Source organism: Punica granatum, chromosome 5, assembly GCF_007655135.1.
Source record: "Punica granatum isolate Tunisia-2019 chromosome 5, ASM765513v2, whole genome shotgun sequence".
NCBI classification, from domain to species: Eukaryota; Viridiplantae; Streptophyta; class Magnoliopsida; order Myrtales; family Lythraceae; genus Punica; species Punica granatum.
The window spans coordinates 10,167,795-10,225,413 of NC_045131.1; the positions used below are offsets into that span (position 1 = coordinate 10,167,795).

General features: G+C 40.3%; 7 protein-coding genes, 1 long non-coding RNA gene and 1 pseudogene across 12 annotated transcripts; 4 read left to right on the top strand and 5 right to left on the bottom strand.

The window, feature by feature from the left end:
• Positions 1 to 2,001: 2,001 nt before the first annotated feature.
• Positions 2,002 to 3,339, top strand: LOC116208885. 2 transcript variants are annotated; one of them, XR_004157152.1, is made up of 4 exons: positions 2,006 to 2,298; positions 2,420 to 2,654; positions 2,718 to 2,809; positions 2,899 to 3,339. It is a non-coding gene; the product is annotated as an uncharacterized LOC116208885 (long non-coding RNA). The 2 variants fall into 2 exon arrangements; XR_004157151.1 differs by having other exon boundaries at positions 2,002 to 2,298; positions 2,420 to 2,809.
• A 262-nt stretch (positions 3,340 to 3,601) lies between these two features.
• Positions 3,602 to 7,786, bottom strand: LOC116208884 (novel plant SNARE 13). The gene is made up of 10 exons (XM_031542450.1): positions 7,377 to 7,786; positions 6,041 to 6,133; positions 5,640 to 5,733; positions 5,482 to 5,519; positions 5,213 to 5,310; positions 4,924 to 5,003; positions 4,791 to 4,847; positions 4,596 to 4,688; positions 4,436 to 4,510; positions 3,602 to 4,091 (listed from the first exon to the last, which is right to left on the bottom strand). The coding sequence occupies exons 1-10, from the start codon at positions 7,451 to 7,453 to the stop codon at positions 3,984 to 3,986; spliced, it is 813 nt and encodes a 270-aa protein (XP_031398310.1). The 5' UTR covers positions 7,454 to 7,786; the 3' UTR covers positions 3,602 to 3,983.
• Positions 7,787 to 15,502: 7,716 nt separating this feature from the next.
• LOC116207294 (pyruvate dehydrogenase (acetyl-transferring) kinase, mitochondrial) lies at positions 15,503 to 19,351 on the top strand. 3 transcript variants are annotated; one of them, XM_031540199.1, is made up of 8 exons: positions 15,503 to 16,070; positions 17,220 to 17,264; positions 17,460 to 17,718; positions 17,835 to 18,015; positions 18,243 to 18,390; positions 18,497 to 18,716; positions 18,973 to 19,042; positions 19,173 to 19,351. In XM_031540199.1, the coding sequence occupies exons 1-7, from the start codon at positions 15,819 to 15,821 to the stop codon at positions 19,029 to 19,031; spliced, it is 1,164 nt and encodes a 387-aa protein (XP_031396059.1). In that variant the 5' UTR covers positions 15,503 to 15,818; the 3' UTR covers positions 19,032 to 19,042; positions 19,173 to 19,351. The 3 variants fall into 3 exon arrangements, with proteins under 3 accessions (XP_031396059.1, XP_031396058.1, XP_031396060.1); XM_031540198.1 differs by having other exon boundaries at positions 15,504 to 16,070; positions 18,973 to 19,346; XM_031540200.1 differs by lacking the exon at positions 17,220 to 17,264 and having other exon boundaries at positions 15,506 to 16,070; positions 18,973 to 19,346.
• Positions 19,260 to 21,567, bottom strand: LOC116207292 (pentatricopeptide repeat-containing protein At5g66520-like). The gene has a single exon (XM_031540196.1). It carries the CDS (start codon positions 21,243 to 21,245, stop codon positions 19,359 to 19,361), a length of 1,887 nt encoding a protein of 628 aa, XP_031396056.1. The 5' UTR covers positions 21,246 to 21,567; the 3' UTR covers positions 19,260 to 19,358.
• Positions 21,568 to 22,013: 446 nt separating this feature from the next.
• On the top strand, positions 22,014 to 24,566 carry LOC116207293 (pectinesterase-like). Its single transcript, XM_031540197.1, has 2 exons — positions 22,014 to 23,401; positions 23,627 to 24,566. Exons 1-2 carry the CDS (start codon positions 22,405 to 22,407, stop codon positions 24,319 to 24,321), a joined length of 1,692 nt encoding a protein of 563 aa, XP_031396057.1. The 5' UTR covers positions 22,014 to 22,404; the 3' UTR covers positions 24,322 to 24,566.
• A 141-nt stretch (positions 24,567 to 24,707) lies between these two features.
• On the bottom strand, positions 24,708 to 27,023 carry LOC116207295 (50S ribosomal protein L3-2, mitochondrial). The gene is made up of 5 exons (XM_031540201.1): positions 26,527 to 27,023; positions 26,017 to 26,226; positions 25,526 to 25,627; positions 25,271 to 25,384; positions 24,708 to 25,188 (listed from the first exon to the last, which is right to left on the bottom strand). The coding sequence occupies exons 1-5, from the start codon at positions 26,875 to 26,877 to the stop codon at positions 25,015 to 25,017; spliced, it is 951 nt and encodes a 316-aa protein (XP_031396061.1). The 5' UTR covers positions 26,878 to 27,023; the 3' UTR covers positions 24,708 to 25,014.
• Positions 27,024 to 30,525: 3,502 nt separating this feature from the next.
• On the bottom strand, positions 30,526 to 32,295 carry LOC116208751. 2 transcript variants are annotated; one of them, XR_004157118.1, is made up of 2 exons: positions 31,151 to 32,295; positions 30,526 to 30,786 (listed from the first exon to the last, which is right to left on the bottom strand). XR_004157118.1 is itself a non-coding variant. In XM_031542305.1 (2 exons), the coding sequence occupies exons 1-2, from the start codon at positions 31,206 to 31,208 to the stop codon at positions 30,568 to 30,570; spliced, it is 339 nt and encodes a 112-aa protein (XP_031398165.1). In that variant the 5' UTR covers positions 31,209 to 32,295; the 3' UTR covers positions 30,526 to 30,567. The 2 variants fall into 2 exon arrangements, 1 of the variants encoding a protein (XP_031398165.1); XM_031542305.1 differs by having other exon boundaries at positions 31,089 to 32,295.
• A 5,431-nt stretch (positions 32,296 to 37,726) lies between these two features.
• On the top strand, positions 37,727 to 40,479 carry LOC116209507 (probable GTP diphosphokinase CRSH, chloroplastic). Its single transcript, XM_031543162.1, has 4 exons — positions 37,727 to 38,197; positions 38,318 to 39,253; positions 39,552 to 39,836; positions 40,224 to 40,479. Exons 1-4 carry the CDS (start codon positions 37,820 to 37,822, stop codon positions 40,317 to 40,319), a joined length of 1,695 nt encoding a protein of 564 aa, XP_031399022.1. The 5' UTR covers positions 37,727 to 37,819; the 3' UTR covers positions 40,320 to 40,479.
• A 9,339-nt stretch (positions 40,480 to 49,818) lies between these two features.
• On the bottom strand, positions 49,819 to 53,144 carry LOC116208948 (annotated as a pseudogene).
• Between the last annotated feature and the right edge of the window lie 4,475 nt (positions 53,145 to 57,619).

Genomic DNA, 57,619 nt, shown 5'->3' on the forward strand with positions numbered 1-57,619 from the left:
TCTCAAAGTAGTGTAGCGTCTTATTCACGTCTCTACAGCAGTCTCAGAAAGGCTAATAGGAAAAGAAATACGGCTTCACAACGGAGCAGCAATATGACTAACACATAAAAATATGAATCACAAACAATTAGGACGATTACTAGAAGAACAACCTGACCTCCCTTGGAAGCCCATCAAAGGATTTGGAATAGAAGGGGCAGTCTTGCCACCAAATTCAGACAATACCATAGCACTTCTCTCCAGCTTGGACCATCACACGGCAGTTGCACATCAATCCACTCGCTATCCAGCTCTCATGACACTTGCTCATAGAACGGAATGCCCTGTTTATCAAGAACAAGACATGGTTTGATAAATGAGTACAGCACCCTATTGCGTCACTGAACAAGCCTACACCGATGGATGGGTCCCATCGGCTTGTCCCTTCATTGTGGGTCCCACGTGAATCCCCGACTAGCCTCGAGTTCCGCTGTCAACTGAACCTCATTGCAGTTGCCTCCAATGGCCCAACCCAAACTTCAAGCCCATTAACAGATCCACAAACTGCATTTCAACTTGGCGGGAAATCTCTCCTCTCTCTATCTCTTTCTCTCTCTTCCCTTTTTGTCTTCAACTTGTGATCGTCCTCCATTACTGAGCTTCCTCTACTTCTGCATACAAAGCGAACAGTGTTCTTCTCAACCTGCCTTGCTTCAGTTCGTTATATTTGTTTGGCATTTTCACTCTCAAAACTTGGGTCAGTCGCTTTTTATTGTTTCTTGGCAATCCATCCGATCACGTTTCTTGGTATCGCATCGAACTATTGAAGATTTTTCTTTCTTCCCATCATCTTCAATTTTTCACTGGCAGCTTTCCTTTGCCTTCCACGGATAGAGTTGCAAACAATAATCATGCGCGTTGATTCGAGTGATTTTACTGTCGGGAAACAAGGAAAATCCCAGGCCATAAGAACAGGGTGGCAAGATGAGAACGAAACAAACTGTGCTGACATTCCTTTGCGTGATACTCTACATCGTGATCTCTTTGGCGGCCGTTTTGTACAAGAAGGTAAAACCCAACTCGTCCTTCACTAGTTTTCCACCTCGTCATACCAATTATTGTTGGATCATTTGGAAGACGATCATGTATTTGATCGGCTAACATTTGGGAGATGACCAAGTTTGCTGCATTGGGAAGATCAGTCACAGTGCCTCCCTTTCCTGATTCTGATACGTAATATGCCAAGTTCGCACGGGCACTTAGCCCGGTATTTGTTTATCGTTAAGCTGAAATGACAGGACTTGCAGAATTTAATTCATGTGAAAACTTTTAGTTTTAACTTCATTATATATATTCCATGTGCAGTGGGTACTCTCAGTCAAGTACTTCAACTTTCCATTTCCAATCACACTCGCAGTGATCCAAATGGCGTTTCAAGGATCGGTAGCTTTCATATTCGTCCATGTTTTCAAGGTACGGTTCATCCCCTTAAAATCCCAATGCCCATTTAAAATATGCTTTGCTCTCCGCCGAAGCTCATGTGGCCTTAGCACTTCAAATATCAACTCCGAAAGGTGAGTTGTATACAACATGCATAAAACCCATATACACGTGTTGATTCGAGGAATCTATCTTAATCATGTTCACAAACGCAATTTGCAGATACACCAAACCTGCAGCTTGGATAAGCGCCTTCGTTGCATTGAAGCTATGGTGAGCAATATAGTTCTTTTGTGTGGCTACAAATTCGTTATGATCATAATTTTCTATGGGCGTGCTCTGTAAGTTCGGTAATTAAGATTGGCACATAGCTTTCTTGAAACTCCTTATTTCGGATCGAACAGTCACTGCACTCCTGCATCGTATTAACCATTGAGCTATTTCAATTCCTGCCTTTTACAGGTTGGGTGACACGGCTTGCTTGCACTTCTCGGTACCCTTAATTCAGATGCTAAAAACTCTCTGTATGTTTAGAAGGACCTCTTTACCGCTGTTTGCATTTTAGTTCTCTGACCTTTCTCTTCGTTACAAGTTCCTTTTTGCACCTCATTTTCTAGTGCCTGTGGCGACATATCTCGTGGGGATTATGTGGGGAAACGACAAGCTGAGGTTGTCCACATGTTAGAGCGTGCTCCTCATCAGAGCTGGAGTCATTGTTGCCTCATACAGGGAGTGCCATTTCGACATTCTCCGGTCTGCGTGTCAGCTTGTGGCCATCATCTGCGAAGCTCATAGGCTGGTCCTGACCCAGGTCTTCATTCACAACAAAGGTCTCTCTTTTCAAGCCGTCACCAGCATGTACTATATAGCTCCCTGCAGGTAAGACGAGAAACCCGGTTTCATTCAATGGGTTTCCTTGAACTTCAGAAGACGCTTCTGCTGCTTTTTAGAATTGTTTCTCTACTCGGCTTTTGGATGATTCAGGACGTGTTGTATGCAGCCTTGCGTTTCTGGTTGTCCCATGGTGTATCATGGAAATGCCCAACATGAAACTGTCCGAGTTTCAGGACTAGTTGAACTTCTGGATCTTTATCACCAATGCCGCCTGCACTCTGGTTTTAAACTTTGGCTCCTTCATAGTCATCAAAAGAACGAGTGCTGTCACATATCAGGTTGTAAGAATAGACTTTGCCTCCTTCGTAGTCATCGAAAAAACGAGTGCTGTCACATATCAGGTTGTAAGAATAGACTTTACCTCCTTCGTAGTCATCGAAAAAACGAGTGCTGTCACATATCAGTGGACAAGTCAAGGACTGCATCGTTGTCTGCCTCTCGACTTTCATGTTTTTCATGTTAGCCGAGCCCCTCAACATAATGGGCTACACAATTGGTAATAGCTTCTCTTTCTCATGCGTGAGGTTTCCATTGGCATCCCAGCTCTAATCTTATAGTGAATCCGCCTACGTTCCTGTTCTGCAGGTCTAGGCGGAGTCGTGATGTACCATTGCTTGACTAATCGAGAAATCCAAGGAGCTAAGACACTGTCCGATGGTTTTCCTACTCCCAAAAGAACTGCAAGGGTATCTGATTTCTTTGTCAGAATCATGTAACTAGTTTACTTCAACGACTCTCTTTTTTAATCCTCATCCTTCTCATGTACAATCATCGATAAAGACTAAAAGTTAGAGAGGTCTTCCAGAGTGTGGAGCAGCAACCCGAGAGGATTAAGCTACAAAGAAGAGGAAAGTCCATTGAAGAGACCAGTCATGCAGCATCAACGACATTTTCTCATATCGGCCATGCTTCAACAAGCTGAGCATCCTATCAGTCGACCTCTATGACCTATCCAAAGATCTGTCTTCCCCATGGGCATTAAACTGCGGTGGTTCGAATTTGTTTTAGTTTCAGGAGATATGGAAACTTTGTGTAAAACCAATTTTCTTCCATTTCCCATCTATAATACAGATTCCATCATACTAAATCCGAGGAAGTACATATTGTGTTTTGATTCCAAACTTTTCTAATGTATCTGCTGAAAGAGGATTCACTTTTAGCACCGAGGAAAGAGAACAGGAAGGAAAGATAATTCCAATTTCGTAACCCAAATAGGTTTTCATATTCCGTATGTGTGAAGACAAACCCCGTAAACTTGGGTTTCAAAATTAACACTACGAGCCATAACTTTGATGAAAAACAAGCAAATTTATATCCTCAAACAAAGGCAGTAACAAAGAGTACATGTACAAACACGCGGAGTCTCAAAGTAGTGTAGTGTATTATTCCCGTCTCTACAGCACGGAAAGGCTTACAGGAAAAAAAAAAACACGGCTTCACAACAGTGCAGCAAAAGGACCTCACTAAAATGATTTACACAGAAAAATATGAATCATAAACAAGGAAATGCATACCTTGAAGCAAGAATAGATATGTAGAGTAAAAAGAAAAAAGGAGACCGATGATTCCCATGTACATGCTCACAGATAACAAAAGTCGGACCTTGCCGACATTCCTTCCATTCCACCAGATAAGACGATCAGTTGCATTTCCGTAACAAGGGCCTGGATCTACTCAAAATCTCCAACACGGTCCCCCAAATACAACAGCCTCCTTGTGGGCGCCGGAGGGGCTAAGCCAGGAATGTCCCTGATGTCCTTGTTGCTTGGATTCACAATCTAAATTTGGACAATGACCATAAAGAAACAAGCATTACCAATTCGGTGGTCAGTCTAATTAAAAAGAACTGAATGAAGCATAAAACATAAAATGGAATTAAATAAAACATCAAATCTTAATAGACCCACGGAATCCTTTACACCCAAAGATTTTTTAATCCACAGATTCAACATCAATCAAATTCAACCAATTTTTTTCTACTTTAGTATCTCACTTAAAGCATATAACCAACACTGGTTAAGAAATTTCTAGCTCAGGATGAGTACTTGATCATAATATACTCGATTCGCCTTGGGAAGAAGTAAAAGGCACGTTGAGATAAACTGTATATTAGTGAAAATACCTTCACAATAATGATAGCTATTACACCACACACGATAAGGAAGAGAAACAACATTATGCATTTATCCGTTGCCACCTGCAACGAGGAAACAATTAAAACTTAGCATAAGGAAAATTTAGCAAAGGACATGAGCATGGGTCAGAGGCAAAGAATGACAAACCTGTCGGCCAATTTCCTTCACGAGCTGGGAAGCCTTTTTGATAGAAAATTGAATGGTGTCCAAATCATTTACTATTCGACCCATTTGCTCAGTCTGCACAAATTTATCTCAGGGCATTAATTATAACATCCATCAGAAATATACAGTTGACCACTTATATTTGGATTTTTTCGGCTAACTGCTCAGGATACGTACTTGGCCCTTTAAGGTGACAGCAGTCTGGGTTCCCACTTCAACAGTTTGTTCAACAACCTAGGCATCAACCTTATTATGAGAAAAAGAAATAGATGGAGTATTTTAACCAGTAAACATCATGATAGAAGCTCACCTTCTTGGAGCGTTCAATGGCTTGATCAGTCTCATCCATTGTCTTATGCCCAGCATCAACGAGTTCTTGATTGGTCATTGCTGTAAGACAAAATTTGATGAAAAAATAATGAATTCAACAATATCAAACATATAAAGTACAAGTTTCATCAGAAGCAATCATGCCCACCAGATGAGAATACACTGTAGCTCAAGCTATATATTAAAGTTATCATAATTATAGTACTACTATCAAATGAAAATACTTGTATGCCCATTATTTCTCATTAATTGAGAGAATGAAATCTCACATGATGCCACTTGAACATTCTCCTCAGCTGTAGGTTCACTACCTCCTGCTCCCATATCGAAAAGTTCAAGTTTCTTATTTCCAACTGTATTCATATATCTGCAGTTGCACCATGGAAGAGGATTCAACAAAAATAATAAATAAATAAACAACCAAATTGTTGTATACTTCGACCGCTGTAAATTTAATTGGAATTTATTTAATTTAAGACCTAAAAAAACCCAGCTACAAGAGCTTCATCTCCTTCGAGCAAAAAGAATATAGCCTTACGTTTTTCTCAGTGCCACATATGAATTTAATTCTTTAATCTGCAAAAGGAAAGAGCTAGAATAAATGCAGATTCAGTAAAACAAAAGAAGTTAAAAGATACTCATGTAAAATCTGAAATGTAACGCATGTCACTGCCAACCAAGAATCAACAAACTGACCAGAGATTGCTTCTCATCATTGAGCCGCCTATTCACCTCAGGAGGATTCCTGGCTTCCTCATCTTTAATTTCTCGATCGAACTCTTTAATTAGTCTGAAACAAGCAAAAGAGAACTTCATTATGAAAGATCCTGATAAATGGCTAAACATAAGCTGTAACGATGAGTCCAGCACTATCCTCCTCTTTCACAATATAGTAAATAAACAGACTGACGCACAACAGAATAAATGTTCTGGAAAATAAAACCTGCTGCTCAATTTGAGAAGTATTATATGCTTAAAAATATATTACAGGAGATTGCAGCAGACGTCATTAACTGAATCCTTACACTATCTAAAATGTAAGACCTGATGAAAACCTACGCCATGTCAGGGGGAAAAAAGGAAACTCGTGTCCTTACCTCTTACATTCTCTCATCTTTCCTGTAAGCTCCTCCAGCTGTTTACCTTGTCTGTTGGAGTCTTTGATCTTATCAATCTTCTGGAATCCATTTCTGTAGAAATAACTCAGTATTAATAGAGATAATCACCAAGTCTAGGGTTCCTGAAAAGAATTTCATCTGTTCTAGGGATCACAGGAACGATGTAATGACAAGCAACTCTAGTGAGGAAGCAATCGAACAGAAATATCTAAATGGATCTATTCCAGCTACATGAATGTCACAAACATAAGTCTATTGACAATAAAACCTTGGCCCGCAATGCATCATCAAGCAACTTTGTTGGCATGTATATATCACAAACAAACATTCAATGCCAGCTGAAAGTTCAAATGTAGCATGATATGAGAGCAGAACCCCTAGTCGGATAAATTAACCATGAATCGCGTATTCAAGCTCGAACATCCATAAATTCTCAATTCTTTCTTGTTTGCCTTTGAATTTATCACCGAATTCCCATTACATGCGAAGGAGAAGCTCACACAAGTAAACTCAACATGGAACGAGATCAATTCAATTAGTTGCCCAATTGCATAAATCCCAGTGATCACATCCTCAATCCTCCTAGAAAACCCAGGGTCCAGCATGTTTTCTCACTCATTCTAGAGCGCCGATCATAGCCACATCCAATACAAGGGACTATAGAATGACATCTTAATCCAGAATCAAGATTCACGTGCAACTAATTCTTTAATACTATATGCAGCTTCACAGCATTGCCAGTAGCCTGCAACTCATCACTGCATTACATCCCGTTTTCCAGTACACCCACATCAACGCATCACATCCCCATTGAGCAGCTCACACATATAGACAAAACATGAGATGAGATGAACCATCTACGATATTTCCCAGTTCCATCAGTTGCCCAACTGCATAAAACACTGCAATTGCGTCCTCAGTCCTCCTGAAAACCCATAATTTCTCGCTACCTCATACATTCGGCTATAGTATGACATCTTAACCAACAAACCAACTTTCACTTGCAGCTGATTCTGTCATATATTACGCAGCTCATCCCATTGTCCATAGCTCACAGCTCATAACGAAGTCGGCATCACGTGTCCATTAAACAGCTTAGCGCAGAGAGCTTCTTTGTCAATCATATGACATAGTTTCCCCCTTTTCTGGGCTTCTCCGATGAGAGCCCCATCAACAGGTAAACGTCGAAAAGGACAAAAATTCACAAGCAGATCATTTCGATTCATGTGCACATAGATCATCCTACGACATTGTCTAACCGTAACACGCAGTTACAAGCACATTAATGAAGGAGAATGCGACAAGAGTATCGTACGCCAGGGCTCTGAAATTGTCCTTGATTTCCCCGTGGATCTGCTCCATCTGAGGGCTCATCTGCAACTCGTCCGCCATAGCTCGTTGCCGATAAAGCCCTGAATCGGAAACCTGGTCGGGTTGCAGAAATCAAAACCCTAGCGAACTCACAATGCCCCCACAGCAGCGCCCGGCTCCATTGCCACAACCGGAACCCTAACGGCACCCTCCCACCCCAACCAACAAAAAACTCAACACACAAAAAAAAAAAAAATGATTCGAAGCAATGGAGCAGAGGGGGGAATTAGGGCAAAATCGCAGAACAAGTTCGGATTTTCTTGCCGGGAGAGGGAGAGAGGGAGAGAGGGAGAAGGGTGAGATGGAAGGTGGGAGAGAGTATCGGTGTCTGGTAATGGATTTCGATTATTTTTACAAAATAATTTTTTCCTGAATTTTTTTTAAATTTTCTTTTTGCCTTTTCTGTCTCTGGAAAAACAATAATATCGGCTAGCGGAAAAGCTGTTTGGCTAACGTGAGCCGAGAATCTGGTCGGGAGGCTCATTTGCTCGCGCTAAATTGCCGTCCCCATGGACAGCTCAACTCGGAGACCATTGATTGGTTTATTGGTGAAGGCATGAGCTGGAGCCACATTGTCCCTTGTTTTTCCAATTTTCAACCAATTTCGTTCCTCGGAGCCGTTAACTCTAATGATTTTATTATCGATCCTAACGACCACTATGCTCTCAGTTTGGAATAAAGCTGTTTGGCTAACGGAAAGGCAGAGTTTCCTTTAACTGTTGCTCCCCCGTTCGACTCGGTTGCAAAAATTCATGTCTGAAATATAATATCGTATATTTAAACGTGAGATTTCATTGTGTTCGAATCTATTCGTTCATTAAACGATATGTTAGCTTCTCGTTAAGAAGATTAAATTTATTTGCTCTCATTTATGTTTCTATAGTATTATCATTTAATCTTGGATTTATCGTGCTAAACTTATAAATACATGTGCTGATTTTCTTTTTCTTTTTCTTTTTTTACTAAGTGAAAATATTGATTCCTAGGGAATATCTAAAAGGCTAATTGCTTCATACCGATTACTACCATCTCATTTCGATATCACGCAATATCCTACCAATTTAAGATATTGTATCGATACAAGACCATCTATTGAAAAATTTACAAGAATATATTCACGTATGTCTGTGAGTGTAAAATTATTATTGCAAACTACGAGAGAGTGAGAGATTAAATGTGGGACTTAGTCTCCATTACTCAGTATAACCCGAAAATCGAAACATACTCCAAAAAATCGAAGTGGTCACGTAGGCAAATTTGATCAAATATTGAGTTTAGTCTCCATTAATCTGCCTAACCCGAAAAAGGAATAGAACCGAATCGAACAAAAAATTGCCATCGCATGTGCAGGTTTTTTGTCTTCGGCCTATAGCAGAAGACGAGACCTGCAGGCTGCAGATGAATTGACCGTGACTGACGGCGAGACCCGAGATTTATTGACGAGATAATGAACGGCGAAAGAAACAAAGCCCAGATGCTCCCCCGATTTACTCGGCGCACTTTAAACAGAGAAAAGCGGGAAAAGGTGAGGTGGCATGCGCTGTTTGGGGACAGGACAGTGGGCACAGCACTGATGTGGGAAAACATTCTGTGCTTCCGGTCCACGTACACCCACATTCGCAAACGTGGGTCCCACCAAAAAAAAAATTACAGGTCCATCATGCTCAGAGGGCAAGTGGCCTGGTTTATGTACGCGCCTACTCCTTTTTTAATCGTTCCAAAGTTGAGATAATATATTAAAACAAAAAAAAGACAAATTTATGTAGGTGATGCAATGGAGGATTGTCTTCGATTCTACATCTTTGTCAGGAGTTTAATTCTATATCTTGGTTATGAGTTCAATTTAATTTTTTAAACTTACACTCTCTTTTCATACGAGTCTACTTTGAACAAAAAATATATATAATTTTGTATTTACATCCTTCTATAAGTCAAAATATATATCTACTAAATAAAAAAAATAGATTTTTCATACATAGTTTAATGAATAAGTATATTTGCTTTCTATGGTATTTATCAAGTAAAATTACATCTAGGATTTATTATTTTTATCTTGCTATAAATTATATGAATTACCAATCATTATTTTTTTCCATGTCTCATGCTCCAAAATTATTTATTTCCTTCAATAATTGCATAAAATTCAAAAACAATTATACATAATGATTCAATCAAGTCTTTGAAAATCAAAGTAAAATTTCCATCTTGATCAAATGCTCCATCGCTACCCGCAACAACGTCCTCATACCTGCAGGTCAAATAGTCTCGAGGTTGAATGGAAGTCTCTATGAAAATTCACGAGGTTTAAACTCCACTCGTGGAGTATAGTTAGTGAGCTCATCCGTCGACTTATACAAAGTAGGGACTTGTGTCTTATTTGCCAAACGAACTGCCAATAGATTTGCACATTGCTGCATATTCTATCAAGTTGCTTGAAAGGAATCAACGTGGAAACTCCTCGATGGATGCATACCAATTTGTCCCCCGACTTCGTGATGTGAATCTCCATGACAGCACTCTTCCCCCCCCCCCCCCCCCCCCCCCATTGTTATGACTCCATTATATTCTTCACCATGTTATGGAAATTGAGAACTGAACTGTCTTTTCTCAGGTAAGCGGGTCGATGTTTCAAACTTCATGCAGCAAATCTTTACAGAGCTTTGAGGGAGAACTCCAGCCTTGGTCGAAGCAAAAGTACTAGTTCCTTCGCCGATGCATCCTCCGTGTCTTCGTCTGGCGACTGAGATCCTGATCCGATCAAGATCAACACTGATGCCGCCACAGAGTTTGCGCAGCTCCTGTCTTGCCGGAATTGCAACCGCAAATAATCTTTCTTGACAACTCATGTTTACCATCTCAATTCTAATATGTCATAAAAAATCAATCCCTATTCATAATATTTTAAGTTCTGAAAAGACCAATCACAAAAACATTGTAAAAAAAGTTGTTAAACGATAAATAAATGAAATCTTAATCTTCAACTCTTATCTAGGGCTCAGTTCTTCAGAACTCTTCACGATTTTCATTCATTTGACTGAAATTAAAAAAATTTAAAAATAAATCAAATTTCATTCAAAATTCACTTGGGCCGGTCAAATGGGCTAGAAATATGGGCTAACATACATGGACTTGGGCCAATTTTTTTAAAATTTCGTATCGGGTAAGATCACCGGAATCGCACCAACCCTTCGATCTTATGAGACAGCAAGAGACGCCACGATCTTACATTTTCGATTTTCAGACTAAGAACGGAATCGGTAGCTTGCCCAAGGATCGATCCTATGAGCCAGCTCGGTATCCTGACAACCATACATAGCAGAAGTTCAGGCGATCTTACAAGCAATATCCATAGCATTGGAGGGAGGCTAGCATAAAATATGGATTCTTTGTGATGCACTGTTATCGGTTGAAGCCATTTTGAATCCTCATTTCTCGCCTTCAATAATTAGATCTCTTATCTCGGATATTTCTCTTTATTTGTCGCAGTTTAGCTTTTGGTACTGTTCTCGGACTCCCAGGGATGATAATCGTCTAGCTCACAACATAGGCCGCCATGGCTTCATGTCAAATTTTAAAACTCTTGTATGATGGTTATCCTCATATTGCAGACTCTTGTTATTAGTCATAGTCTTCTTATCCAGCGAAAAAAAAAGAAAAAAAAGACTTGTATGCGATGAAGCTATCTATTGCCCATAGACATTTATATATATATATATATGCTATGTTTGGCCATCGGGACAGTGATATCCGGCGTCGAGCCCTACCGCGCCCCTCTCTAATCTTCTGGTTCGCCCGTAATTTCCACACAAACCCTCCGAGGGCTTTTTTGAAAATTTGAAATAAGGGCAGGGGCATTTCTGACTTTTCATCCAACTTTTAATTCTCTTAATCCGCCTTAACCCAACCCCAGCTAGGATTAGCTCATTAATATTTATATCTCGACGGATCCCAAACTCCATCCCTATCCTACTGTGACCCAACACGAGTTTAGGATTTTTAGGGCCTGTTTGGTTTCGAGATTTTATTTTAAAATCACAATTTTAATTTAACTCTATCTACTACAAAACAAAATAACTCATACAAAGTCAAAGAGTGTGCCCCATTTATATCACTTTTTTTCACAACAAAACAACATAATTCATAAAAAGTCAAAGGGTGGGCCCCATTTTTTCCACTTAAAATCAAAATCTGATTTTAAAATCCTACTATGAAACCAAACGCAACCTTAGAAATTTTATCCCACTCTATATTCGGATGACCATACGTGGCCATAGAGTATCGCCCATCATCGCTCTTACGTACATGGATATTCCATCTAGACTCACTTTTGATGTGGACTCGATACAATGGTTGGGTTGGGAATATTGAATATCGGGGACATTTTGTGATATCATATGTCCTCGCATCTTTCTGGAGTACTACATTCTTTCATTTGATGACAAGCAAGGTTATGAAATGAAACCAAAATGTAATTTTATTGACTTTCAATTACAATTTGACAGCCCCAACATGTATACAGTGGATGGCTAAATAATATGACCGGACTGTATGTATACAATCACGCAATAGCAACAGAAAGCCTGTAACCACATATATACCCCAAGTATATGGACAATAATCTTGCTAATTGTGATCATACGTACACATCGATCGCTATAGTAATAAACAAAACCTCATAGCCAAAGCCGCAAATTTCACCAATCGTAAGGATATAGAAAACGGGCACTTCTCATCGAGCATGTAGGTTTGAATCTTCAATGATGGATTTACCCACAAGTCATTGCCGTTTTTATCGGAAAATTTCTTCATAATAAGCTTTTAAGCTTGGATACGTACGTGAAGCAACTTCAAACAAGAAATAAGAATGCATGTTCACACCCTATCTAACTCTCATTTGTTCGTCAACCACTCCTTTTGAATATGTATCTCCTCGTGACCTTCTTTTCAGAGTCCTTTTGTTTTGGTGAAATCTTCACGTGCTTCTTTCGTTATTGGTTTCCGTCTGGAACTCAATTAAATTATTTTCAACTAAAACAATTGACTTTCGTGGGATTGTAAGTGTTCATGTAAACAGAATCAACACATTTGTAGTAAGAATCACGTCCCCTTAACTTTCAAATTGCACCGCATGAGCCCACGTTGGGTTAGCATATGAAGAAGCATAGGGTAACAAATGTTTTAATTTCGACTGAAACCAAGAGGTTAGAGTGTGATTCTTGCTAATTCGACTTTTTGTATCTTCTATATATATATATATTCGCTCCTAATTCGGAAAACTTATCTCTTCTTGTTTGCCCCTCAAGGACTTGCCACCCTCTCAACAAAATTAATCCTACCTCCGTCCGTAGTCTAATCTGAATCAAATCGGTGCAGAGTCACGATAATTACGTGACAATAGCATGATGTCGTGAATTAATCGCTTTCTCATTATTATCTTAATAAGATGGACAACCAAAGTATTGCATTCGGCCTTAGGTCCCCTGGTCTTGAGGTAGGGATAGAGTTAATGAGTAGGATCGCGTAAAAGAAAATTCTGCAGCCGGCATGTTTGGCTTGGCAAAGGGAAAAGGAACGGGACGAAGTCAACCTACAAAACGTGATTATTTTTTGTAGTGAGACTTCATTTAATTCATTTTTATTTTATTTCACTCTACCATACATGCAAATAATTTTTTTCGATTACAGGCAGACCTGTCGATATTTTCGATTATGGGCAGGCCCGTGGATGAGGTATGGAGAGTTTCGCTGATGGGAACTATGCAGCAACAACTTTCTCTCAAACATGCAGATGTTTTTCGATTTTTACATAGGTTCATGTATTTAGGAAAAATAAGAAACAGGAAGTTGCATAATTGGAAACAAAAAACTAAATAAATAGATAAAAATAATACGTTTGATTTTAGAGTTAAAGTAATTTTAATTTTAATTATGAAAATGGACAAATGATTGTGTAATATGTTGAGTTAAAGTTAAAGTTAAAATTTTTTATTTGAAAATATATATTTTTATTATATAATGTACTGAATTAAAATTAAAATTAACATTTTTGTGATTTTAATTGCGAAATTAAAATTAACGTAATAGAAAAGTTGCACAGTCGAATATCAAACTTAAAACCTTCAAATTCATGAGTGAGGATGCGTGTCAGTGTCAACAAGATCACGGAATGATGCGGGGCCCACACCCAAGAATATGTATTGCTGGGGCAAGTGGTTAATCCTTGGTTCAGAGAAAAGCTTGTCAACTTCCACATGTTGGTTGGCTAGGTGCTCCATGCACGATCAAAAGATAAGATAGGTATATACCTTAGCCTCACATGGGCTGCATAAGATCAATATTGTACATTTGAAGGAACATTTTAATTTAACTATAGATCATCTTTCGATTCGGAAAGCTGGACTTGATGGATTTCGAATATTTTTCTCGTCTCTGATATATATTCTTTTTAGTTTGTGTGCTATGTAGGACTTCTAACGGTTTAATATCGAGACCGTCGATAACTGTTAACTCATTTCAAGATGTAGATGGAGACTGAGTCAAATGCTTTTATGGGTCGAGGGCCACATCGCTCTCAGCGTACATCACAATAGGCACCGTGAGGCAAGTTTGTGTATATTATGCACATGCTAGTACTTCGGCACAATGCGTTACATTGGACACTTTCATTTCGATGACTCTTACTCAATTACGTGTTCTCCTGGCTCGTGCTATCGAAAGTGTGTGCAACACATTTTCCATTCATACCGTCGCGTGCTTTAATGGCATCGTGGCCCTAACAATAGTGCCACATGGTAGGGCATCATGGCAAATCGACTTATAAATTTGACAAGCTCGTCGAGTTAGGACCACAAAGCCAAAGCCGAGGCAAGCTGTTAGCGAGTGGGCTCAATTTGAAGCAAGACTGTTGCTTTTGACGTTTGCCCTTTCCTCTTTAGAATATGTGGCCTGTGTCTTTCTGGTGGTCACTGGATTGCATTTGATCTTAGAATCCAAAATTCGATTTCCAATTTTAACTTTGGCTAAAATAAGGTTTCGACATGTATCGAGTTACAATTAATTATCATCGGAACCAAATGATTCGACAGTTACAGTTTCGGTATCATTTTTTCATGCGTAAATCTGATCAAATTAGGAAAAACAAATCGGTAGATTTTTTCTTAAAGATCACAATTTTTTACACTATATTCTTATGGAAATAAAGTTTGTTGCACGCGTGGATCCTTCATCGATTTGTTAAGTAATTAGACAGAAAGTTTGCTCCATTTTAAGAATGATCTAATAGCGTCATCCCTTCCAACCAATATAATTAATTATTAAATATATTCCAATTTATAAATTGAAAATTGTGAATGATGGGGACTTCTTACATTGTTATTCCTATTCGAAGCAAAAAAGCGACAGATATTTAATAAACTATTATATATTCTGCTATTAACTCAATAATTATATTGGGCGGCAAGTTCAGAGGCCGCAGCTGTAAATTTCCAAATTTAATAAAAAGGAAACCATCTTCTACTGAAAATACATATGCTAATAAGCCAGTAAGTTCGGAGTGGTCGAACAGCGTGACGCCTTGTTCCTTCGTAAATCCCAACTTCGAATTACGAGGCACTTCAGCTACAGTGTAAGAATGAATGAGAAATTCATTTGAAGTGTCTCGTGACCGGATCAAATCTGCATCCAAGGAAATATCGGTGTCAATTAGCTCGATGCACATCTTATTATCTCAATAAACGAAAACAGATCCAAATTCGAGTTATCATGAAGTAATACGAAAATATATTCCATATTTGGTTGCTTGTATAGCACGTGTAGCTTGAGTTACGCATTTTCTCGTGTTACAGGGTATTTACGTGGATAGCGGAAATTAGTCGACCGAATTCCGAATATGGACGCTAATCACATGGCAAACGAGATTTGCTTAATATGACACTCGACGGGGGACACGCGTCCCCCCCGCAGCTCTTCATCGGAACATCCATAACGTGCCGAATTTTCTCAGCCACAGACTGCTACGAATTACCGTACGACGAGACGAAGCTCATCGCCATAAAAATGGAGAGAGAGAGAGAGAGAGAGAGAGCGCGCCGAGAAGAAGAAGATCGAAAGAAACCGAAAAAATCCGAAAATCCAATGTCTTCCCCCCGCCCATAGTTAAAATCCAACCCTAGCCGGGTCTCTCTCTCGTCTCTCTCTCTCACACTCATACAGTTTCTCTCTTATCCGAATCCTGCAGAAGGCATAAAAACGCGCGGTCCTGCAGCCCCAAATCCTCTCCGATTGGCTAAATCTCTATGTCCATTTCGCTCCGCGAGGTCCGCTTGCATGTGGGTGGTCCCTCTCGGCCCGGAATTCTGCGATCCCTCCTTCGTCCCCCCACCTAGCCATGGCGGCCAAGAAGAGGCTGTGGGAGCCCTTCACCAAGAGCCTGATGGACGAGGTCCACCGCTGGGGCTGCATGAAGCAGACCGGGGTTAGCCTCAAGTACATGATGGAGTTCGGGTCCCGCCCCACCGACCGCAACCTGCTCATTTCCGCCCAGTTCCTCCACAAGGAGCTCCCGATCAGGATCGCGAGGCGCGCCATCGAGCTCGAGAGCCTCCCTTACGGCCTGTCCGAGAAGCCCGCCGTTCTCAAGGTACTGATTTCTTGGGTTCTTGATGATCTAAGAAGTCGCATATAATAGATTGAGAGCTCGCAAATTCTCTTTGCGGGACAAAGATTTTTTTTCATGTCAGGAGTTGCTGTTTTCGGATGAAACATTATAGGAAAAACTCGCACTTGTTTAGTGGGTACCATGAATTTAGCAAAATTAGCTTAAATTTGCCATTCATGGAGGTCTGTCGAGTTTACTGTTCTGCCTCGAGCGCCTTCCATTCTAAGCCTGTGATAATGATGCTTCAGAGATTCTTGGGTCCTGTAGCTTTGCGCTCTGATGAAGAATGGCGGGGTTGATGTGGATTCAATCCGTGGGGGAGATGAGTTCAGAGTTGGGGGTTTAAGGTTGTGTACGAAATCTAGTCATGTTAGTGGAAGCTTATCCTGATTGCTAACATGACTCCGTGGCCCGTTTAGTATTTTTAGTTCAAGCGTTTATTCCTTTAGTTCAAACGTTTAGCATTTTTACTGATCGTGATCAGTATAAGTGCTTTTTCCTTTAGTATTTTGTATAATCTATCACAAATAGTAAAAAAACTAAACACTTAAACCAAAATATTAAACGTTTAGACTGTACTAAGCATGTTAAGTTAGACTGTACTAAGCATGTTAAGGTGACACGGAGTCATAATAAAACTTCCCATTGTTTATTGGACTGTCAGGTCCGTCTGTCTTTTTTTTTTGGGTTTTTTTGGGGGGGTGGTGGGGGAGTGGTCTTGGGCTGGTCATCCTCCTTTGGAATCTTTTTTCCAGTCGTTTCTCTATGGGGAAATGTGCTTTTGGGTCTCGCCTGGTAAAAAAAGCTCAGTCGTGGCCATGATTAGACTAATTTTTAATGCTTTAATTAATGATTCCTTTTGTCAAAGTAGCAAGGAACAAGAGGGAAGGAAAAAAGTTGACTTTAGAATATCACTTCCTTCTGCAATTGTTTGAAGATTCTGCATTTTACTAACATACTTCGTTGAAAAGTATTGTTTAATTGGTGTTCTGAATATATTTTGCTTCAGTATTTTCCATCTGTATGATATGCGGTACCAAGTATTTACGGGAAGTCTCTGTATATGTAGAATTCTTTTTGGTCTTCTTTTATTAAGGGAATGGTGATACAAATTGTAATGGAATCTTGCAGAAGTGCTTATTGTCTCAAAATTCTACTCTAATCGATGGGCATGAGGTCAGAATCTATAAAATACCACGACAGTTGGTGGCTGTCTTATCTTTGTACTCCTATATCATAAACTGGCTCTGTGATCTTTTGTCTAAGTAGCATTTTGGCTTTCTGAAATGTTCTGTTCTTATAGAATAGAATATTCTCGAGAAGAATATAAGCAGTGTCGGCATTGAATCCATATTAGTTTTTATCTTTCAGGTTCGAGATTGGTATTTGGATTCTTTCCGTGATGTAAGGTCCTTTCCCGATATCAAGGATATGAATGATGAGAAAGAATTCACGCAAATGATAAAGGCTGTAAAGGTTAGGCACAACAATGTCGTCCCGATGATGGCATTGGGTGTGCAGCAGTTGAAGAAAGGCATGGATCTAAAGATTATGTATGAAGATCTCGATGAGATTCATCAGTTTCTTGATCGATTTTACATGTCCCGAATCGGAATCCGAATGCTTATTGGTTAGTTTTGAGTTTTGTTTGCTGGTTCTACCCTTTTGTTCTGCAGCAGTCTTATATCATCATCAATGGTTTCTGATTCAGTTCAATAATTTACAATTCCGGGCTAAAAAATGCAGGACAGCATGTCGAGCTGCATAATCCCAATCCCCCTCCTCATTGTGTGGGTTATATACATACAAGAATGTCCCCTGTTGAAGTAGCACGAAATGCTAGTGAGGATGCCCGTTCTCTATGTCTGAGGGAGTATGGCAGTGCTCCAGATATTAATATATATGGAGATCCCAGCTTCACATTCCCGTAAGTTCATTTATTTTCCCCAACTTAAGGTCAAAATCTTTTGCACTTTGTGCCCTTCTTTGAAAGTTTTCTTTTAGACCTTATGATTAAACTTGACTATTTCTCCAATTTACTCTGAGACATTTGGTGATATTTTAATATCCAGTTCAGTAATTTTTTACCATGCTCTGTTCTTTTCTTTGTTTCATTTGGCTGAGCAAGCTCTGTTATTTCTTTGCCTGCATCAGGTATGTTCCAACCCACTTGCATCTGATGGTATTTGAGTTGGTTAAGAACTCTTTGCGTGCTGTACAAGAGCGATTCATGGACTCCGATAAAGTTGTGCCCCCCATTCGAATAATTGTTGCTGATGGGATAGAGGACGTGACAATAAAGGTGCAGTTTCAGTTAGTATCGTAGTAGTTGACACCTTAGTGTTCTCTAGCTCATTAATCCACCTCGTATCGCAATTAATGACCAGTTTTATGTGATCATGGAATAGGTGTCTGATGAGGGGGGTGGGATCCCGCGAAGTGGTCTCCCCAAGATCTTCACTTACCTATATAGTACTGCCAAAAACCCATTGGATGAGAATGCAGATCTAGGAGTAGCTGATACAGGGATGATGACAATGGCTGGATATGGATATGGGCTACCTATTAGCCGCCTTTATGCTCGGTATTTTGGAGGGGACCTGCAAATTATCTCCATGGAAGGATACGGTGAGATCACGATCTTTTGCATTCTTTTACGTTTACTTCAAATTTGTGATGAATGTGCTGTTCTTTAGCGCGAACCTGTTTGATGTAGGCAACGATCCTCTTCACTTGTTATCATCTATTACTCATAAACCTCAGTTTCATAAATATTTCATACAGTTTGCCCGTACAAGTTAGCGCTTTGAGCATTCAAGACCTTTTGTCTATAAAACATTCAAAACCTTGCTCACTTCTCGCAATCGAATTGCCTTTTGTGCAGGAACTGATGCGTATCTTCATCTGTCTCGTCTGGGTGATTCGCAAGAGCCCCTATCTTGAATGAAGCAGAGGTTAGGACCTTCTGGGCCGAGAATAAACCTGAGTCCCCGACTGCGTAGTGTAGCATAGTTACTATTGTTGGAGGATTGTATCTGTCATGATCCGAATAAATGGTAATTACACATACTCCTTTTATTTCAGGAAATTCGGGTTTGTGTTGGGTCCCAATTATGCATTTGAAAGAGATGCAGATGGAGGCAGTGGCTAGGGAGGGCATGAGTTTAGGGATTTCCTTTGATGGAGTTGATTCATGTAATCTGAATCTTTTTACATCAAATTTACATATGTAAATAAGAAGCTAGTCCAGGTTACTTACAAAATTACTTGCTACCAAGAGTCCTTACAAGAGCACTCTCCCGATCTAAAATGGTGAAACCGACTCCTGTCTCTCATGATGATTTCACGGCTGAAAACCTCCGATATGAGCTTAGCAGCGCAATGACAGTCTCTGCAGATCCGTAAATTCTTATATATTCGAATAGTTTCACCAGGCTTCGACTTTAGTAGTCCGAACCCGATAGCCAATTTCTCGCTGTGATAACACAGTGGAGTCTCAATGTCCTCTCCACTAAGGTCATGCAGTACCTCATTAATGTCAGGCTCGTAGCCGACTTTTCTTATACTCTCTAACACTGCGTCGACTTTGGCATATATTAGTTCTGATTCGGGATGATTCCTGTCCCCTGCTACAAATTTGCTGATATTTCCATCGAGTTCGATTGCTGAAAATCCGGGAATCTTCTCTACTTCTCTGTCGTTCATTAATTTCCTCACCTCGGCAACATCTTGCCATTTTCCGGCACTTGCATACAAGTTCGCTAGCAGGACATAACGCCCGCTGTTACTCGGGTCCAGATCGATCGCTTCCATCCCTATTCTTTCTCCCAACTCAACCTTTCCATGAACCCTACAAGCCCCAAGAAGTGCACCGAGTACACTTGCATCCGGCGTCATTGGCATCCCCTCGATGATCTCCATCGCTTCATTTATCATCCCTGCTCTTCCAAATAGATCGACCATACAACCAAAATGCTCAATTCTTGGTTTGATACCGTAGAAATCCATCATATGTTCAAAGTAATTGTTCGCTTCCTCAATTAAACCCGAGTGAGCGCAAGCTGTTAGCACATTCAAGAAGGTTATATGATCGGGAGCTACCTTCTCCTTCTCCATCTCCATGAAAAGCTTGACTGCAGCATCTCCTTTTCCATGTACTGCAAGCCCCCCGATCATGCTATTCCATGCAGAAAGCCCCTTGCTAGGCAACCCATTGAAGATCTCGAGAGCCTTCTCCAAGCAACCACACTTACAGTACATATCGATGATGGCTGAAGCAAGTTTTGGGTCCAATTCGATCTCGTTGCTCTGAATATAAAAATGAATCCACTTCCCTAGCCCTAGGGCACCTGAACCTGCACAAGCTGACAACACAGTCGCTGCAATGAATTTGTCCAGCACCACTTTCTCGTCAAGCATCCTTTCAAACAGAGCAAACGCTCCGTGGAAATGGCCAGTCTGAACAAAAGCTGCAACCATAGAGTTCCACAAGACGGAACTCTTCTCAGGAATTGACTCGAACACTTCTAATGCCTCGTCCACAAATCCCGACCGAGCATACCCTGTAATCATAGTAGTACAAGAAACTACACTACGAGATGGCATCTTGTCGAAAACCCTCCTCGCCTCTTCCAAGGACAGAAAATTCACATACATGTGGATCAAATTGTTTGACGAAACGACATCTTCCCCGAACCCGAATTTCAGCACCTGGGCATGGACCTGCCGCCCTTCCCTGACAGCAGAGTCCACACAGCAAGCCCTTATAACACAAGGGAAGGTAAAGCTATTGGGCGTAATGGCATCATGCAACATCCGAAGGTAGAGGACGATGGCATCCCGGGGACGTGATGCCATCCGCCAGAAACCCTTCATCAAGATGTTATAGAGGAACACATCCGGATTAGGGATTCCATCGAACACCTTGAGGGCGTACTCCAAATCCCCATTCTTGGACGCAGAGCAGAACTTGATGATCTGGCCCATGGTGTCAGTGTCGGTCGAGAGGCCGAGCTTGATGGTGTGGGCATGGAGCTGCTGGAGCTCGGACATGGCAGAGCATGACTCGAGGGCCTTCAGTGGTGACCGGTGGAACTGTTGTGGGAGGTGCGTTGGGTTCGAAGAAGGTATAGTGGCTTGAAGGTGAAGACCGCTCATTTTGGTTTCCTCTGCCTCATTGGATTGCCCCGTGACCGTTAATTTCGTTATCTTTAATCTCCTCAATTTTCGAAAACAAAGAAATTAAAAAAGAAAAAGAAAAAAAAAAGCTCGATGATATATATTCCATGTCATCCATGTCCGGATCACATCATTGGATATTACTTCGAACTTTTATGTCACCTATGTATCTACTGAATACACAATCATGTGAAAATATCGGACATATCTGACAATTAACTGTCATCATATATTTTTCCTATCACCCCCATACATATGATAGATGAAAGAAGCAATTGCATGCCCTTTCTTAGCTGTGTGCCGAGGAGGATATTTTGTGCACAGAAAGTGGGACCTACCGACTAGTTTTCGAGTATAACATGTTATGCAATTGTTTATGTTACTTCAAACTTTTCTATCATCTATTTATCTACTGGATACATAGTCATGTGAAATGTCGGATATATATGATAATTAGTTGTCATCGTATATTTTTCTCGTCACCCCCATACACATGATAGATGAAAGAAGCAATTGCATGCCCTTTCTTAGCTGTGTGCCGAGTTGGATATTCTGCGCATAGAAAGTGGGACCTACCGACTAGTTTTTGAGCATAACATGTTATGCAGTTGCTTATTTACGTTGATTAAGATAGTTGATTACGATGTCGATTATACGACGGGAAGAACAATATTTTGCCCTTCGGATTAAGTTAGTGATCCAAAATGTAAGGTAAATTAAGTTGCTTCTATCTAAATGGAAAGGAAAGGCTGAGTTGAATGGAAGCTTCCTGTTCATCGCTATTGAGAGCTCCATAGTCTATTCTATACATAGCCAAAGGAATTGTAAGCCAGGAATCCAATATACAGTTAGGAGTGTATTTAGTGAAAACATGTCCCAGTCATCCATTTCTCCTGATTTCATGAGCTCCCCAAATTTGGAAGCTAATGATCATGTCTATAAAAATACAATCACCCAACTTCTTCATGCTCAAACCTCTGTTCTCCATCACCCCTTCCTGTTTCCGGGGAAAATCCTCGATACCTCTCATTGAATCTTATCCCCGAACAACAGAAACATTCGCGATCGGCCCCTTAAGAAAGACAGCAGATAGGAAGAAGAAGTAGTCATTTTGTTTTTATAGTTTCTAGGCCAAAACATGAAAGTAGGCAAGCTTGTTGCAGCGGGCATCTCGATTCTCTTGGTGGTCGGGGTGTGCATCGGAGTGATCGTGGGTGTGGCTCACAAGAACAACTCCGGCGATGGTAAGGGAATCTCCTCGACTTCCAAGTCGGTTGCTGCAATCTGCGACCCAACGGACTACAAGGAGGCCTGCATCAACAGCCTCAGCGTGGCAGCCAAGAACGGGACTACGGACCCCAAGGAACTCATTGTGGCGGCCTTCGGGTCGGCCCTCAAGGAGGTCCAGGCATCGCTGAGTAAGTCGGGAACGATCGGCGAGGGAGCCAAGGCTCCCCAGCAGAAGATGGCCTTTGACGACTGCAAGGAATTGTTGCAGTACGCGATTGATGAGCTCCAGGCCTCGTACTCCATGGTCGGAGACAGCAGCCTCCACACGATGAATGATCGTGTCTCCGAGCTTCAGAACTGGCTCAGTGCTGTGATCTCATACCAGCAGACCTGTGTCGACGGGGTCACCCAGCAGGACTTGAAGAACCAGATACAAACCGGGCTACTGAATGCCACTCAGCTCACAAGCAATGCCTTGGCGATTGTCTCGGCGATCTCAGGGATCCTGACCACTTTCAACATCCCTGCTGCCAACAACAGCGCGAGCTCCCGGAAGCTTCTGGAAGAGACGGAGGAAGATAGGGATGGGTATCCTTCGTGGTTCTCCGTAGCTGACAGGAGGCTGATGGCTGCTCAGGCAAAGGGCCAAGTGACGCCCAATGCAATCGTGGCGAAGGATGGGAGCGGGAAATACAACACCATTGCTGCCGCTCTCGCTTCCGTTCCTAAGAAAAATAAGGGAAGGTATGTGATTTACGTGAAGGCCGGGGTTTACAATGAGTACCTGACCGTTACAAAGGATCAGACAAACGTGTTTATGTATGGAGACGGGCCAAGGAAATCGGTGATAACCGGGAAGAAAAGTTTCACCGACGGTATAACCACCTACAAGACCGCCTCTTTCTGTAAGTCATCACTTCTCCCGAACTTAAGTCAAACAGATTAACATCTAAAGAAAATGTTTCTCATCTGCACTAGGAATCAGGGAAAGGGAAGAACCTTTCGCTGGTAAGTCGGGGATGCAAGAACCTCCAAAGCAGACCATCGATAGAGTGATAATCTTATTGTGTGCATGAACTAGTGAAACATAGATCGACGGTAATAACTGTTATGACTGGGTCATATTGCAGCAACGATGGGATATGGGTTTATAGCCAAGGCAATGGGTTTCCAGAACACTGCAGGTCCACAGGGCCACCAGGCAGTGGCAGTCAGAGTCCAAGCGGATATGGCGGCCTTCTTCAATTGTAGGATGGACGGGTACCAGGACACCCTATATGTTCAGACCCACCGCCAGTTCTACCGTAACTGTGTCATTTCCGGGACCATCGACTTCATCTTCGGCGATGCCTCTGCGGTGATACAAAACTCCTTGATCATTGTCAGGAAGCCCATGGACAAGCAGCAGAACACTGTCACGGCCCAAGGAAGGATCGACAAGCACGAGACCACAGGTCTAGTGATCCATAACTGCAGGATCGTGCCGGATCAGCAACTCTACCCTGTGAGACTCCAGGTCCAGACGTACTTGGGCCGACCTTGGAAGGGATACTCACGAACTGTGATCATGGAATCGACCCTTGGGGACCTGATCCAGCCTGCTGGGTGGATGCCCTGGTCTGGGAACTTCGCCCTTGACACGCTCTACTATGCTGAGTACGCGAACCGAGGACCCGGGGCAAACACTGCCAACAGGGTCAAGTGGAAGGGTTTCAAGGTAATCAACCGAAATGAGGCCCTCCAATTCACAGCAGGACCATTTCTGCAAGGGAACCAGTGGTTGAAGGCAACCGGCGTGCCCTACTTGCTGAGCCTGAGAGCATGATCAGCTGCATCTTTAGGTTCAATGAAATTGGTCCGAGAAACGAACTCATGTAGTTATTTTTTCTTGTTTATTTCAACGGAAAAGCTGTTGTATAGATGATTATGAGGATGTGTGTCAGGTCCGGAATAGCCAACCTATCTTCACATTTGTAGTCATTTTGTGAGTAAACGAATAGACACGGGGTAATCAGGAAACTTCTTTCAAGCAATGTGTATGCTTTGCGTCAATACAAATTTTTTTGCTCTCTTTATTTCTGAATAAACATAATATGTTTAATCATCAGAGTCCAACCCAGGAAATAATTTGACAATTCATTTCAACTAATGAAAAAAATTAATTTCAGAAGAAATGCAGAACCAAACAGAAGCTTTAAGGACGACAAGAAGAGTACCGAACACAACACAAGCCCTGTGTATGTTTCTTTTTTTGTACTTTTATTTCGAATCAAACTGAATCAAATGTGACTCAAAATCCAGGAACCTAATCATCTCAGCCCACAAAATTACATTTCCGAAAGCTGCAGTTCTCGAGCAACAGAGAAGTGAAAGACGCCATTGATTCTACAATCACAACACCCAGCACACACTCTATGTTTGGAACCTAACTCAGCGGGGCTTCATCTACGGGTGTCTACGCTGACAAAAATACGAGCCCATCACTTAAAAGGGCATGGCATGGAATTCAAGTCAGAGATTATTCTGCCAACATAAACGGATCTACATCTCCAAGATCAGCGACTATTGGTTTTATGTCCACTTCATCTTCATCTTCAGCAGCGAAGTATGTCGGGAATGGAAGCAGAGAGAAATCCGGTTTCTTGTAAACAGCATCTTTTATGAAAACAAAGTTTCCTTCTGCCCCGGGAACCTGTGTCACACAACAAAAGTTTTTGTTGAAGATGCACAGCATGGAGATATAATCTGAATGAAAGAAAGGGATATGGACATACTTGGCCTTTCACCCACATCAAGTTCCTTGCAGGATCGATCTTATAGACCCATACGTTTTTAACAGTTCGCTGCTTTCCTCCCATTCGACCGGCCATCTTCAGCCCTTTGATTACCTGTTCAGTTCACGATGCCCAGCAAATGTTATGAACAAATGTAAAGGTAATCATCAAACCACGCAGTAGTAAAGCAGAACATTCAGTCATGGAATCTCGTAAGATTTTTATGGTAAGATAGGCATTCTACAATCTACATACCTTCCCCTGACCCTGAGCCCCAGTAGAACCACGATGTCGATGCGTTACCGATGTACCATGTGATGCTGATTGTCCTTTAAATCCCCATCTTTTCATCACGCCCTGAACAGAAAATTAAGAAATTTGTCTTGTAAGAACAAACGGAATCCTTTCTGCAGATTCAGGAGAAGATTTTCTAAAGAAGGTTTCAGCTTATAACTTGTGACCAAGCTCCAAAATAAGACCAGTTTCATCCTTTATCAGTAGACCAGAAAAGAATGCTGTACCTGGAACCGAGACAACGAGTTCCAAACATATTTATGTTTACCGGACTTATGCATCATTAGTACAGCCGTGGGGCTCAATACCTTAAAACTACTGTTGACAGTGGAGTGACCATTCATCTATATATGAATTCACACAAAAACAAACGAGAAAAGAAATGCACAAGTAGAAGTAAAGCGATGCGCAGGGCAAAGATGTGTGATATAATAAAGGATAAATCATCAGACCTGAAATCCTTTCCCTCTCGTTATTCCCGTGACATCCACGTACTGTCCAGGAACAAAATGTCGCACACCGAGCGACATGCCGACGGGAATGAGTGCGTCCTCCGTCACAGGAAACTCCTTTAGTTTCCTCTTCATCGGAACTCCTTGAGCTCTAAAATGACCAACTTCGGGTTTAGTCAAATGTTTCTCCTTCTTCTGCCCACAACCAATCTGTCTAACACAGCAAGAGTCCAACCTAATGGTTAAATACCTCCACAATGAATCATGCCGACGAAACAGAACGTCTAACCACACGGAAGAAAGAGCATTTGAATCTTAAACTACATTTCTGATTAGTAAAGCATCAATGCCGAGGTAGTATCCGGAAAAGACTGCAAACTTCCAATACATGGAGCTCCGAATTTCAAACATGGAGGAGGAAAAATCCAACTGAAACTGACCATAGAGTCAAAAATGAAACATTTTTCATTCCTACGACGAGGTTAATCAGAGGAATCAGCTGTCCATTACCTGCAGAGCGAAGATTCCTTCCTTCTCGACGGTCTTGACTTGCGAGACAATGTTGTCGTCGACCCAGAGTATGGATATCGGAATCCTAGCGCCCCACTTATCCCACAGAGCGGTCATCCCACACTTGACGGCAATAAGACCGGTGCGCTTCGAGTTCGGGGTCATCACACGCGGCGTCGCCTCTATGACCCTGGTCCCGAGCTCGCTCTCATCTATGGCGGGCACTGCGCTGAACCTCCTGAGCAAGTAGTCGGAGAACGGTGGCAGCGTCGGGTAGGACGACGGCGTCGTCTTGGAGCTCATTGAGAGCATCCGGATGCGAGAAATGAGGCCTCTCGACAAGGCCGACATGGTAGGTACGGATGAGAAGCTCAGCACGGGGAATCTATAAAGGCTTCAGTGAGAGATCCGAGTAGCCATGGAAGTCATCGGTGCTCACTGTTCAGTGGGTCGAATTCTCTGAGACAGAGAGAGAGAGAGAGAGAGAGAGAGAGAGAGAATGAAGGATTTTGCAGTAGGGTTTTAGGATGAGGAAGAAGATGTTTATTGGGCCGATGGGCCGTAAATGGGCTTCGAGACCTCATGAGATGGCCCGACATCGGTTGGGCCCATTTCGGTTATATGTATGCATCCTAGTATTCGAAAACCATTTTGACTAATTTCGTTCGAGTTATGTCGATCTACTAAAAAGTGAAGCTCTCCCAATCAGGAATGTTTAATATTTGTAAGACTCAAATTCAATATCTTATCTAGGAGCAATAAATATTGAATTACTTGAACTAATTCAGGTTGGTCAGGAGAGGTAATATTACAAACCGAGACATCTTGATTGTCACCGTACATTTATGTCTCTATCTTATATAAAATTGCCAGTTGACAGGCAATTCTCTTCTGATTCAATATTGAGAAGTACATCGGTTAATATTACAGCTGATAAAGCAAAATAAGAAACTTCTAACCTTCCAACTTGACTCCTAATATAATACAGGAAAGAAGTCTACTAATTATGGCCTAATATTATACACAATCACAATTCCACAATATCCGATCCGGCATAACAACTCAAAAGATAAAGAAGTATCGTTAATTTCTTCATGCCCGTTCCAAAATTCTCTTCAAACAAACCAGCCTCTCCTCTATATGGTGCTCGTATGGGGTGGTTGGAAGTTTTCTGGATGTTAAATACCATTGGATGGGTTAAATTAGGTGGTATACTATATGTATATGTATCTTAGAGCTTCTTCCAACAACCTAATACTCCCTCTCAAGTTAGAGCATATATATCGATAATGCCAAACTTGCGAAGAAGAGTTTGAAATCAATCCCGTCCTAGCGCCTTGGTGAAGATGTCCGCAAGCTGAGAACCAGTAGAGACTTGACATGTGAGAATGTGACCCTTCTTGATATGATCACGAACAAAATGGCAATTTGTTTCTATATGCTCAATTCGCTCGTGAAAAACGGGGTTGGCTGCAATATGTATCGTTGCTTGGTTGTCACAATAGAGCTCCATCGGCCGAGTATGATCCACACTAAGCGAGCGTAGAAGACCTCAAAGCCAGATCAATTCAGTTGTGGTTATGGCCATAGAATGATACTCTACTGCAGCTGACGACCGATTGACACTGGTCTGCTTCTTAGTTTTTCAAGAAATAGGACATCCGCCTAGTGTCCCAAAATAACCCATGACGGATCGTCGGGTCATAGGACACCCTGCCCAATCCGCATCGCAATACGCTCGCAACTGTAAATCGTTGGAACGTTGAAATAGGATCCCTTGTCCCGGACTTTGCTTGAGATATCAAAGGACCAGAAGAGCGGCATCCCAATGGGGCTGTTTTCGGCGACTGCAAGAACTGAGAAAGCACATGTACAGAATAGCATAGCTCTGGACGTGTAATGGTCAAATAAATCAATAGACCTATGAGACGCAGATAAAGCTCTCGTTCAGGAAAAGGATCTCCCGTGTCTTCTCGAAGCCGATGCTGTTGCTAACAGTGATGGCTTACTCTCAAGTTTCCCACATTCGTATAAAATGTCCAGAGTATATTTCCTCTGTGACAGAAAAATGCCATCCGGCTTCCGAGCCACCTCAACCCAAGAAAGTACTTCAGCAATCCGAGGTCTTTGATGCGAATTTGCTGCGCCAAATAATTCTTAAAATTCGAGCAAGCAGAGGAAATTTTGTTCGATAGAATCATATCATCCACATAAATCAACACTACCAAAGAAACATCTCCACGAAAATAAGTGAAAGTGAATGATTGGCCTCTGATTGTTGAAAACCACACGCAAGTAGTGCGGAAGCGAATTTAGCATATCAATTACGTGAAGCTTGTCGAGGCCCATAGAGCGACTTGTGCAAACGACAAACTAGACCAATTTTAACCGAACTGAAACCTGGTGGTAATTGCAAGTACACCTCCTCATCGAGGTCTCCATGCAAGATTGCATTGTGCACATCAAGCTGATGAAGCTCCTAATCATGAGCAAGAGAAACTGCAAGTAGATGTTGAACAATCACTAATTTTGCGATTGAAGTGAAGGTCTCACGATAGTCCAGGCCCTCAACCTAAGTGTAGCCCTTCACTACAAGACGTGCCTTGTATTTTTTGATGCTCCCATCCGCATTTTACTTCATTGGGAAAAGTACAAAAATTCCTATTGTGATTTGGGGTTGGGACAAATTGCACCATATGTTTTTGTTAGGGACTATTAGCCCCCTGTAGTGTACTCCATTCGACATAAGGGATTCCGGCGTTGATTTTTGTTTTTTTTTTCATTTTCAATCTTCAATATTTAGCCTTTTAATCATTTTGATTCTAAATCTTTTTTCTTTTATCATTCCTACCCTCAACTTTCCATTTGATTTCCCCGGTCGATTCGCGGCCCCGACCCCTCCTTCCCTTTCGATTTTCTTTGTAGGACTAAAATGAAACAAAAGGAAAAGTTGAGGGTAAGAATGATAAAAGAAAAAAATTAAAACCAAAATGATTAAAATGTTAAAGATTGATGACTGAAAATGAAAAAAAATAACGTCGTAACCCTCTATGTTTAACGGAGTACATCACATGGGGGCTAATTATTCCTAACAAAAATACAAGGTGTCATTTATTCCGATCCCAAATCACAAGAAGATTTTCGTACTTTTTTCCTATTTCATTTTATAAACCCATTTGCACGCTATTGCCGTCTTTCTAGGGGACAAAGGTTGAAGACTCCATGTGCCATTATTCTCCAATGCTTTAATCTCATGAGCCATAGCCTCTCTCCACCGTGCATCCTTTACTGCCAGCGAATAAGAGCTCGGCTCGACCTGATAATCAATAGCCGCTACAAAGCCCTTGTGAGTCTCCGATAAACGATTATAACTTAAATAATATGCAATGGACGGACCGTACTTGAAGAGTTGATTGCAGGAGAGGGTGAGCGGAGCGTGGGGTCAGCTGCCGTATAGCAGACGAAATCTTTGAATCAAACAGGCGCCTTCCCTTTGTTTATTCGGTTTGATTTTCTAATGCCATCTTCTTGTTCTCCCCCTCTCATGAAACTTGTCACGAGCCTTGAATTTCCAGTGAACATGGCATAAAGACCTAAATATTCGGAGATGATCATAACGCGATGGACGACCAAATAAAGCCTCGTATGGCATCTTTCCCGATAACAACGGTGTAGGGGTATAATTAGTTAAAAAGGCCTCGGTGAGGATTCATTCTTCCCAGAATTCAATCGGCAATCCCACTTGGAACATCAAAGCACAAGCTGCATTGAAAATGTGCCGGTGTTTTCTCTCCACTCTCCCATTCTGTTGAGGAGTATCCACGCAAGACGTTTGATGAATCATGCCATTATCATGATAAAATTTTTGCATTCTTCCCGATACGAATTCTCTTCCATTGTCACTCCGAATCACCTTGATTAGTCGCCCAAACTGCGTCTGAATCATTTTATGGATTCTCTCACAAATCAACATGAATCAAATCAAAGATACTGGTAGCTTTATTTTCACTGATGGAAAAAAGGTCTTCGAGTTTGTTTAGCTCAAGAACATGCATCGCAATAAGCAGAAAGGGAACCTTTCCCAGTAACTCGAGGCAAACATTTAATAACGTTTGACGAAGGGTGACCGAGATGACGATGCCACACATCCCAGTCTTCTGGTTTAGCTCCCACAGAGACATGCCGTGTCTTCACTAGCCGAAGGCAGTAGACCCTGCCCCACAACTCACCCGCTCTAACCAGCATCTTCAAGGTGAGGTCCTGCACAATACAAAAATCCGACAAGAATGTCACCAAACACTTCAAATCCATCGAGAAACGACCAACTGAGATCAAATTGAATGTAAAACCCGGTATCTATAGAACTCCTCTTAAGATAAGACTACTGCCAAATCGAACATTGCCTTCAAATTCAGCCACCACTACATTCCCATCAAGGAGTGTGATCGAAAACGGCTTATTCAATGGCCATTTATTTTCGAGAACCTCCAAACATCTTGTCATATGAGTAGATGCTCCCAAATCAAGTATCCAATCAATACATCGAGATACAAACTCCATACCTGAGAGACGTTCATTTTCCTGATAAAATTCAGCAATTCTTGGTACTTGGCATCTAACAAACCTGGGATTGTTATGCCTCCAGCCCTGATGTTACCAGCTAAGGCCAACGAGCCGTTCATCAAAGCCACTCCCGCAACCTCCGACGAATAACCACCGGACCCGACCGTATGAGCAGATGATGGGTTCCGCAATTGGAAGCCACCTGAGCTCTGGAGCTGCTGCTGGGCAGAATGCGCTTGCTGTGCACCACGTCCCGAGCCTGGCTGCACCCCAGCAACTCCCCTGAACCGCGTCCTTTCAATGGTTTGCCCTTCTGCTCCGACTTCTTCTGCTCCCAATCAGTCAGGTATCCATGTAATTGCCAGCATGTGCTTCTCCATTGTTCTGTCTTTTGATAATGGTCATAGAAAGGCTTCTCTCCTGCCCTTCTTCCTTCTATATGTCCAGCAGCACAAATAGCCCCTTCAATTTGATCATCTTTGCGCGACGTTCCAAATTTTCTCTGCTTCTCCTGATAGATCATCAAGAACGCCTTATATACAATAGCAGTGGGTCGGCGTTGAGGATCTATGAGCACTCCGAGCCATAGAGCTCTGCAGCCAGCCCCTTGAGAAACTGGTACGGTTTCTCAACCTCCTTGTCCCTGGCTATCTGAGCTGTCGCATCACATGTGCAATCCATGACCTCTGCGTAATCCTCTAACTCATCCCATTTGCCTTTCAAAGTGGCGTAGTATTTCACCACAGATTCAGTGCCTTGCTCGAGACGACTAATTTCTTTCTTCAATTAGTAGACCGGCTGAGCGTTTCCTTGCGAATGTCGCTCCTTTAGCTCTTTCCACATCTCTTGCGTGTCATCGACATATGCAAGACTCTTTTGAAGAGTCTTATCCAGCGAATTAAAAATCCACGAGACTACCAGATTATTGCACATATCCCATGGACCAAAGCTCGTTGATGACTCCGGTTTCTTTGTGGAACCATCGATGAAACCGATCTTGTTCTTTGCCCGGAGGGCCCGGTTCATGGCCTTTGCCCATCTCGAATAATTGTCTCCGGTAAGTGGAGCCGGGACAATAGTGACCCAGGGATTATTAAAAGGACTGATGAAGAGCGGAGACGAAATATTGATCGGCACCTTGTCGACTCCCTTTCCCTTGTCTCTGTCATCGCCGGCCATCTTGAGCTAAGATCAGTAATCTTGAGCCTTTGGCTCTAATACCATATAAAATTGCCGATTGACTGGCAATTCTCTTCTGATTCAATATTGAGAAGTACATCGGTTTATATTACAGCTCATAAAGAAAAATAAGAAACTTCTAACCTTCCTACTTGACTCCTAACATAGTACAAGGAAGAAGTCTACTAATTATGGCCTAATATTATACACAATCACAATCCCACTATGAGATTAGATGAATTGGGCTGAAACCTCAACTTAAAGTTCGAGGTGTATTGTATTGCATTATATAGATCTGTACATGATGTGAATATAGAAAGCAATAACTACAGGATTATAATACAACACCTATACAAGGAAAGCTAGGATTTGAGATCGTTGTTTCTTCTATTGCTCATGATTTCCTCTATTACTCCCCCGCAAGCTTAATGGGAAGGTTTCCACGTGAAGCTTGGATCGAAAAGCAGAGAAGCGCGCGGAAGGTAATCCCTTGGTGAGACCATCAGCGAGTTGATCATCAGAACTAATGAATTGAATGCGTAGCTGTCCTCGCATAAAACGTTCCCGAACAAAATGATAATCTATTTCAATGTGTTTAGTTTGAGTGTGAAAGACTGGGTTCGCAGTGAGATAAATCGCAGAGATGTTATCACACCATAAAGTAGGAGCACGAGACTGAGAAAAACCCAACTCTTGAAGGAGTGACTGGAGCCAAATTATCTCTGCAGTAGCATTAGCAAGACTCTTGTATTCAGATTCTGTGCTAGAGCGAGCAACCATCCGTTGTTTCTTGTAGCTCCAAGATATCGGATTAGAGCTAAGGAAGATAATAAAGCCACTGACCGTCGATCATCAGAATTTCCCGCCCAGTCAGCAGCAGAAAAACCGTGAAGTGTCGAAATGGAGCTCGGTCGAAGATAAAGTCCGTGAGTAATAGTACCTTTAAGATACCGCAAAATTCTCTTGACTGCAAGCCAGTGAGTCACATAAGGCTTATGCATGAATTGACATACCTGGTTAACGGCATAGGCAATGTTTGGTTTAGTAAGAGACATATATTGAAGACTGCCAACCACACTGCGATAGAGAGAAGGGTCCTCAAATGGCTGACCATCATGAAGAGAGAGTTGAGAGCCATCGATAACAGGTGAACTAATAGGTTTGCAATCAAGTATGGATGTCCTGACAAGGATGTCATGGATTTACTTGGACTGCGTAAGATAAAGGCCATTAGAGTCTGACCTAGCTTCCATGCCCAAGAAGAAATGAAGTGGACCGAGATCCTTCATCGCAAATTCTTTTTGTAATGCCTCCAAGATAGACTGAAAGGGAGCTCCCTGAGTCCCAGTTAAGATGATATCATCAACATAAATCAGGAGAAACATAACATATGTGGAATGCCGAAGTATGAATAGAGAAGAATCGGCCTTTGAGTCTCGAAATCCAAGTCGAAAAAGAAAAGTGCTCAGACGCTGAAACCATGCACACGGTGTTTGCTTAAGACCATACAGAGAACGTCGGAGACGACATACGTGATTAGGCCGAGAAGGATCGATGAACCCCGGAGGTTGAGACATATAAACTTCTTCAGAAAGATGCCCATGAAGAAATGCATTCTTCACATCCAATTGTCTGATAGGCCACTGTAGGGAGACATCAAGGGAAAGGATAGTTCGGATGGTGACAGGTTTAATGACAGGGCTGAAAGTTTCTTCATAATCTACACCATCTCGCTGATTAAACCCCTTAGCTACTAAGCGAGCCTTGTAGCGATCAATCGTTCCATCTGCCTTCTGCTTAATCCGATATACCCACTTGCAGCCAACAATATTTTGTTTAGGAGACGATGGAACTAGATCCCAAGTTTTGTTCTGGAGAAATGCCCGATACTCCTCCTGTGGCAGCTCGCCTGTGAGAATGTTTACGAGCCTGAGCAAAGGAATGAGGTTCCTGCAAAGCAGTAGAGACAGAAAAGGCCGTAGGATGGCGTGAGATAACAAAGCGTAGAGGAGGAAGAGATCCATCTTTAGCCCTTGTCACCATTCTGTGTGTATTCTGAGTAGGAGGCGGAACAAGAGGAGGAGCTTGCTTAGTCTCATCTGGAGTAGTAGCAGCCAAAACATCCTCAACAGAGTCAACAAGACCTGCGGAATGACCTCAGGTGCAACATCTGTCACGGTGGTGGATCTGGATGGGAGGGAAGAAATATTAAGTGGAACAGGAATGTGTGTGGTCTCGAAAGGGAGAGAAGAAATATTATTAATATCAGAGGAGAACGTACCAGTAGCAGAAGTAGAGCCTGAGGATAGCCGTCCATGTTCCACTGAGATAGGTGCACCAATTCTGAACGGAAAGGAGCGCTCATCAAAGATAACCTGAGGAGATATAAAGATACGGCCACCGATAGGATTTAGACACCGGTATCCTAGGTAATTTGAAGGATAGCCAAGGAAGACACATGGTTGGGAGCGAGGTTCCAACTTGTGACGATTATAAGGATGCAAATAAGGGAAGCAAAGACATCCAAATACCCGTAGATGACCATAATTAGGTGGGTGACCAAACAAAATTTCATAAGGAGATTTGAACTGTAGGGACTTGGTGGGCAATCGGTTGATCATATAGATAGCTGTTTCAAAGGCATAGTCCCAATATTTGGAAGGAATGGAGGAATGAGAAAGAAGAGAATGACCCATATCTACTATGTGACGATGTTTACGTTCAACTGAGCCATTCTGCTGAGGCATATGAGGACAGGAAATACGATGAAAAATTCCATTGGCTTGTAATTCAACCTGGAAAGCAGTGGATAGAAATTCTTTTGCACCGTCTGACTGGAAATATTTTATTTTATGTCCATAAAGATTTTCAACTTGAAGCCGAAAGGCACGAAAGATTTGTAATGCTTCAGATCGAGTTTTCATGACATAAAACCAGGAAAATTTACTATAATCGTCAAGAAAATGAATATAGTAGACATTCCCAGTAAGAGAAGAGATTGGTGCTGGTCCCCAGATATCCGTATGAATAAGTTCAAACAAGGAATTGCTCTTATGCATAGTAGGAGGAAAAGAACAATTTATTAATTTGCCTTATTGACATGCATAACAAATCAGTCCAACATGATCATTATTTAATTGTAAGGAAGAACCTAGAGCTCGACGGACAATTGGAAAAGATGGGTGACCAAGACGTTGATGCCATAAGCTACTGGAGATAGAAGTAGAGAGAAGAGCCTGAGGATGACTGGTGGGCCTGTCTCTCGAGTGGAAACAATAGAGTCCATCCTTAACCGGGCCCTGCAAAAGCTCCTGACGGGTTCGTTGATCCTTAACAATGAAACAGTCAGGATAAAGTTCAAAAAAACAAGTATTATCTCGAGCAAACTTGGATATAGATATGAGGTTTTTGGATATATTAGGGGAATATAGAATATGATTTAAATGTAGAGGACGAGAAGAGAGTTTGATAGTGGAAGAACCAGAGGTAAGTACAGGAAGAGATTTACCATCCCCAACATAGATATGATCGGAATTCAGTGTCTCATCATAAATATTTAGGTTGGCAAGGTCAGAGGTGACATGATGTGTTGCACCCGAGTCCATGTACCAGTCGAGATCATGAATTCCCTGTGAAGAAGCTTCAGCAAGATTAGCCTGAACATTAGAAGAGTAATTGAACTGAAAAAACGGGGCAATATGGCCAGGTCTGTTGCAGTTCTGACATGTGACCGATGAAGAAACTGGACTGTAAGGAAATGCCAGAGTGGACTGGGCTTGGAGTGGGCCGAACCGAGAGGGCCTAAAAGGCAAGAAGGATCCGGGTTGAGAGAAGGTGCCGGATCTAGTGTTTCACGGATCTCGGTTCAGGTTGTCCCGGGTCGGATTGAAATGCTGACCCGAGCCGCTCCCAAGTCGTCCCTGTCCTGCGAAAGAATTAGGGTTAGGGTTATTCATTCCCCTCCTGTTGCTTTGAAAACCAAACCCCCCCCACAAAAAAAGCCTCCTCCTTGCCCGTGCCCATTCCAGTAGCCACCGGAATAGGATTCGCCGTGACCGTCACCGAAGAACCTAGTGTTGTGGCCGCCGTAGCTACTTCCGTTTCCTCTGCCACTACTTTTCCCTTTCTTCCCTTTACCGCGATCTTCATTTCTCCCTCGACCGTCTGCAAAATTCACTTCTGTGGGAGGCGGTCCGAGAATCCCAGAAAGAGGAGCTGAGGCCGACTGCTCCTTCATGGCAGCATAAGAGTGGCGTTCATCGTGCCCCATGAGGAGCGAGGTGAGCTCATCGATACTCATCGTTACCATTGTGTCTGATTTGGCTAGGATAAGGGGCTCCCATTCCGGTCCTAGGCCAATGTAGATACATCGGTTAACTTCTGCCTGAGTCTTAGGTTTACTGATTTGGGCGAAATTAAGGGCTTTCTTCTTGACTTCATTGATAAATCCCAGCATAGATGAGCCTTTGCGAAGATCGCGCCATTGCTGTTCCAGGAGGTCCTCTTGTGCGGCTGTCTGGCTGAGGAAGGCCGTTTCCAAGGAGCGCCAAGCCTCGTGGGATGTCTTGGCAGAGAGAATGGTGACGCCAATTTCTTCAGTCACTGCTGGTTAGTGCAAACTTATCTCTAGATACCCACTTCTGATGCTCTGGATTTTGCAAGTCACTGCCGTTTGGTCTTTGGACAGTTTTGCTGGGTTCTGGTACTCGGCCTTCAGCATAGGAGAGGAGACCATAAGTCTCGAGTAAGGGGCTCATGATGCCCTTCTAGAACATATAATTCCGACCATTCAATTTAACTTGAACAGTAGGAATAGAGGAGGGAAGGTTAAGAATTGAAGTAAAGTCAACCATAGTTGGTTTAAAGGTCGGGAAAAGGGGAGAAAAGGTTAGGAAGAGGGAGAGAGGGTATAGGTTGGCCTGATCGAGATCGGCTATGTAGATCACTCGATCGTAGGCTCTGATACCATATGAGATTAGATGAATTGGGCTGAAACCTCAACTTAATGTTCGAGGTGTATTGTATTGCATTATATAGATATGTACATGATGTGAATATAGAAAGCAATAACTACAGGATTATAATACAACACCTATACAAGGAAAGCTAGGATTTGAGATCGTTGTTTCTTCTATTGCTCATGATTTCCTCTATTACCCACAATATCCACAATATTGTACGACTAATTTACGAGACAACTGTACCGATTGCACGGGGACACAACTGCATGAGAGCCACATCCCTCGGCGTTACTCGGGTTAACGCCGTCTAGTAATCTCGACCCAATAATTAGATTTTATTTTTTTGGTGAACAAACTATTTTCTTATTTCCTTAATTACTTGTAGATATTGTCCTTAATAATTTTTCCCCAATTTTCCAACTGGAAAAAAAAATGTTAAAAACGTGCTGCCGCGAAACCGTTGCCCACCTCATAAACAAAGCAACGTCACCTAGGCGTTATCGAAATTAACCACCAAAAAAGAAAAGAACACAAAATTTAGGAATTTCTCTGCAAAGTCTTTCCTCCCCGAGGCCAGAAAATCCATTTCCATGGAGCTCTACTCTGCCACTCCCCGTGACATCTCCCTCTCCAAGCTCTCCCCTTTCCATCCTTCAGCTCAGAGGAGACCCCCCCGGGTCCCACCGTCTTGCGCCCGCGCGGGGACGCTGTCCCTGAGGGCGTCGTCGAGGCCCCCGACCGCCGCGCTCGAGCACGCCGGCGGGAAGATGGTGGTGGAGCTGGTGGGGGCCTTCAACGAGCTGACGGAGAGGATGAGCGGAGTGGCTCTGTCTAAGAGCTCGTCCAGGATACTGTTCAAGGCCCTGAAGCTGTCCATCCCGATGCTGCAGAGCTTGGGCGTGGGCCCCGACGGCCGGCCTCTCCTCTCCAAGGCCCTCTCCGTCGCCGTCATCCTCGCCGACCTTCAGGTATAATATCTGCTTCCGATCGCCGCTTTGCTTCATTGTTCAATTTCTGATCTTTAGGTGTCAATTAGCTGTTGTTGTGTAATTGCTCTATGTTGTTTTTTTATAGTAATGTAATCCCAGATGGATGCAGAAGTGATTTCCGCCGGCATTCTGAGGGAAATCCTCGAGGCCGGAGCGGTCTCGATCCATGAGGTGAGGGATAGGATAGGTATGGGGACCGCTCATTTACTGCACGAGAGCTTGCGCGTTAAGAACTTCCCGTCCAAGGTCGATGTCTTGGATGAAGAGAGCGCTGCTGCCCTGAGGAAGTTCTGCCTCACGTTCTACGACATCAGAGCGGTGATTCTCGAGCTGGCTCTCAAGCTCGACACGATGAGGCACTTGAGTTACCTTCCGAGGTATGAGCAGCAGATGGTCTCCCTCGAGGTTATGAAGGTCCATGCGCCTTTAGCTCATGCTGTCGGGACCAAGCTCCTCTCTTTGGAGCTCGAGGATCTCTCGTTCCGGTACCTCTTCCCTTACTCGTACCTATATGTGGACACCTGGTTGCAGAGCCACGAGACGGGGAGTAAGCCTCTGATAGAGATATACAAGGACCGGTTGCTTCAATCATTGAAGAATGATAATGTTCTAGCTGAACTGGTGGAGGATATCTCAGTGCAGGGCCGTTATAAAAGCCGTTACAGCACCATGAAGAAGCTCCTCAAAGATGGGAGGAGGCCTGAAGAGGTAAATGATATTCTCGGACTGCGGGTTATACTGAAGCCAATGCCAGGAGTGGGTGATAAGATTGAAGTAGGGGAAAGGGCATGCTATCGGACACGTGAGATTGTCCAATCTCTATGGAAAGAAATGCCTCATAGGACAAAGGATTATATTGCTAGGCCTAAAGCGAATGGGTATCAGAGCTTGCATATGGCCGTTGACGTGAGCGAGAATGGGAGGTTGAGGCCGCTGATGGAGATACAGATCCGAACTACAGAGATGAACATGTTAGCAGCTGGTGGGACTGCATCTCACTCGTTGTACAAAAGTGGTCTTACCGATCCCGAAGAGGTAGCCCTTCTGTTTCCCTTTTGCATATGTATACCGCTGTTCCGTCGCTTCAATTATTGTGGTCTGATCCAATCCTTAGGAACCTGCCCCAAAATAATGAACTTACAGAATGGATTTCTTTATCATGAACATATCCGTTTTACCCGAATCACTTAACTGTTATCTGAACAAGTCAAAGTTATGTCTCAGTTTGAGAGTTAGGGCTTCCCTGCAGAAGGGCAGGCTAAACTGTTGCTTTAGTACCTTGTTAGGGCACTTTCCTGCTGGTGTTCACATGATTGATTTGTGAACGGCTTAGGCAAAACGACTGAAGGCAATAATGCTGGCTGCTGCTGAGCTGGCAGCCCTTCGACTTCAGGACCTTCCTTCCACAAATCATAAAGACATCGAGATCGATCACAGAGATCGAGTATTTCGCCTTCTTGACAGGAATGGTGATGGTCGAATCAGCATAGAGGAGCTCATGGAAGTGATGGAGGAGCTTGGAGCCCCAGGCGAAGATGCGAGGGAGATGATGCAGCTTCTAGATTCCAACAGCGATGGGTCCCTTAGCTCTGATGAATTCGATGCCTTTCAGAAGCAGGTAATTTTTTAGCATAATCTTTTGAAACTGACTGGACTTTGAACCAACTGCACTGGTTCTCGAGTTCAACTATTTTTTAAATAAGTTGATGGAAAATGTCATATGAAAATGAATTTAACCAAACTTATGAATTTAGTAAACTATATATGGTAAAAACAAGCTGTAGCTTTCAAGCAGCAATAGGTCGGCCACATAAAAAACTGGCATGAATTAGCAAAGACGGAGGAGGGATAATAGATTTACTTGCATATCTGATTTTCTAGAGAAACTGAGGGGCAAGGGCCTTGATTCCAGATGGACCAATCGGATCGGGTTTCTTTATTACGAACTTCGATCTCATCCTTGTGGAGTTTCAGAACTGAGTTCAATAGGGTTGTTGCATTGCAGGTTGAACTTATGCGGAACTTAGAGGATCGAGATGATCAATACAGGACTATGCTGGATGAAAAACTTCAACTGGGCAACATGACCGGGTTGATTTAGGCTTTTGACTTAGACCTTGTTGTTTCATACTGACACTGTGGATATGTAATGTACTTGTGATTAGATAGTGTAATATAAAACATGTATTTCCCAGATTCGAATGCAATGCAATAAAGAAACTACCGCTTTAAGTTAGCGATGGACCCCTTCTTGAAATTCATACTACATTTTCTTCCCAGACCCGTCCTTCTTCTCCACTTTCCCTCTGTTCTCTGCTATAAGATTCTTGAATCCTCGAGATCTCTGTTTGGTCAGTTTGTTCTCCTGTATTGCATATACTGTTCAGCTCCATCTGTATTTGGTTTTCTTCTAGTATCTGCAACATGATTCCAGTTCTATGATCTGAAAGCGGAGTTAGATGGGTTCAACCTGCTAGTCTTTTGATGCTGAAAGATCATGAACATACCATATCGACATAAGATGGTATACTATTTACAAAAAATGAATTCAGCTACTATGATACATTCCCCATGAGAAGATGGCAATGGATTCACGAAATGTTCTGTATTAATTGTGGAGTCGATGCGTCGTTTGGCGATAGATCAAGCAAGAGTTTGGCTGTTGCTGCATGTGCGGGGAGACCTTTCTGATTCATCTTCCGAAGGAGCTGCCCCACTCTTTGTCACCATATCTAAGAAATCCTCTAACCAGACATCGGATGTGCCTGCACTCAGGACACATCCCTTCCTTCCATCTCATTGAACAATCTGAAAGCTTCACTCGTATAACCTTCATTACATAGTCCATTTATCAATGTAGTATAAGTCATAGCATTAGGTTCCACCATTTTTACAGACAAAATGCCCTCTGGCCCGTTCGAGCTTCCTGACATTGTACGTACCATTGATGAGTATACTGGAAATCATGGATTCATGATGTTAGCCTCCAACTTATGGTTCTCCATATGCAATTGCCTTGTCAAATTTGTTTTGATTTTACACAAGCAATCTAACACAGTAGCATATGTCGGGAGTTTGGAGGTTGCACAGAGTCATGCATCCTGTCAAGTAATTGTCGTGCAGCAAGAAAATTTCCAACAAGCCAGAATCCTCTGACGAGAGTGGTGTGTGTCACCACATTTGGAGTTAACCCTTGCCGAGTATTTCCCGATATAAGAACATGCTTTATCGTCTTGTTTGCCCTTGCAATATCTATTGGCCGGTGCATTATTAAGTGACTACATCAGGAGAAGAAATCCTCGCAAGCATTAGGCCAAACAACTAAGTAGCAGCATCCACCCGATCATGAAAGCAGTAACCATCAGTTAGTGAATTGTATGTGACTACATCGGGTTCCACATCTTTCTTGGTCACCACTTCAAGAATGAGCTCCGCCTCCAAAAGTTGCCCTTCTTTATAGAATGCATCCAACTAGATATTGAATGTATTAACGACTGATAGTATTCCCCTCCGCACCATCTCCTCGAACTGTCTCTTGACCGTTGCCCCAAATTGCAAGGGTGTTCGAGGTCACCAATATAGTCCAGACATAGATATTGATGGGCAGCCCCACGTGTGCAAGCGTTCTATCAAACTCGAAAAAGAAGAGAGGGAAAAAGGGGACCAACTGGAAGAGCAGCCATGCCTCCTGTGTTCTGAACGGAGTAGTGTCTCAACCGGACCAACACTCCCACAGATGACCCAACTCGAAAAAGAGGAGAGGGAAAAAGGGTACCAACTTGAAGAGCAGCCATGCCTTCTGTGTTCTGAGAGCCCATCCTCCGCATCCTTACTCTTCTTGATTGGATCGTCTTTGGTGGTTCACAGAGCACCGCACAACAGGAACATTTTTTTTTTTGAATCCTTTCAAAATTACACATTTGATTCAGAGTAATACCAAATGATAAACCATTTGCGTCACGACATTACTTCACGAGTTAGCTTTCTAACAGTACCTTATGATGTCTGTTTGCTCTCACAAATGAGGAGATACAAATTTTTTCTTCAGATTGTGCCACAAAAATTAGACGAACAAGGAGAGCTAAAATTATGCCAACTGCAAACAAATGCCTCGTGTTCTACGTGAACCCAAATGAGAGACCATCAAATCCTTGAGATCCATTATTGAGTTAACTACGCATAGGTGGTGGTTGCAGTGTTTTGCCGACGATTTATTCGAAATCACAAGGACATATTAAGGAAAGACATTGCTATCTTTCATCGCGTTCTTCCTTGATACACTATTGGGAATGAGTTCTTGTAAAGAAGAAAATCTATAAAAATAAAAACTTTACGTGCGTTCAGCCGTCTTCTAAAGTATACAACAGTAAAAGACAATTATAAAGAAAAACTATTTCTAGTCATAAAGTCTAGCTATAACTAGTCATAGTAGTCTAACTATTTTTAGTCATAAAAACTCACTATTCTTTAAATAGTACATGCCAATAATTCTTCAAAAATTCTTTCTTGCAAGAATCTTTCGTTCAAGTCACCTTTCATGTCATCTTTTTCTTTTACTCTATTTTTTCATCTCTCGTCATGATTCTATAACTCGTAGGAAAGCTGAGTCCTGGAAATGGTCATATGGAGGATCTGCAGAGCTTGAGACGGAACCTTCAGGACTACACATAGAATGAATCTTCTGAACCTGAGCTTGCATTTCCGTGAGAGAGCCGGCCTTATGTAAATTTGCTAGCATCTGAGCTTTCATTTGCAAAAATTTCAATTTTTTCGTAACATCCAAAAGAGTTGTCCTCCGTTTTTCCATCCATCGTTAAACGGCCTGAAGACATGCCTAATCTTCTTTGCAATTAGGCCACCACTTAACCTTAGATTGTCTGGCGAGTCTAGGAAAATAATGACTACACATGTCGTGATTAACCTGTGGACATTCTTCCGGAGAAATTCTTGCTATCTTGAAGTTCCAGCATAAAATCCATGGAACTAAAAACTGAACAAAGAAATGAAGTCCTTTAATTGCAATCAAGATCAGGCTTGTCCTTAGACCGTTCAATGATGGATGGAAAAATGGAAGACACCTCTTTGAATGTTACGAAAAATTCTGAATTTTTTCAAATGAACTCAGATGCTAGCAAGATCTATATAAGGCTGGCTCCCTCGCAAAAATGCGAGCTTAGGTTCAGAAGATTCATTCTATGTGTAGTCTTGAAGGTTCCATCTCAGGCTCTGCAGACCCTTTAGATGACCCTTTCAAGACTCTCGGTTTCCCTATGAGTTATAGAGTCATGATGAGAGATGAAGAAAAAGAGTAAAAGTAAAAGATAACATGAAAGGTGACTTGAACGGAAAATTCTCACAAGAAAGAATATTTGAAGAATTATTGGCCTGCACTATTTAAAGAATAATGAGTTTTTTCTGACTAAGAATAGTTAGACTATTATAACTAGTTATAGCTAGACTTTATGACTAGGAATAGTTTTTCTTTATAATTGTCTTTTATTGTTGTATACTTTAGAAGACGACCGAACGCGTGTAAAATTGCTGTTATTATTATTTTTCCCTATATCCTATTTGAGTCTCTCTTTTTTTTTTTTGAGTTGGTCATTCTATTAAGTCGTTTGCTTCTGCGATTTTGATCAATACCCAACGATGTTTATCTTTCTTTGAATCTCAACTTTCTCCTCTCGAATTACATTTCTTCATTACCTATGCAAATTTATCCCTCTATTTCTTAAATATGACATTCAAAATGTCCTATGAAAAAATTTTAATACACGTAAACAAAAAAAGTAACAACTTAGAAAATATACATAATTGTGCGATTTCTATGGGAAAATTTTATAAATTATATTTATGCACATGAAATAAATTACAAAAGTTACGTTATGCTGGAATTTTATAAAAGTTATTTGTGCACTAACCAAGAATGTACATGAAAATTTCTCTATTTATATGTATTATAAAAATACTATGTTGTATTTTCACTTTAGAAATTTCCATCTATTTATGCGTGCCAAAAAAAAAACAGAAAGAAAGCTATCTATCTATTTATAAAGAGAAAATGAATTAATAACATGTGGAATTAGATAGGAAATTGTAAATTTATGCATCACCGATTTGTTAGAAAATCATGTTTATCTAATATAAACTAATTCAACAAGAAGCATGATAATATGCTTTTATAATCATCAAATGCATATATGAAAAACATGCAACTTTAATTTATTGTTCTATTTTTTGATGTGAATCGTGGTATTCAGAAATTCAATAGGCTCTGATTATTTCAATTCAAGATGAGTTAGCCACTAAGGAATAAAAACTCTCATAGTATGAATTTTCTTCATTCACAATACTCAAATCTGAGACGTTGTTTAAGAAGAACAAACACCTGACCCTTGAACCAATCCGTGTTTGTGACAGGTCTCTTTTTACTATCTATTACTCACATATCTCATGCTTTGCATGTTATTACTTTCATTCTCTCAGCATTATACTTAGTAATTTATATGATTTTAAAAGAATATATAGATAAACTAGACATTTAGATTTCATATGGTCAAGTTAAAAGCTATTGATAAATTTGATCTTTTAGGGTAATATTCAAATTTTCTGTAACTCATATACTCTTAAATTTTCTATATAATATTAAAATCTCATGAAGAAAAAAAATAAGATTAACATGACCCGAGGAGTGGAATCAAAATTTATAGCCACAAATATTTTAATTACTTTGTTAGTCTTTTTAGGTTCTTTTCTCGAGATTCCCCAATTTTACATAAACTTAGTGATTTTACCTGCGCGTTGCATGATATTATAGCAGGTATTATTGTTGAATATATGCAAATAAATATAACAATTTTAGCCACAATCTTATAAAAATAAATAATTTATTCGTATCATCTATAGATAAAAGAAAATACTAAATTTAAGGAATGGAGTTTCATCCTCACAATGGGTTTAGGGTCGACAAACAAACCTCGAAACATAAGTATCTGTGAAAAAGATCAAACCTACAATCAGATTCTCATAAATTAAACCCTCAGAGATTTAAAGCTATTTAGTTCAAATATACGTACACATAAAAACAAAAGAACAAAGATAATCTTGTGGTACCAAACCTTACTCAGCTAAGGCCGCCCACTTTCTTCATCATCTTCATCTGCACCTTGTTAATCAAATCTAGAAATTGAAGTAAAAGAGAGAGATTCTTCATTTAAAATACTCTTAAAAAACCTTTGAACTAAATATATAATAAAAAAAAAAGCAAACACGCAATATAGAGCAAGCTTGACGTTGTCCGTCCATCTAACCATGTGGTTGCAACATCAAAATAGATATCAAACATGCTCATTCTTGAGTTCAAAAGCTTAGATTGTCCGGTGAGTCTAGGAAAATAATGACTACACCTGTCGTGATTAACCGGTGGACATTCTTCCGGAGAAATTCTGGCTATCTTGAAGTTCCAGCATAAAATCCATGGAACTAAAAACTAAACAAAGAAACGAAGTCCTTTAATTGCAAACAAGATAGGGCTTGTCCTTAGGCAGTTCAACCATGGATGGAAAAATGGAAGACACCTCTTTGAATGTTACGAAAAATTCAGAATTTTTGCAAATGAAAGCTCGGATGCTAGCAAGATCTATATAAGGCTGGCTTCCTCGCGAAAATGTGAGCTTAGGTTCAGAAGATTCGTTCTATGTGTAGTCTTGAAGGTTCCATCTCAGGCTCTGCAGACCCTTCAGATGACCATTTCAAGACTCTCAGTTTCCCTATGAGTTATAGTGTCATGATGAGAGATGAATAAAAAGAGTAAAAGAAAAAGATAACATGAAAGGTGACGTGACGGAATATTCTCACAAGAAAGAATATTTGAAGAATTATTGGCCTGCACTATTTAAAGAATAATGAGTTTTTCTGACTAAGAATAGTTAGACTATTATGACTAGTTATAGCTAGACTTTATGACTAAGAATAGTTTTTCTTTATAATTGTCTTTTACCGTTGTATACTTTAGAAGATGGCCAAACGCATGTAAAATTGTTGTTATTATTTTTTTTCCCTATATCCTATTTGAGTCTCTCTGTTTTTTTTTGAGCTGGTCATTCTATTAAGTCGTTTGCTTCTGTGATTTTGATCAATACCCAACTATGTTTATCTTTCTTTGAATCTCAACTTTCTCCTCTCGAATTACATTTCGTCATTACCTATGCAAATTTATCCCTCTCTATTTCTTAAATATGACATTCAAAATGTCCTATGAAAAAATTTTAATACACGTAAACAAAAAAAGTAACAACTTAGAAAATATACATAATTGTGCAATTTCTATGGGAAAATTTTATAAATTATATTTATGCACATGAAATAAATTACAAAAGTTACGTTATGCACGAATTTTATAAAAGTTATTTGTGCACTAACCAAGAATGTACATGAAAATTTCTCTATTTATATGTATTATAAAAATATTATGTTGTATTTTCACTTTAGAAATTTCCATCTATTTATGCGTGCCAAGAAAAAAAACAGAAAGAAAGCTATCTATCTATTTATAAAGAGAAAATGAATGAATAACATGTGGAATTAGATAGGAAATTGTAGATTTATGCATCACCGATTTGTTAGAAAATCATGTTTATCTGATATAAACTAATTCAACAAGAATCATGATAATATGCTTTTATAATCATCAAATGCATAAATGAAAAACATGCGACTTTAATTTATTGTTCTATTTTTTGATGTGAATCGTGGCATTCGGAAATCTAATGGGCTCTGATTATTCCAATTCAAGATGGGTTAGCCACTAAGGAATAAAAACTCTCACAGTATGAATTTTCTTCATTCACAATACTCAAATCTGAGACGTTGTTTAAGAAGAACAAACACCTTACCCTTGAACCAATCCATGTTTGTGACAGTTCTCTTTTTACTATCTATTACTCATATATCTCATGCTTTGCATGTTATTACTTTCATTCTCTCAGCATTATACTTAGTAATTTATGATTTTAAAAGAATATATCGATAAACTAGACATTTAGATTTCATACGGTCAAGTTAAAAGCTATTGATAAATTTGATCTTTTAGGGTAACATTCAAATTTTCTGTAACTCATATACTCTTAAATTTTCTATATAATATTAAAATCTCATGAAGAAAAAAATTAAGATTAACATGACCCAAGGAGTGGAATCAAAATTTATAGCCATAGATATTTTAATTACTTTGTTAGTCTTTTTAGGTTCTTTTCTCGAGATTCTCCAATTTACATAAACTTAGTGATTTCACCCGCGCGTTGCGTGGTATTATAGCAGGTATTATTGTTGAATATATGCAAATAAATATAACAATTTTAGCCACAATTTTATAAAAATAAATAATTTATTCGTATCATCTATAGATAAAAGAAAATACTAAATTTAAGGAATGGAGTTTCATCCTCACAATGGGCTTAGGGTCGACAAACAAACCTCAAAACAGAAGTATCTGTGAAAAAGATCAAACTTGCAATCAGATTCTCATAAATTAAACCCTCAGAGATTTAAAGCTATTTAGTTCAAATATAGGTACACATATAAACAAAAGAACAAAGATAATCTTGTGGCACCAAACCTTGCTCAGCTAAGGCCGCCCACTTTCTTCATCATCTTCATCTGCACCTTGTTAATCAAATCTAGAAATTGAAGTAAAAGAGAGAGAGATTCTTCATTTAAAATACACTTAAAAAACCATTGAACTAAACTTATAATAAAAAAAAATCAAACACGCAATATAGAGCAAGCTTGACATTGTCCGTCCATCTAACCATGTGGTTGCAACATCAAAATACATATCAAACATGCTCATTCTTGAGTTCAAAAGCTTACCGAGAATCCATATTGTGAAAGTTGTTTTGGTGACAATTTCTTCCAAGGGATAGAAGAAAAGAGTGAGGGAGGAGCAGAGAAATTAGGAGGAGGAGGAGGAGGAGGAGGAGGAGTATGAAGTAATTATAAGACACGATTTTTTCATGCATCTCATCAACTCTTAGAATGTGTTTGGATTTAGAGTTGAGTTGGGTCGAGTTTTGATTTTAATTAGTTTGTAATGATTGTATTGTTGAACTATGAAAAAAATATGAAAAAGTAATGAATAGTTAAGATAAAGTAATAATTAAGTAATTATTGTGTTTTTAAATTATGAGAAAAAGTAATGAATAGTTGAGATAAAATAATGATTAAGTAATAATTGTATTGTTGAATTGAAGATAAGTTAAGTTGAGTTGAATTGAGTTAAAAGATATTCAAATAGATTATGGGAAAAGGAAATCTTATTGAATATAAATAGATTTGTTTCTTTTATATATAATTATTTAATTAATCTCATATGGGAAAAGGAAATCTTATTGACCGAAGTCAGCTCGCATGGGAAATGGAAAGGTTGATAGACGATCAACTGTCAATTTGGCTATTCAATGTCGAGACAACGTCATTCATCCAAATGAAGCAACCACGTTCATTCTTGGTCTTTCATTTGAGCATTATATATTTTATATATAGATAGTAAAAGAATCGGTTAATATATGATAAGATAATTTAATCTCGTTCTTCTTATTATAAATAGAGACAACATTTGTTTGCCTCCTCTTTTTTGCTCGTGTGGTTTTTTAAACACCAAACTGTTCTGTTATATTTAGTATTTGAAGTCACCGCTAATGTCATAGGATTAGGGCAAGTGATTATAACCAGACACGACATTTGTTTGCCTCTTCTGTTTTGCTCACGTGGTTTTTTAAATACCAACTATTATGTTATGTTTAGTATTTGAAGTCCCGGCTAATGTCATAGGATTAGTGCATGTGGAACAACATGCCCTTATTTGTGATTTTTTATTTTGTTCACTCAAAAATAAATAAAATACTCTTCGTTATTTTCATAAGAATAATTAATAAGTTCATCTTCTCAAGAATACCAAACAATTATGTTATGTTTAGTATTTGAAGTCCCGGCTAATGTCATAGGATTAGTACATGTGGTTGAACAACTTGCCTTATTTGCGATTTATATATAATTTACTTAAAAATAAATAAAAATACTCTTCGTTATTTTCATAAAAATAATTAATTAAGTTCATCTTCTCAAGAATGAGTATTTAAGAACTTCTTTTCCTATTGGTAAAGCTATCTCTTTAAGCTAATGAAAAGTCGTTCAACAATGAGCTGAAGGTTTACGATGTTGAACCGAGAGTTGAGAGTTCTCAAACGAAGTTCATATGTTCCGCTTTTTGGCCTTTATATAGTAGATATAATAGACAGATTGAATCAATTATTACGTACAATTACATTCAATTTTTTGTTGGTAGATGTATTACATTCAGGTTCATATTATTCAACAATACCAAGATACATTTTCGATTTTCCAATTATGTGTGGAAGCTGGGTTGCGTTATGATCCGTGGAAGGAAATCGTATATTCTCCCTAGTTTTATATATGTGAGGATACAAACTTTATGGTCATTTTTCTCAAGTTAGTTTTGGGTAGAGGGATGGAGCTTCTTTTTTTTTTTTTAAATTAAGGTTAGTTCTTTTTTGCGAAACAAAAAGTTTTTGGATGTAAAGTTGGTCACAGAAAGAAGAGAGTGACTTGAGGTAATTAAGTGAAATATTGTTCAAGGATAACATCGATGTACTTTTTGGCCTATAAGCAACAGGAGTGTGACATTGGCAACGGATTCGGTATAATAGACAGAACCCTCGGCAAAAGATCGAAAAATAGGGACCAGTAATACATAAACACGATTTCTGAGTTGTTCAATGGTCGAGCTCCCAAGATGCAGTTACAACTTAAACCTTCAGAAGGCCACCGAGCGGAGAGGCAGGGAAACGTGTCTTCAGGGACATTCCTGTAACAACATCAAATTAGCTAGAACCGCAACCAAATGCTGTTTTACCGGACAATCCATCCAGTCCAATGAAGCGTCTTCAGATCAGTAGTACCAATAAGAAGTGAATCTTGTCAGTTTTGGACAGTTCTTCCTTCGTGTTTCAATCTCACAATGCCCGGATTAACTGGTGGGCTTTGACAGTAATTATAGCTCCTGCTTCTCAGCATCTACCTGAAAAGCTAAACCATACATATTGGTAAGCAAATGAAAATGTGCATGAAATACGGGAGCATATATAGGAGGGTGTGAGACGGAGCAAACGCTAAGGTTTTGTTTATGCATGACAGCCAAATTTGGGAGGGAGATCCACCGCAGCTCAACTATAGCACAAGTGAGCAGAAGTAAAGGAATATCAACATCAATAACTTAAGCATTCTAAGCAAGCAAACAAGCTTAAAAATGAGCCAATCATTAGCTCTGCTCTTCAGGTCATAGATAGGCCATCAAACTTCACCTGCAAGATCATGAGCCACACCAAGCTCCGAAATAATTTCTCACAAGGATCAGTACGCGTAATTACTACCTTCAGGCAAGAGCAGTAAGCAAATCAACCAAGAGCAACAAGCAAATCGAGCAAATTACTATGAGTAATTACTACATCATAATAATCGTAGATGACCCACGACAATCATCGTTATTATAGGCTTTAGATTTAGATATTTTGGAGGCTGTCAGTCATGCAGGAAGAAATGTAGGTTAAAAGCTACAACAAAGTATATACAAGGTAAAAGACATCAATTAGCTTGCTTTCTGCATGCTTAAAGACAAAATTTTACAAAAAGGTAAAAAGAGATTTACCAAGAAACGAGTAATGCTCCCAAAAAATGTCATCCAGATTCACTAAATATTATGTACTAGTTGTAGAATCGACGCATCATTTGATAATAGATCAAGCAAGAGTTCGGCTGTTGATGCATCTGCAGCGAGACCTTTCTGATTCATTTCTCGTAGCAACTGCTCCACACTTAACTTGTCGCCATTTCTAAGAAATCCTCTAACCAACACATTGTATGTGCCTGAATTCGGGACACATCCCCTTCCTTCCATCTCATTAAATAATGTGAAGGCTTCGCTTATATGACCTTCATTACACAATCCATTAATCAATGTGTTGAAAGAGACAACATCAGGTTCCACTTTTTTGCACACAAAACTTCAAAGAGTTCTCTTGCAGGTTCGAGCTTCCCTGCATTGCATAGACCATTGATGAGGATATTGTAAATCACAATGTCAGGCTCCAACTTATGATTCTCCATTTGCTGGAACATCGCAATTGCCTTGTCTACTTGTTTTGCTTTACACAAGCCATCTAACATAGTGGCGTAACTTTGGACGTTTGGAGATTGCCATAAGCATGCATCTTGTCAAATAGCTGCTCTGCAGCATGAAAATTGCCAACAGGCAGCAGAAGCCCCCGATGAGAGTAGTGTGCGTCACCACATCAGGAATCAGACCCTTGTCTAGCATTTCTTGATATAGAAGCCATGCTTTATCGATTTGTTTGGACTTGCAATATCCATTGATCAATGCATTATAAGTGACAACATTAGCAGCATAATTCCGTTCAAGCATCAGGCCGAATAGCTTAGCAGCATCATCCACGCGATTATGAAGGCAATAGCCATCAATTATTGAATTGTATGTGACTACATCGGGCTCCACACCTTTCTGGGCCATCATTTTGAAGACGCGTTCTGCTTCCGAAAGTTCCCCTTCTTTACAGAATGCATCCACCAAAATACTGAATGTATTACATTCGGAAGTATTCCCCCCTGCTCCATCTCCTGAAACAGTACCTGGACCTCATGCTACTGCCCAAGTTGCACCGACCCCGAATCAAAGTGTTATAAGTAACGACATCTGGTTGGATCTCCTCCGCCACCATTTGTTTCAACAGAGTGCTGGCTTCTCTCCATCGACCTAGCTGGCATAAACCGTGAAGCAAGGAGGTATAAGTCAATAAATTTGGTTGAACACCCTTATCTCTCATCTTATATGACAGGACGACAGCCTTTCCACTGGATCGAACAACAAAGACCATGAATGAGGAGTTATAAGTGACAATGTCGGGTTGAATGCCTTGGAAAACCATTGTTAAAGAGGTTGAAAGCCTCTATTACTCGTCCCTGCTTGCATAAGCCATCAATGGCTGTGTTATAAGCAAATGCGTCCAGCCTGCCGCTCACTTTCTCCCACTTGCCGATCAATCTGACGGCAAGGTCAGTCTTGCCAGTCCTCACCAAACCCTTTATAATTGTTGCACGGGTGACTGAGTTGGGCTCGAACCCAATGCTCGACATCTCATCGGCAAGCATCACTGCTTTTGAAATTATACCCTTGGAACAAAGCCCATTGACCAGAGTATTCAGGGTGACGGAGTCGTTCGGTCGAAACCCAAGTTTTATCAGTTTAGCCAAAGCAGAGAAACCGAGATCCACTTCCTTGAGATGGCAGAGTTCTCTTATGCAAATAACCAATGAAGTCGAGTGCTTTCGGTTTTCGTCCGTCCTTATTCGGTAATGTATAACCATTCAAAGCATGATATAACAAATTGCCTGAAACAGAACCCCGTCCGATCATGCAATCGTTCACTTCCACTAAATCTGGCTGCAAACAGATCAACATAAGTAAGACGTCGTTCCAGCTTATTCATTTGCCCTTCAACTGCAGAATCTTTATATATCAATCGAATTCGAAGCTGCTTCCTCTAATACAACACCACAAGAAATGCACCCCTTCTGATTACTAGAACATCTGGCATTTGCGAACGGCACAAGGAATCTCCTTTTCATCATAATCAACCGAAAATTCGAAGATAATTTGCGGCAGTACCTGCTTGGGGAGGCGGATGATGGAAGTGGAGAGTGACTTCATTGACGAATTCGCTGAAGCACGTGACCTGGACGCCGCCGCGCCGTCGACCGGCTCCGTGTCACTGGATACCTGACCAGGACGAGAGGGACGGTTCAGCTCTTCGACGTCCGAACCATCAAGAGCCATTTCAAAGCTGATGACGATGGAGCTTCAGCTACGTACGCTCAGCAAGAAAATTTCCAACAAGCCAGAATCCTCTGACGAGAGTGGTGTGTGTGTCACCACATTTGGAGTTAACCCTTCCCAAGTATTTCTCGATATAAGAGCATGCTTTATCGTCTTGTTTGCCTTGCAATATCTATTGGTCGGTGCGTTATTAAGTGACTACATCAGGAGAAGAATTCCTCGCAACCATTAGGCCAAACAACTAAGTAGCAGCATCCACACGATCATGAAAGCAGTAACCATCAGTTAGTGAATTGTATGTGACTACATCGGGTTCCACATCTTTCTTGGTCACCACTTCAAGAATGAGCTCCGCCTCCAAAAGTTGCCCTTCTTTATAGAATGCATCCAACTAGATATTGAATGTATTAACGACTGATAGTATTCCCCTCCGCACCATCTCCTCGAACTGTCTCTTGACCGTTGCCCCAAATTGCAAGGGTGTTCGAGGTCACCAATATAGTCCAGACATAGATATTGATGGGCAGCCCCACGTGTGCAAGCGTTCTATCAAATTGACAGCAACGGAGTAGTGTCTCAACCGGACCAACACTCCCACAAATGACCAAAACTCGAAAAAGAAGAGAGGGAAAAAGGGTACCAACTGGAAGAGCAGCCATGCCTCCTGTGTTCTGAACGGAGTAGTGTCTCAACCGGACCAACACTCCCACAGATGACCAAACTCGAAAAAGAGGAGAGGGAAAAAGGGTACCAACTTGAAGAGCAGCCATGCCTTCTGTGTTCTGAGAGCCCATCCTCCGCATCCTTACTCTTCTTGATTGGATCGTCTTTGGTGGTTCACAGAGCACAGCACAACAGGAACAATTTTTTTTTTTTTTGCTGAATCCTTTCAAAATTACACATTTGATTCAGAGTAATACCAAATGATAAACCATTTGCTTCACGACATTACTTCACGAGTTAGCTTTCTAACAGTACTTTATGATGTCTGTTTGCTCTCACAAATGAGGAGATATAATTTTTTCTTCAGATTGTGCAACAAAAATTAGACGAACGAGGAGGAGCTAAAATTATGCCAATTGCAAACAAATGCCTCGTGTTCTACGTGAACCAAATGAGAGACCATCAAATCCTTGAGATCCATTATTGAGTTAACTACACATAGGTGGTGGTTGCAGTGTTTTGCCGACGATTTATTCGAAATCACAAGGACATATTAAGGAAAGAGGTTGCTATCTTTCATCGCGTTCTTCCTTGATACACTATTGGGAATGAGTTCTTGTAAAGAAGAAAAATCTATAAAAATAAAAACTTTACGTGCGTTCAGCCGTCTTCTAAAGTATACAACAGTAAAAGACAATTATAAAGAAAAACTATTCTAGTCATAAAGTCTAGCTATAACTAGTCGTAGTAGTCTAACTATTTTTAGTCAAAAAACTCACTATTCTTTAAATAGTACATGCCAATAATTCTTCAAAAATTCTTTCTTGCGAGAATCTTTCGTTCAAGTCGCCTTTCATGTCATCTTTTTCTTGTACTCGATTTTTTCATCCCTCGTCATGACTCTATAACTCATAGGAAAGCTGAGTCCTGGAAATGGTCATATGGAGGATCTGCAGAGCTTGAGACGGAATCTTCAGGACTACACATAGAATGAATCTTCTGAACCTAAGCTTGCATTTCCGCGAGAGAGCCAGCCTTATGTAAATTTGCTAGCATCTGAGCTTTCATTTGCAAAAATTTCGAATTTTTCGTAACATCCAAAAGAGTTGTCCTCCGTTTTTCCATCCATCGTTAAACGGCCTGAAGACATGCCTAATCTTCTTTGCAATTAGGCCACCACTTAACCTTAGATTGTCCGGTGAGTCTAGGAAAATAATGACTACACCTGTCGTGATTAATCTGTGGACATTCTTCCAGAGAAATTCTTGCTATCTTGAAGTTCCAGCATAAATCCATGGAACTAAAAACTAAACAAAGAAATGAAGTCCTTTAATTGCAAACAAGATCAGGCTTGTCCTTGGGCCGTTCAACGATGAATGGAAAAATGGAAGACACCTCTTTGAATGTTACGAAAAATTCAGAATTTTTGCAAATGAACTCAGATGCTAGCAAGATCTATATAAGGCTGGCTCCCTTGCAGAAATGCGAGCTTAGGTTCAGAAGATTCATTCTATGTGTAGTCTTGAAGGTTCCATCTCAGGCTCTACAGACCCTTCAGATGACCCTTTCAAGACTCTCAGTTTCCCTATGAGTTATAGAGTCATGATGAGAGATTAAGAAAAAGAGCAAAAGAAAAAGATAATATGAAAGGTGACTTGAACAGAAGATTTCTCACAAGAAAGAATATTTGAAAAATTATTGGCCTGCACTATTTAAAGAATAATGAGTTTTTCTGACTAAGAATAGTTAGACTATTATGACTAGTTATAGCTAGACTTTGTGACTAGGAATAGTTTTCTTTATAATTGTCTTTTACTGTTGTATACTTTAGAAGACGGCCGAACGCGTGTAAAATTGTGTTATTATTTTTTTCCCTATATCCTATTTAAGTCTCTCTTTTTTTTTTTTTTTGAGTTGGTCATTCTATTAAGTCGTTTGCTTCTGTGATTTTGATCAATATACCAACGATGTTTATCTTTCTTTGAATCTCAACTTTCTCCTCTCGAATTACATTTCGTCATTAACTATGCAAATTTATCCCTCTCTATTTCTTAAATATGACATTCAAAATGTCCTATGAAAAAATTTTAATACACGTAAACAAAAAAAGTAACAACTTAGAAAATATACATAATTGTGCGATTCTATGGGAAAATTTTATAAATTATATTTATGCACATGAAATAAATTACAAAAGTTACGTTATGCACGAATTTTATAAAAGTTATTTGTGCACTAACCAAGAATGTACATGAAAATTTCTCTATTTATATGTATTATAAAAATATTATGTTGTATTTTCACTTTAGAAATTTCCATCTATTTATGCGTGCCAAGAAAAAAAACAGAAAGAAAGCTATCTATCTATTTATAAAGAGAAAATGAATGAATAACATGTGGAATTAGATAGGAAATTGTAAATTTATGCATCACCGATTTGTTAGAAAATCATGTTTATCTGATATAAACTAATTCAACAAGAAGCATGATAATATGCTTTTATAATCATCAAATGCATAAATGAAAAACATTCGACTTTAATTTATTGTTCTATTTTTTGATGTGAATCGTGGTATTCGGAAATCAATGGGCTCTGATTATTCCAATTCAAGATGGGTTAGCCACTAAGGAATAAAAACTCTCACAGTATGAATTTTCTTCATTCACAATACTCAAATCTGAGACGTTGTTTAAGAAGAACAAACACCTTACCCTTGAACCAATCCATGTTTGTGACAGTTCTCTTTTTACTATCTATTACTCATATATCTCATGCTTTGCATGTTATTACTTTCATTCTCTCAGCATTATACTTAGTAATTTATATGATTTTAAAAGAATATATCGATAAACTAGACATTTAGATTTCATATGGTCAAGTTAAAAGCTATTGATAAATTTGATCTTTTAGGGTAATATTCAAATTTTCTGTAACTCATATACTCTTAAATTTTCTATATATTATTAAAATCTCATGAAGAAAAAAATTAAATTAACATGACCCGAGGAGTGGAATCAAAATTTATAGCCATAGATATTTTAATTACTTTGTTAGTCTTTTTAGGTTCTTTTCTCGAGATTCTCCAATTTTACATAAACTTAGTGATTTCACCCGCGCGTTGCGTGGTATTATAGCAGGTATTATTGTTGAATATATGCAAAAATATAACAATTTTAGCCACAATTTTATAAAAATAAATAATTTATTCGTATCATTTAGATAAAAGAAAATACTAAATTTAAGGAATGGAGTTTCATCCTCACAATGGGTTTAGGGTCGACAAACAAACCTCGAAACATAAGTATCTGTGAAAAAGATCAAACCTGCAATCAAATTCTCATAAATTAAACCCTCAGAGATTTAAAGCTATTTAGTTCAAATATACGTACACATAAAAAAAAAGAACAAAGATAATCTTGTGGCACCAAACCTTACTCAGCTAAGGCCGCCCACTTTCTTCATCATCTTCATCTGCACCTTGTTAATCAAATCTAGAAATTGAAGTAAAAGAGAGAGATTCTTCATTTAAAATACTCTTAAAAAACCTTTGAACTAAACTTATAATAAAAAAAAAATCAAACACGCAATATAGAGCAAGCTTGACGTTGTCCGTCCATCTAACCATGTGGTTGCAACATCAAAATACATATCAAACATGCTCATTCTTGAGTTCAAAAGCTTACCGAGAATCCATATTGTGAAAGTTGTTTCGGTGATAATTGTTACTGCTCGCCTCTTCCAAGGGATAGAAGAAAAGAGCGAGGGAGGAGCAGAGAAATTAGGAGGAGGAGGAGGAAGTAATTATAAGACA

Bases quoted from the DNA above. Each gene is read 5' to 3' on its own strand.
- LOC116208884 (XM_031542450.1), bottom strand. From the start codon at position 7,453: ATGGCGGACGAGTTGCAGATGAGCCCTCAGATGGAGCAGATCCACGGG. The intron at 4,511-4,595 runs GTTTGTCATTCT...TCCTCGTTGCAG, and splicing joins TGAAGGAAATTGGCCGACAG to GTGGCAACGGATAAATGCAT. The intron at 4,092-4,435 runs GTATTTTCACTA...GTCCAAATTTAG, and splicing joins TAGCTATCATTATTGTGAAG to ATTGTGAATCCAAGCAACAA.
- LOC116207294 (XM_031540199.1), top strand. From the start codon at position 15,819: ATGGCGGCCAAGAAGAGGCTGTGGGAGCCCTTCACCAAGAGCCTGATG. The intron at 17,719-17,834 runs GTTAGTTTTGAG...TAAAAAATGCAG, and splicing joins CGGAATCCGAATGCTTATTG to GACAGCATGTCGAGCTGCAT. The intron at 18,016-18,242 runs GTAAGTTCATTT...TGCCTGCATCAG, and splicing joins GATCCCAGCTTCACATTCCC to GTATGTTCCAACCCACTTGC.
- LOC116207292 (XM_031540196.1), bottom strand. From the start codon at position 21,245: ATGAGCGGTCTTCACCTTCAAGCCACTATACCTTCTTCGAACCCAACG.
- LOC116207293 (XM_031540197.1), top strand. From the start codon at position 22,405: ATGAAAGTAGGCAAGCTTGTTGCAGCGGGCATCTCGATTCTCTTGGTG. The intron at 23,402-23,626 runs GTAAGTCATCAC...GTCATATTGCAG, and splicing joins CTACAAGACCGCCTCTTTCT to CAACGATGGGATATGGGTTT.
- LOC116207295 (XM_031540201.1), bottom strand. From the start codon at position 26,877: ATGTCGGCCTTGTCGAGAGGCCTCATTTCTCGCATCCGGATGCTCTCA. The intron at 26,227-26,526 runs GTAATGGACAGC...TGTGTTAGACAG, and splicing joins AAGGAATCTTCGCTCTGCAG to ATTGGTTGTGGGCAGAAGAA. The intron at 25,628-26,016 runs GTCTGATGATTT...TTTTCTGTTCAG, and splicing joins CGAGAGGGAAAGGATTTCAG to GGCGTGATGAAAAGATGGGG.
- LOC116208751 (XM_031542305.1), bottom strand. From the start codon at position 31,208: ATGAACGGCTCGTTGGCCTTAGCTGGTAACATCAGGGCTGGAGGCATA. The intron at 30,787-31,088 runs GTATGGAGTTTG...TGTATTGTGCAG, and splicing joins GGAAAATGAACGTCTCTCAG to GACCTCACCTTGAAGATGCT.
- LOC116209507 (XM_031543162.1), top strand. From the start codon at position 37,820: ATGGAGCTCTACTCTGCCACTCCCCGTGACATCTCCCTCTCCAAGCTC. The intron at 38,198-38,317 runs GTATAATATCTG...ATGTAATCCCAG, and splicing joins TCATCCTCGCCGACCTTCAG to ATGGATGCAGAAGTGATTTC. The intron at 39,254-39,551 runs GTAGCCCTTCTG...TGAACGGCTTAG, and splicing joins GTCTTACCGATCCCGAAGAG to GCAAAACGACTGAAGGCAAT.